This window comes from Oncorhynchus nerka, linkage group LG8 (genome assembly GCF_034236695.1).
Source record: "Oncorhynchus nerka isolate Pitt River linkage group LG8, Oner_Uvic_2.0, whole genome shotgun sequence".
NCBI classification, from domain to species: domain Eukaryota; kingdom Metazoa; phylum Chordata; class Actinopteri; order Salmoniformes; family Salmonidae; genus Oncorhynchus; species Oncorhynchus nerka.
In genome coordinates, this window is record NC_088403.1 from 64,210,378 (window position 1) to 64,282,466 (window position 72,089).

General features: G+C 42.7%; 3 protein-coding genes and 1 long non-coding RNA gene across 5 annotated transcripts; 2 read left to right on the top strand and 2 right to left on the bottom strand.

Moving 5' to 3' along the window:
- The first annotated feature begins 22,108 nt into the window (after positions 1-22,108).
- Positions 22,109-28,194, top strand: LOC135572788 (uncharacterized). Its single transcript, XR_010464484.1, has 4 exons — positions 22,109-22,483; positions 23,115-23,371; positions 23,720-23,966; positions 27,498-28,194. It is a non-coding gene; the product is annotated as an uncharacterized LOC135572788 (long non-coding RNA).
- Positions 28,195-33,678: 5,484 nt separating this feature from the next.
- Positions 33,679-44,466, bottom strand: LOC115117672 (protein c-ets-1-A-like). Of its 2 annotated transcripts, XM_029646159.2 has the most exons (9): positions 44,361-44,466; positions 40,506-40,532; positions 40,159-40,278; positions 39,771-39,974; positions 39,589-39,663; positions 39,293-39,493; positions 35,827-36,039; positions 35,360-35,478; positions 33,679-35,217 (listed from the first exon to the last, which is right to left on the bottom strand). In XM_029646159.2, the coding sequence occupies exons 2-9, from the start codon at positions 40,522-40,524 to the stop codon at positions 34,999-35,001; spliced, it is 1,170 nt and encodes a 389-aa protein (XP_029502019.1). In that variant the 5' UTR covers positions 40,525-40,532; positions 44,361-44,466; the 3' UTR covers positions 33,679-34,998. The 2 variants fall into 2 exon arrangements, with proteins under 2 accessions (XP_029502019.1, XP_029502018.1); XM_029646158.2 differs by lacking the exon at positions 44,361-44,466 and having other exon boundaries at positions 40,506-40,589.
- On the bottom strand, positions 40,652-44,354 carry LOC115117670 (zinc finger protein 37-like). The gene is made up of 3 exons (XM_029646157.2): positions 43,213-44,354; positions 42,752-43,075; positions 40,652-42,506 (listed from the first exon to the last, which is right to left on the bottom strand). Exons 1-3 carry the CDS (start codon positions 43,802-43,804, stop codon positions 41,914-41,916), a joined length of 1,509 nt encoding a protein of 502 aa, XP_029502017.1. The 5' UTR covers positions 43,805-44,354; the 3' UTR covers positions 40,652-41,913.
- Positions 44,467-44,781: 315 nt separating the features above from the next.
- On the top strand, positions 44,782-55,660 carry LOC115117673 (caspase activity and apoptosis inhibitor 1). The gene is made up of 6 exons (XM_029646160.2): positions 44,782-45,009; positions 49,200-49,391; positions 49,933-50,017; positions 50,285-50,342; positions 50,771-50,835; positions 55,013-55,660. Exons 1-6 carry the CDS (start codon positions 44,905-44,907, stop codon positions 55,510-55,512), a joined length of 1,005 nt encoding a protein of 334 aa, XP_029502020.2. The 5' UTR covers positions 44,782-44,904; the 3' UTR covers positions 55,513-55,660.
- Positions 55,661-72,089: the final 16,429 nt, after the last annotated feature.

Here is a 72,089-nt window from a genome sequence, read left to right on the forward strand (position 1 = left end):
CCCATATTACAGTATATACCCTGACCATTCCCCTCCCCATATTACAGTATATACCCTGACCATTCCCTCCCCCATATTACAGTATATACCCTGACCATTCCCCTCCCCATATTACAGTATATACCCTGACCATTCCCCCCCATATTACAGTATATACCCTGACCATTCCCTCCCCATATTACAGTATATACCCTGACCATTCCCTCCCCATATTACAGTATATACCCTGACCATTCCCCTCCCCATATTACAGTATATACCCTGACCATTCCCTCCCCATATTACAGTATATACCCTGACCATTCCCTCCCCATATTACAGTAATATACCCTGACCATTCCTCCCCATATTACAGTATATACCCTGACCATTCCCTCCCCATATTACAGTATATACCCTGACCATTCCCCCATATTACAGTATATACCCTGACCATTCCCCTCCCCATATTACAGTATATACCCTGACCATTCCCTCCCCATATTACAGTATATACCCTGACCATTCCCCTACCCAATATTACAGTATATACCCTGACCATTCCTCCCCATATTACAGTATATACCCTGACCATTCCCCTCCCCCATATTACAGTATATACCCTGACCATTCCCCTCCCCCATATTACAGTATATACCCTGACCATTCCCTCCCCATATTACAGTATATACCCTGACCATTCCCCTCCCCATATTACAGTATATACCCTGACCATTCCCCTCCCCATATTACAGTATATACCCTGACCATTCCCCTCCCCATATTACAGTATATACCCTGACCATTCCCTCCCCATATTACAGTATATACCCTGACCATTCCCCTACCCCATATTACAGTAAATACCCTGACCATTCCCCCTCCCCATATTACAGTATATACCCTGACCATTCCCTCCCCATATTACAGTAAATACCCTGACCATTCCCCTCCCCCATATTACAGTAAATACCCTGACCATTCCCTCCCCATATTACAGTATATACCCTGACCATTCCCTCCCCATATTACAGTATATACCCTGACCATTCCCCTCCCCCATATTACAGTATATACCCTGACCATTCCCCTCCCCATATTACAGTATATACCCTGACCATTCCCCTCCCCATATTACAGTATATACCCTGACCATTCCTCTCCCCCATATTACAGTATATACCTTGACCATTCCCCTACCACATATCTCAATATGTACAGTATATACCCTGACCATTCCCCTCCCCATATTACAGTAAATACCCTGACCATTCCCCTCCCCCATATTACAGTAAATACCCTGACCATTCCCCTACCACATATTACAGTATATACCCTGACCATTCCCCTACCACATATTACAGTATATACCCTGACCATTCCCCTACCACATATTACAGTATATACCCTGACCATTCCCCTACCACATATTACAGTATATACCCTGACCATTCCCCTACCACATATTACAGTATATACCCTGACCATTCCCCTCCCCATATTACAGTATATACCCTGACCATTCCCCTACCACATATTACAGTATATACCCTGGCCATTCCCCTCCCCCATATTACAGTATATACCCTGACCATTCCCTCCCCATATTACAGTATATACCCTGACCATTCCCCTACCACATATCTCAATATGTACAGTATATACCCTGACCATTCCCCTCCCCATATTACAGTATATACCCTGACCATTCCCTCCCCATATTACAGTATATACCCTGACCATTCCCCTCCTCCATATTACAGTAAATACCCTGACCATTCCCTCCCCATATTACAGTATATACCCTGACCATTCCCTCCCCATATTACAGTATATACCCTGACCATTCCCCTCCCCCATATTACAGTAAATACCCTGACCATTCCCCTATTACATATCTCAATATGTACAGTATATACCCTGACCATTCCCCACCCCATATTACAGTATATACCCTGACCATTCCCTCCCCCATATTACAGTATATACCCTGACCATTCCCCTACCACATATTACAGTATATACCCTGACCATTCCCCTACCACATATTACAGTATATACCCTGACCATTCCCCTACCACATATTACAGTATATACCCTGACCATTCCCTCCCCATATTACAGTATATACCCTGACCATTCCCCTCCCCATATTACAGTATATACCCTGACCATTCCCCTACCACATATTACAGTAAATACCCTGACCATTCCCCTCCCCATATTACAGTATATACCCTGACCATTCCCCTCTCCCATATTACAGTATATACCCTGACCATTCCCCTCCCACATATTACAGTATATACCCTGACCATTCCCCTCCCCATATTACAGTATATACCTTGACCATTCCCCTCCCCATATTACAGTATATACCCTGACCATTCCCTTCCCCATATTACAGTATATACCCTGACCATTCCCCTACCCCATATTACAGTATATTCCCTGACCATTCCCTCCCCATATTACAGTATATACCCTGACCATTCCCTCCCCATATTACAGTATATACCCTGACCATTCCCCTCCCCATATTACAGTATATACCCTGACCATTCCCTCCCCATATTACAGTATATACCCTGACCATTCCCCTCCCCCATATTACAGTATATACCCTGACCATTCCTCCCCATATTACAGTAAATACCCTTACCATTCCCCTGCCCATATTACAGTAAATACCCTGACCATTCCCCTTCCCCATATTACAGTATATACCCTGACCATTCCCTCCCCCATATTACAGTATATACCCTGACCATTCCCTCCCCATATTACAGTATATACCCTGACCATTCCCTCCCCCATATTACAGTATATACCCTGACCATTCCCCTCCCCATATTACAGTATATACCCTGACCATTCCCCTCCCCATATTACAGTATATACCCTGACCATTCCCTCCCCATATTACAGTATATACCTTGACCATTCCCCTACCACATATCTCAATATGTACAGTATATACCCTGACCATTCCCCTCCCCATATTACAGTAAATACCCTGACCATTCCCCTCCCCATATTACAGTAAATACCCTGACCATTCCCCTACCACATATCACAGTATATACCCTGACCATTCCCCTACCACATATTACAGTATATACCCTGACCATTCCCCTACCACATATTACAGTATATACCCTGACCATTCCCCTCCCCATATTACAGTATATACCCTGACCATTCCTCTCCCCCATATTACAGTATATACCTTGACCATTCCCCTACCACATATCTCAATATGTACAGTATATACCCTGACCATTCCCCTCCCCATATTACAGTAAATACCCTGACCATTCCCCTACTACATATCTCAATATGTACAGTATATACCCTGACCATTCCCTCCCCATATTACAGTATATACCCTGACCATTCCCCTCCCCCATATTACAGTATATACCCTGACCATTCCCTCCCCATATTACAGTATATACCCTGACCATTCCCCTACCACATATTACAGTATATACCCTGACCATTCCCCTACCACATATTACAGTAAATACCCTGACCATTCCCCTCCCCCATATTACAGTAAATACCCTGACCATTCCCTCCCCATATTACAGTGTATACCCTGACCATTCCCCTCCCCCATATTACAGTATATACCCTGACCATTCCCTCCCCATATTACAGTATATACCCTGACCATTCCCCTACCCCATATTACAGTAAATACCCTGACCATTCCCCAACTACATATCTCAATATGTACAGTATATACCCTGACCATTCCCCTCCCCATATTACAGTAAATACCCTGACCATTCCCCTACTACATATCTCAATATGTACAGTATATACCCTGACCATTCCCCTCCCCATATTACAGTATATACCCTGACCATTCCCTCCCCATATTACAGTATATACCCTGACCATTCCCCTCCCCATATTACAGTATATACCCTGACCATTCCCCTACCACATATTACAGTAAATACCCTGACCATTCCCCTCCCCACATTACAGTATATACCCTGACCATTCCCTCCCCCATATTACAGTATATACCCTGACCATTCCCTCCCCCATATTACAGTATATACCCTGACCATTCCCCTCCCCATATTACAGTATATACCCTGACCATTCCCCTCCCCATATTACAGTATATACCCTTACCATTCCTCTCCCCCATATTACAGTATATACCCTGACCATTCCCCTACCACATATCTCAATATGTACAGTGAAAGGGGGTATAGTTAGTTAGTTGATGTGTAAGGGGTAAAGTTAGTTAGTTGATGTGTGAGGGGTATAGTTAGTTAGTTGATGTGTGAGGGGTATAGTTAGTTAGTTGATGTGTGAGGGGTAAAGTTAGTTAGTTGATCTGTGAGGGGTATAGTTAGTTAGTTGATGTGTGAGGGGTATAGTTAGTTAGTTGATGTGTGAGGGGTATAGTTAGTTAGTTGATGTGTGAGGGGTATAGTTAGTTAGTTGATGTGTGAGGGGTATAGCTAGTTAGTTGATCTGTGAGGGTATAGTTAGTTAGTTGATGTGTGAGGGTATAGTTAGTTAGTTGATGTGTGAGGGGTATAGTTAGTTAGTTGATGTGTGAGGGGTATAGCTAGTTAGTTGATCTGTGAGGGGTATAGTTAGTTAGTTGATGTGTGAGGGTATAGTTAGTTAGTTGATATGTGAGGGTATAGTTAGTTAGTTGATATGTGAGGGGTAAAGTTAGTCATCAACTTACTAACTATACCCCTCACATCAACTAACTAACTATACCCCTCACACATCAACTAACAAACTGTACCCCTCACACATCAACTAACTAACTATACTCCTCACACATCAACTACCTAACTATACCCCTCACACATCAACTAACTAACTATACCCCTCACACATCAACTAACTAACTGTACCCCTCACACATCAACTAACTAACTATACTCCTCACACATCAACTACCTAACTATACCCCTCACACATCAACTAACTAACTATACCCCTCACACATCAACAACAGTCAACTCATCTAGACTCACCATACAGGGTGAAAACAGGCCAGTCAACTCATCTAGACTCACCATACAGGGTGAAAACAGGCCAGTCAACTCATCTAGACTCACCATACAGGGTGTAAACAGGCCAGTCAACTCATCTAGACTCACCATACAGGGTGAAAACAGGCCAGTCAACTCATATAGACTCACCATACAGGGTGAAAACAGGCCAGTCAACTCATCTAGACTCACCATACAGGGTGAAAACAGGCCAGTCAACTCATATAGACTCACCATACAGGGTGAAAACAGGCCAGTCAACTCATCTAGACTCACCATACAGGGTGAAAACAGGCCAGTCAACTCATCTAGACTCACCATACAGGGTGAAAACAGGCCAGTCGACTCATCTAGACTCACCATACAGGGTGAAAACAGGCCAGTCAACTCATCTAGACTCACCATACAGGGTGAAAACAGGCCAGTCGACTCATCTAGACTCACCATACAGGGTGAAAACAGGCCAGTCGACTCATCTAGACTCACCATACAGGGTGAAAACAGGCCAGTCGACTCATCTAGACTCACCATACAGGGTGAAAACAGGCCAGTCGACTCATCTAGACTCACCATACAGGGTGAAAACAGGCCAGTCGACTCACTGTATCTAGACTCACCATACAGGGTGAAAACAGGCCAGTCAACTCATCTAGACTCACCATACAGTGTGAAAACAGGCCAGTCGACTCATCTAGACTCACCATACAGGGTGAAAACAGGCCAGTCGACTCACTGTATCTAGACTCACCATACAGGGTGAAAACAGGCCAGTCAACTCATCTAGACTCACCATACAGGGTGAAAACAGGCCAGTCGACTCATCTAGACTCACCATACAGGGTGAAAACAGGCCAGTCAACTCATCTAGACTCACCATACAGGGTGAAAACAGGCCAGTCAACTCACTGTATCTAGACTCACCATACAGGACCAGTATTTGTGGGTCTTCAGACAAAACTGAAACCGGGACCTGGTCAAGCCTGTTTTTTAAACTCCAACCAAACGTATCTTTTCCAGCAAGGCTAATGTCTATTCTTTATGTTGTATTTCTATGTTGACACTGACCATTGTGGCAGCCAGGGAGCAGCTGTTGACCGCCTTGCAGCAGGAGACGACAGACAAGAGAGAGGAGAGACGAGAGACGAGAGTAACTCAGCAAAGAAGTGCACAGTCAAATCTTGTTGACAAAGATCATGACATTGTGTATTTTATTTATTTATTTAAAATCCCTATAAATGCCGTGGAACGTGTAATAGAACGTTCTCAGCCCTCTGTCAACATCACCAGTGTGGACATCCCCCTTCCTGGGAAATTTAGCTGAAAAGTGATGTGTATATTTGTTAGATACTACTGCACTGTCGGAGCTAGGAACACAAGCATTTCACTACACCCGCAATTACAAATATGTGTATGTGACCAATAAGATTTGATTTGTAATTCCTATTGGAATCCAGCCAGCGTTAGGACATCCAACAGTTGCCATGTTTATTCCCTTGTAACCTGCATTCATAACGACTGCCATGATTAGGAACAGTGTGAGTAAACTACCTAAGGTATTTTGGTTGGAGCAACCATTTCAGCAACAGGTGTGAAACATCTAACTAAATGATTGGATGAGTTTAGAGAAATGTATGTTATTTATCTTTGTGTAGCATAAGATTAATAAATTAACCACTCAATATACATGGAAAAACACAGATATTAAAGAACAATTCCAAAAATCAACCTGCAGTAGAGCATGCTGGGAAAAAAGATAATTTGTTGACGTGACTGCTCATTTAGTTTTGAGTCAGTACCACATAAACATTTTAAGTAATAATTACTTTTCATTTACTTTGAGTTTAACCTAATAGAATTATTTAAGTAAGAAATGCCTTGAGGTTTACAATGTATAGGCTACATTTATTTATCCATTATTTTACCAGGTAAGTTGACTGAGAACACATTCTCATTTGCAGCAACGACCTGGGGAATAGTTACCGGGGAGAGGAGCGGGATGAATGAGCCAATTGTAAACTGGGGATTATTAGGTGACCGTGGTGGTTTGAGGGCCAGATTGGGAATTTAGCCAGGACACCAGGGTTAACATCCCTACTCTTACAATAAATGCCATGGGATCTTTAATGACCTCAGAGAGTCAGGACCCCCGTCCCATCCGTCCCATTCGAAAGACAGCACCCTTCACAGGGCAGTGTCCCCAATCACTGCCCTGGGGCATTGGGATATTTTTTTAGGCCAGAGGAACGAGTGCCTCCTACTGGCCCTCCAAGACCACTTCCAGCAGAATCTGGTCTCCCATCCAGGAACTGACCAGGACCAACCCTGCTAAGCTTCAGAAGCAAGCCAGCAGTGGTATGCAGGGTGGTATGCTGCTGGTACATAATGTACATAATGTTAATGACCAAAATCCTGATTTATGTTATGCTTTGTAAGGATGAATAAATTATTGATTAGGCGTGTGTACCCCTAACGCCATCGGTTCAGACTCCAGAAACATATTTTTATGGTAAGCTTTCCTCTGAAATGTCACTGCGACAAGGGGACCTTCTGGCCCGGGTGTGGCGCTCGTGGATGGATCTGCCCTTGTCTCCAGGGCTGCCGACCTCCTCATCTGAAGGACGTTTAAACTTAAATGGGGGCAATCTTACAGTTGCTACATCCATTTTTTAAAACTTTTTAAATTAATTACATTTAGGCTACCCATTTGATTCTTGAAAATTATAACCTATAGCTTAGTTCAATTGTCTGTCATACCCCATCAGAATCCCCAAAATATAAACTTGTTTAAGTCCTTCATTCGTAAACAATATAGGCTAAACAAACTATACTGTATAGCCTCAAAACGTTTTGATATCATGGTGGGTCAGTTATTGTATTCATTATGCTGTCCATGAGTTTGAGAGTGATTAGGTTACAGTCCTCCAGCCCCACCCTTTAAGCTCTTTACCAAATCAGTGGTGGACTGACCTCTTTGTCATGGTTCGAACTGCGGATTGCACCCGTAGGATCGCTGAAATCTTCGGTGTAATCTTCACAAATGCCTACCTTTGACTTATTTTACGGACATTCATTGCGAAACCACTGGACGCCTTTAAGCGTTTTGTTCCCTGTTACTTTTCATTCCTGGCCCGTTCCCTTTTCGTCAGAGGATTGACATCTGGAACGTCTGTGCAATAGGCCAATGTAGTGTAACCATAACATAAAGTAACATATTATACGTGGGGCGGCAGGGTAGCCTAGTGGTTAGAGCGTTGTACTAGTAACCGAAAGGTTGCAAGTTTAAATCCCCGAGCTGACAAGGTACAAATCTGTCATTCTGCCCCTGAACAGGCAGTTAACCCAATGATCCTAGGCTGTCATTGAAAATAAGAATGTATTTTTAACTGACTTGCCTAGTTAAATAAAGGTAAAAAAAAATACCAAATGGAGTGTTATGGATTTATTGTAAAAAATATAATACGTTTTTTCGCTGAGACCAGGTTGCCCTATGGTATTGATCTGTGTGTTGTGTCATAGGCTACATGGTGGGATGGGCAAAAACAAATCTGAACTCATCACGAGGGGCCGCTGTTGATAACAAGTTTCGATAGCTGGCCGCTAAACTAACTTTGCAAATCTAAAAAATGTTAGCTGACATGGGCTAATTGACAATCAGTGATTAACATAACAAGAGAAAAACTGCTGATCCACAACCAAATTTCAAAATTGCGTCTATTGTATTCTACTATTCAAACTCAAAACAATAGGTTGAGACCCTTGCAGAGTTCGTAAAAAAAAAAAAAATTGTATGTACTTTGTACCAAGTAATTACATTGTGTTTGTTTTGTTTTTTGATTCAGTGACAATTTGTTGATTTTTAAACCTCTTTGAGAAATGACACGGTTCATAATTAACAACATGATTGATTAGGTAGATTAGATCTCTGTGACACTACACTTGTATCATCAGCAAACAATATCTGGTAGAGTTTGTTTCTGTATGTTTCATGGTTATATGGAATGGGTTTAAATGTTTTGAATAATTTGTTATTGAAAGAAAGGGATTTCATAATAATACCATTAATCAGTCTTTCTCTTCTTTAGGCTGTGCTTTACTAGTTTTAAATATTTTCAGGGAAGTCAAGGTTGTAGGATCTGGATATTTCACTAAAACACTGGGTGTACAGAGTACTGAGTAAATAGCTGTGCAGCGACGCTCCCCATCCAACCTGATCCCTGAGAGGATCTGCAGAGAAGAATGGGAGAAACTCCCTAAATACAGGTGTTCCAAGCTTGTAGCGTCATATCCAAGAAGACTCAAGGCTGTAATCTCTGCCAAAGGTACTTCAACAAAGTACTGAGTAAAAGGTCTGAATACGTATATAGATGTGAAATTTCTGTTCTTTCTTTTTAAATATAAATTAGCAAACGTTTATAAAAACCTGTTGTGTGTAGATTAATGAGGGGGGAAAAAACAATTAAATTAATTTTAGAATAAGGATGTAACGTAACAAAATGTGGAAAAAGTCTGAATAAGTCTGATGGCTCTGTAGGCTTGCTGAAGATAAACAAGTATCTAATGCTGGGATGGGCAACTTTGAAGGGGTGGGGGCCACAAAGAATCTGACCTCATCAAGAGGGGCCACAGTGGCTCGTGACCCCCCACCCCACAATGAGAGCAAACATTTTGTTTTGTTTTCATTTTATTTGAAAGCGGAGACACATTTTTAACTTTTAGAGTTAATTTCATGCAATTCCACACATTTTGCCATGGGGTTTAGTTAAAATGTTGCCATTTAAAGCAAGTTTGCTGCAATTCCACACATTTTGCCATGGGGTTTAGTTAAAATGTTGCCATTTAAAGCAAGTTTGCATCAATTCCATACATTTTGCCATGGGGCTTCAATTCCATACATTTTTAGTTAAAATGTTGCCATTTAAAGCAAGTTTGCTTCAATTCCATACATTTTGCCATGAGGTTTAGTTAAAATGTTGCCATTTAAAGCAAGTTTGCTTCAATTCCATACATTTTGCCATGGGGTTTAGTTAAAATATTGCCATTTAAAGCAAGTTTGCTTCAATTCCATACATTTTGCCATGGGGTTTAGTTAAAATGTTGCCATTTAAAGCAAGTTTGCTTCAATTCCATACATTTTGCCATGGGGTTTAGTTAAAATGTTGCCATTTAAAGCAAGTTTGCTTCAATTCCACACATTTTGCCATGGGGTTTAGTTAAAATGTTGCCATTTAAAGCAAGTTTGCTTCAATTCCATACATTTTGCCATGGGGTTTAGTTAAAATGTTGCCATTTAAAGCAAGTTTGCATCAATTCCATACATTTTGCCATGGGGTTTAGTTAAAATGTTGCCATTTAAAGCAAGTTTGCTTCAATTCCATACATTTTGCCATGGGGTTTAGTTAAAATGTTGCCATTTAAAGCAAGTTTGCTTCAATTCCATACATTTTGCCATGGGGTTTAGTTAAAATGTTGCCATTTAAAGCAAGTTTGCTTCAATTCCATACATTTTGCCATGGGGTTTAGTTAAAATGTTGCCATTTAAAGCAAGTTTGCTTCAATTCCATACATTTTGCCATGGGGTTTAGTTAAAATGTTGCCATTTAAAGCAAGTTTGCTGCAATTCCACACATTTTGCCATGGGGTTTAGTTAAATTGTTGCCATTTAAAGCAAGTTTGCTTCAATTCCATACATTTTGCCATGGGGTTTAGTTAAAATGTTGCCATTTAAAGCAAGTTTGCTTCAATTCCATACATTTTGCCATGGGGTTTAGTTAAAATGTTGCCATTTAAAGCAAGTTTGCTTCAATTCCATACATTTTGCCATGGGGTTTAGTTAAAATGTTGCCATTTAAAGCAATTTGCTTCAATTCCACACATTTTGCCATGGGGTTTAGTTAAAATGTTGCCATTTAAAGCAAGTTTGCTTCAATTCCACACATTTTGCCATGGGGTTTAGTTAAAATGTTGCCATTTAAAGCAAGTTTGCTTCAATTCCATACATTTTGCCATGGGGTTTAGTTAAAATGTTGCCATTTAAAGCAAGTTTGCTTCAATTCCACACATTTTGCCATGGGGCGGAGAGGTAAATGAGCTGTTTTATAGCTAATTTCCTGAAATTCTACACCTTTTTGCCATAGGGGAAGAGGAATGTTTGCAGTTTTAATATGATATCTGAGTGAGACTGACTAACAAAATCAACGGGGGCCACCCAGCCGGTAATTCGACCAGCTATCTAACAAGTTTAGATAGCTGGCCGCTAAACTAACTTAGCAATCTAAAAATGTTTTGATGACATGGGCTAATTGCGTGACAGTCAGTGACTGACATCACAAGAGAAAAACAGCTGATGCACAACCACATTTCGAAATTGCATCCTTTGTATTCTACTATTCTAACTAAGTAAGTTGAGACCACAACTTTGTAGGGGGGGGGGGGGGGGAATCCGAGGGCCTTCAAAAGGGGGGCAGGCCCCGATCTAAAGTACAGTGGTGGAATAAGCACCATGTTTCTGTTTTCATGTATGTGTGCATAGCCAGGGGTCACACTCCAACAGTCAGACATCATTTACAAACAATGCATTTGGGTATAGTGAGTCCTCCAGATCAAAGGCAGTAGGGATGACCAGAGATGTTCTCTTGATAAGCGTGTGAATTGGACCATTATCCTGTCCTGCTAAGCATTTAAAATGTAACGAGTACTTTCGGGTGTCAGGGAAAATGTACGGAGTAAAAAGTACACTATTTTCTTTAGGAATGTGGGGAAGTAAAAGTTGTCAAAAATAGTAAAGTACAGATACCAAAAAAACTACATAAGTAGTACTTGAAAGTATTTTTTACTCAAGTACTCTACACCACTGCTGAAGTATCATTGCAAATTCTAAAAGTGATTGATTGTATGCTGATTGACTATCCTATAACTGTGTTGACTGATGTCATTGTTATATTCTCCAGCAAGAAAACCAAAAATGTCGCTTTTAACAGAAGGGGGAAGTAAACAAAGAGTCACTAACAACAACCAAAACGAGACAGGAGGGGTTCTATGAGGGGTTCTAAAAGACACTCATGTTGCCTAGCAACAACAACTGGAACCTGAAAGACACCCATCATGAGCCGCCCACTAAATTTGCCCAAGAAGAGGCAAACTAAAGAAAATCCCACACCAAACGTAGACAGGAAGCAACCCAAAAGGTGGAACAAAACAAAAACAGGGAAGATCAGATAAAGGACAGCTTTTTTATTTGATTTGATTTTTCTAGCAAATAGGGAGGGCCAATTTAAGGTGTTATAACCCTCCACATCTCTCAAGCTAACTGGAGCACTGGGCCAGCCACACTTAAATATCACCTGAGCCAACACAGGTGAAACGCCTTTCGACTGACGAGATGACAAACCAGCCCAGGTGTTACACATTCTGACTAACGAGGTGACACCAATCAGTGCAGGCCAACGTGCTAGCGTGCTAACGTCCAACCTCAAAATATAAAGCAAAAAATCTGAACCTGTAACAGTCATTAAGTCTCCTCTCTGACATCAATGTCATTGGGCATATGGGAAGAAGAGCAGAAATATTGATGCAAAGGATACCAAAAAATAAGTCCTTATGGAAAATGTGTAAATATGTTATTTAAATCACAGTTGCTGAGTTTTCTGTCATTCTAGCTGGTTTGAAAATTACAGGATTAAAAACAATGTGAATACATGGTATCCAAAAACATATTAGTAATATTATGATGGGCAGAGTTTATGATATTAATATTGAAGTCTCCCATGATATAACAGTTCTTTCCCTACCTAGTTCCTATAGCAAGTGTGTCTGCCAAGCGGAGGTTGAATTGTTTTCTGTTATAGTTAGGTCTGTAAAATTCACCCAATGATTTTGGTTATCAATGGTTTCCACTGGATTATCCAGACAACAACAACAACAACAACAACAACAACAACAACAACAACAACAACGACAACAACAACAACAACAACATCAACAACAACAACAACATCAACAACAACATCAACAACGACAACAACAACAACATCAACAACGACAACAACAACAACAACAACAACATCAACAACAACAACAACAATCTTCTATATCATTCCTTTGAGAGTATTCCATGTCGTCGTCAAAGAGACCTCCGCCGGTTCGGCCTTCTCTACACCTGCAAACGTGATTACAGTTTTCAACATGGTAGAGCTTTCTACATTATCTTCACGCAACCATGAGTCTGTAACTCCAAGAATATATATATATATATATTTTAATTAATTCCAGATAATCCAAGGATAAGATGATTAAACAAGACAGATAAACCAGCATGTCTAAATGTATTTTAAATCTTTCTCAAGATAATACTTACGGGCTGGACAAAATATTTTGTTTTATACCAGAAAAAAAGCTATTTATGTCAGGATCACATTTTTTTCTCTTATCATAATCACTCTCGAATTTGGTAAATGCAATGTGTAGTATTAGGTATTGACTAGCAAAATTAAAAGTCCGGCTAGATGTTTCAGACAGTGCTGTGCCAAGCTCTTCGTCACTGAGATGATTCAATGGAAAAGGGCTCAATACACATACAGATTGTAAAAAATGAACGATCGATCATATCATTACTGGGAAGAGACAGGCAGCGATTTGTCAGACGAGATAAGTAGTTCATGCTGTGGACATCAGTCATGATGAAACGAAGTGACTGATACATTCACTGAGAATGTAAGATAGCCCGTCAGAAAACAGAGTCATGTTTTTAATGATCACTGTTGAGGTGGACTCATGATCTCTCCGAATCTCCGTGATTCCTCATCATTCCTGGGCCTCGCAGCAAGTCGATCGTAGCTGATGACAGCGTATTCACCCCGTGCCCTAACCTCCGTCATAAGCAGGGAGCAGCTCCAGTCTGTCAGAGATGTCCTTAATGTATAGAGCCCACAGTGGAGGTGTCATAATACCCATAAAACCTAGCTGTTAAACAGGGAAATGGTTCCAATCGTTTTTACACAATTCAATTTTCCCAAAGGGGATTTTAGAAACACTTAAAATAAGGGCTGTGTTTCGTGTAGGCTTTACCCTGGCTTGATGATTTGGGGCTGTGTTTCGTGTAGGCTTTACCCTGGCTTGATGATTTGGGGCTGTGTATCGTGTAGGCTTTACCCTGGCTTGATGATTTGGGGCTGTGTTTCGTGTAGGCTTTACCCTGGCTTGATGATTTGGGGCTGTGTTTCGTGCAGGCTTACTTTGGTGTGACGTTTTGATAACCATGTAAATCTCTCTAAGACAAGGTTTTTATCAATATATTTGGCTGTATTTACTCTCATATTCATATGGTTTGATTTACACAAGTACATGTCCCACAAATCAGCACTTTGGCAGTTTACAGTGAAGATCATTTATATAAAATAAGTTATATATTTTTCAAGAATATATGGGTATATATGATTTATTTAAAAGTCAAAAAATGGATGTAGCAACTGCAGATGTGTCCCTTTAACTTCAAATGCTATTTTCAGAGGAAGAAGGTAACCCTGGAGACAGGGGCAGATCCATCTAGCCGCACACAGGCCAGAAGGATCCCTTGTCGCAGTGACGTTTCAGAGGAACCCTCACCATAAACATATGTTCCTGGAGTCTGAACTCTTGGCGTTGGGTGTACGCACGCCTAATCAATAGTTCATTAATCAATACACAGCATAACTTAAATCAAGAATGTGTACATTATGTGGCCTAGGACTAGTACCAGTTGAGCATATGGAAGAAATCCTGAGAAAAGTGTCGGTCTATTTGATAAAATCATTCAATGTTATCTTACATAATGGATTATACTATATATATGTTCCCCTCCTCACCTGATAACTCAGATTGCTCTCAATGTTTTCCACATCAGCTCTCAATGTTTTCCACATCAGCTCTCAATGTTTTCCACATCAGCTCTCAATGTTTTCCACATCAGCTCTCAATGTTTTCCACATCAGCTCTCAATGTTTTCCACATCAGCTCTCTCAGTGAGAGCTGAGGTGGAATCGGAATCAGGATAGAGTGGGAGTTCCCACATATCCTCTCCTCTCCTCTCCTCTTCTCTCCTCTCCTCTCCTCTCCTCTCCTCTCCTCTCCTCTCCTCTCCTCTCCTCTCCTCTCCTCTCCTCTCCTAGATGAGTTGACTGGCCTGTTTTCACCCTGTATGGTGAGTCTAGATACAGTGAGTTGACTGGCCTGTTTTCACCCTGTATGGTGAGTCTAGATGAGTTGACTGGCCTGTTTTCACCCTGTATGGTGAGTCTAGATGAGTTGACTGGCCTGTTATCACCCTGTATGGTGAGTCTAGATGAGTTGACTGGCCTGTTTTCACCCTGTATGGTGAGTCTAGATACAGTGAGTTGACTGGCCTGTTATCACCCTGTATGGTGAGTCTAGATGAGTTGACTGGCCTGTTTTCACCCTGTATGGTGAGTCTAGATGAGTTGACTGGCCTGTTATCACCCTGTATGGTGAGTCTAGATGAGTTGACTGGCCTGTTTTCACCCTGTATGGTGAGTCTAGATGAGTTGACTGGCCTGTTATCACCCTGTATGGTGAGTCTAGATGAGTTGACTGGCCTGTTTTCACCCTGTATGGTGAGTCTAGATGAGTTGACTGGCCTGTTATCACCCTGTATGGTGAGTCTAGATGAGTTGACTGGCCTGTTTTCACCTTGTATGGTGAGTCTAGATACAGTGAGTTGACTGGCCTGTTATCACCCTGTATGGTGAGTCTAGATGAGTTGACTGGCCTGTTATCACCCTGTATGGTGAGTCTAGATGAGTTGACTGGCCTGTTTTCACCCTGAATGGTGAGTCTAGATGAGTTGACTGGCCTGTTATCACCCTGTATGGTGAGTCTAGATGAGTTGACTGGCCTGTTATCACCCTGTATGGTGAGTCTAGATGAGTTGACTGGCCTGTTATCACCCTGTATGGTGAGTCTAGATGAGTTGACTGGCCTGTTTTCACCCTGTATGGTGAGTCTAGATGAGTTGACTGGCCTGTTTTCACCCTGTATGGTGTGTTAGATTAGTTGACTGGCCTGTTTTCACTCCACTGTTCAAAAGTTTGGGGTCACTTAGAAGTTTCCTTGTTTTTTAAAGAAAAGCACATTTTTGGTCAATTAAAATAACATCAAATTGATCAGAAATACAGTGTAGACATTGTTAATGTTGTAAATGACTATTGCAGCTGGAAACGGCTGACTTTTAATGGAATATCTAAATAGGAGTACAGAGGCCCATTATCAGCAACCATCACTCCTGTGTTCCAATGGCACATTGTGTTAGCTAATCCTAGTTTATCATTTTAAAAGGCTAATTAATCACCTCAACCCACAAAAAACCTAACTAAATCTACATAAAGTCCCTACAGAATAAGCCACGGTTATATTAATAAATGACCGATTCAGTTAAGAAATTGTTCTAAATTAATTAACTGACTTGATTTAATCAAGTTTAAAACGAACCATTAAAATGTTCTGCATCTATCCTATAGGAATCCTGACCTTGTGGATATTTCCTCTCAACATATCACTCAGATCACTCTGGGAGTGTTTGTACTCAACTCTGTTTAAGTCAGTGTCGCCAACCGATTGGACAAGAGAAATGAAGAAATAACCAGCAGGGCCTGTCTGTGAGTTGGCTACCCTAATATACATATCCTTGACCTGGAAATAAAAACAACTACTAGTTTTATTACTATGGTAAATAAATTCATGAGGTTATTGAAACATTATTATTGATTATTATTATTGATTATTATTGAAAAAGCAAAGATTACTAAGATTTGTTCTAGTTTTGCCAACACAGAACGAGTGATTTTCAGCGGACACAGAGTTAACATTCCCAGCATGCACACTGCTTCCCGGTGGCCAGCCTCCAGTTCACTGTCATGTGGTGTGCAACATGCTCTGGGTGGCCAGCCTCCACTTCACTGGCATGTGGTGTGCAACATGCTCTGGGTGGCCAGCCTCCACTTCACTGTCATGTGGTGTGCAACATGCTGCGGGTGGCCAGCCTCCAGTTCACTGGCATGTGGTGTGCAACATGCTCTGGGTGGCGCCTCCAGTTCACTGTCATGTGGTGTGCAACATGCTCTGGGTGGCGCCTCCAGTTCACTGGCATGTGGTGTGCAACATGCTCTGGGTGGCGCCGTGTAGCCACCTCCCCCACACCGCCCGCTGGCTGAAGCAGGAGTACAATATGGATTGTTATACAAGGCCTTCAGCCACCATTGTACGTTCCTGTAGACTTTGGCAGCGTCTAGGGCCAAGAAACAGAATCAGAAGGAAGTGGAGGAGGAGGGGGACAGATAGATGCCTCTTAAATCTAATGTCGGTTTATAGTAAAGCTGTACAGTATTGCTACCAACCCTGGGCCTGAATAGCTACAGGGCAAAAAAAAAAAAGGAATTAAGATGCGGGGTTTCGTTCCAAACCTGCATGAAAACATCTCATTTACCTAATTGACTGTTCATCAGGACCTTGGTTAATCGAATCCTTGAGTAGATTAGAAGGAGTGCAAAGGGCGAATAGAGTTATCACATACATCACATAGTAGGCGTTCCCTAATGGGAAATATGCAAATACATGCTAGAACGCGCCAATAGGATCTTGCTTACTCGTACTTGGCTCTGCCCCCCTCCTGGCTAGTTCTGCCCACTAGGGTGCAACTTTCTCAGGTACGGGAGGGACATGTCCCCCTCCCACATTCGGGAAATTGCATTTTTTGTGTGTCCCACCCAGTTTTATCATTGGAATGTGATACAAAAACTGGGCACTTGGGGTGCTTTAGGACCCTGCAGACGTCTCTGTGCAGTCGGGTAGGCTGTTTGTAGCGTTTACCCAATTGGATAAAACAAATATGAATATTATGTCCCACCCACTTCTAAAACCGAAGTTGCTTCTATCTTTGATTAGTTAGAAAAATCTTTGCGACTAGCCTCATTAATAAGAGAGAGAGAGAGACCCAACTTGGCACTGCATCTCAGTGCAAGAGGTGTCACTGCAGTCCCTGGTTTGAATCCAGGCTGCATCACATCCGGACGTGATTGGGAGTCCCATAGGGCGGGGCACTATTGGTCCAGCGTCATATGGGTTTGGCCTGGGTAGGCCATCATTGTAAATAATAATTAGTTCTTAACTGACTTGTCTAGTTAAATAAAGGTTAGATTTAAAAAAAATGGCACCATTTCCTTTTTTAGTACTTTCTTTAGACAGCCAGGTGCAACTCCAACGCAATTTAGACAGCCAGGGGCAACTCCAACACAATTTAGACAGTCAGGGGCAACTCCAACACAATTTAGACAGCCAGGGGCAACTCCAACACAATTTAGACAGTCAGGGGCAACTCCAACACAATTTAGAAAAAGAAGCTTTCGTGTTTAGTGAGTCCTCCAGATCAGAGGCAGTGGTGATGACCAGGGATGTTCTCTTTTTAGTGAGTCCTCCAGATCAGAGGCAGTGGTGATGACCAGGGATGTTCTCTGTTTATAGTGGGTCCTCCAGATCAGAGGCAGTAGGAATGACCAGGGATGTTCTCTGTTTAGTGAGTCCACCAGATCAGAGGCAGTAGGGATGACCAGGGATGTTCTCTTGATAAGTGTGTGAATTGGACATTTTCCCTGTCCTGCTAAGCATTCATAATGTAACTAGTACTTTTGGGTGTCAGGGAAAATGTATGGAGTAAAAAGTACATAATTTTATTTAGGAAGTAGTCAAAAATATAAATAGTTAAGTACAGATACTCCAATAAACTAAAATAAAATACTACTTTACACCACTGCAAACATAGGCATAGGCACAGACACATGCATACACACACATGATAACATATGCACTATACATACACACATACAGATGGATTTTGTGTTGTAGATATGTGGTAATGGAATATGGGCCCGAGGGCACACACATAGTGTGTTGTGAATTCTGTAATGAATGTATTGTAATGTTTTTAAAACTAAATAACTGCCTTAATTCTGCCGGACTCTAGGAAGAGTAAATACAAATACAAATGACATGAATATCCATAGCCATCTCGTGACAACTCGATACAAAGTAGTTTTTCTCCGTTGCCGGGATGTGTCCTACTTATATACGTACACTCGTAACAACTTAAGCATTAAAATAAACTTCCATTCGATCAAATAAACCTCACGTAGCAAAACATGCCATTCATTTTTTTCTCGACCAAATTCGACACTCTCATTGACCCAAAAACTCCATGCTTGGTGGGCGAAACAACGCCACCTGCTGGAGAGATACAGAGTTTCCGCCAAGTTGGGTCTCTCGCTTTCTCTTCCTCTCTGTTAATCATAAATCACATTTTCTACATTATTTTTCTGACGTGAAATTGTTTGGTTCAAATCCAACCCTTGTACTGTACATGAAAATAAGGTTCTGGCAATTTGTAGGCTAATTAAACACGTTAAAATGTAAATAATGTGTCATGGGGAGCGTTGTAATTCTACATCGCGTATTTGACGAGAATGGTTTTAGAATACAGAGACAAAATCAGAAGGTCAATGGCATGGAGGAGGATTACAGAGATGTTGGTGTTGGTGGTGGCTAAAGACAGATTTGCACGACAATGTTTGCAAGTCAAAACCACAATTTAGTTTGCCCAAAGTACCCATCCATGTGTATGTAGATCTATGTATTTTACAGGAAGTGAGCTATTCATCAATGCCATGACACCAGTATAATGAAAGAGACATATACTATAATATGAGAATCATAACGTTGAAATACCATTATCCAATTGGTAGCATATTACATGCTTACTGTATCACTTAGAATATTATAATGCATGTTACTGGTGATTTCTATAATTTGGCGGGCAAATGTCACAATTAAAATTTACTCAACACATTCACAACTGGTGGCTTTGAGCAGTTTTGAGGTTTAGGTTGCTTGATGTTCATAGCATCAAATCAAATTGTATTCGTCACATACACATGGTTAGCAGATGTTATTGAGTGTAGCGAAATGCAAACATTGTAGTGCACATTTTTCTTCACCCACCAACAACACCAAAAATCTCTGCAATCCTCCTCCATGCCTTTGACCTTATGATTTTGTCTCTGTATTCTAGCAATGCAAAATCATATGGATTTGAAAACCAGACCGTGATAATTTGCTTTCCTCCATTTTTGGGGGCTGTGCTTATTTTTTATTTTTTATTAACAACAAATCAATACATAAAGCACATGAGGGAACACAAGCATACATAGATTACAAACAATGGACAATCGAGCTAGGGGCGGGGCTGGGGGCGGGGCTAGGGGCGGGGCTGGGGGCGGGGCTGGGGGCGGGGCTAGGGGGTACAATATCACATTACAATTACACAAGGACCTTAAGGGACATTCATATACTTACAATTCTAACAGCTTTTTTGTTAGTAGAGCATTTAACCGTCTTAAAATACAGTTCAATTTCTTTTTGTAGGGTACGAAAATGTGGCTTTCTGTTTGTAAATTTACATTTGTGTATATGAAATTTGGCCAAAAGAATAATGAAATTAATTACATAAAAATGTTTCAGCTTATTTCTATTGTATGTAAAGAATCCAAACAGTACATCTCTCCACAATAGTGTAAAATCTTCATAAATGTGTTCAATTATAAACCTACTGATGTCTTGCCACAGTTTTCTTACATGCATACAATGCCAAAAAAGATGCACAACTGTTTCTGGGTGGTCATTACAAAAGGAGCAATTTGAGTTGATGTTTTCCTTAAACTTCTTCATATAGTGGTTGGCAGGTTAATATTTATGAATAATTTTAAAGGAAACTTCCTTAATTTTGTTAACAAGTAGGTATGTGTGTGGCAACATCCAAACTTTTTTCCAATAAGGCATGACATAAGGTATAGATACAACATCCTGCTGAAACAAGGATCGTATCGCTCTGTTGTTGAATGGACCAATAGAGAAACAAATCGTTCCTACTGATGAGTCAACAGGGTCAACAGAAGGTAGGCTCTGAGGGTCAGGTCTTGACACGTTCCTGAATAACATAGCAACACCTGAGGGAATGGAATGGTATCTAAAACAATTGCAAAATCTTTAGGTGTTACAGGGACCTTGTAAAGTGATAAGAATTCTTTATAACTGAGTAAAAGACCCTCTGCATTTACCAGTTGGCTCACCAATAGGATATTATTTCTGAACCAATATTCTAAAAACAGAGAGGTATTTTTATACAATATATCCCCATTATTACATATATAATATCTGTGTGGAGAAAAATTGTGTTTATAAATTAAGGGCCATGACAAGAAAACCTGCCGATGAAAAGCAGAAAGTTTCACTGGAACTTTGTCAATATTATAATTGCAAAACAACATGAAGTTAAGGCCACCAAAAGTAGAGAAGACATGATGAGGAATAAAATTCCAGATAGAAGTGGGTCTTCTTAGGAATTGTTTTATCCAATTGATCTTGAAAGTATTATTTAAAGTAGTAAAGTCCAGAAAATTCAGTCCACCATTCTCACAAGTGTTCATTACAACAGTTTTCCTAATGTAATGGGTACGGTTTCTCCAAAGAAAGTTGAAAAGCATCTGGTCTATCTCCTTGCTTATTTTACTCTCAAGATATAAAGATAGAGCACCATATGTTAGTCTAGAGATACCTTCAGCCTTGGTTATTAGGACTCTACCTTTTAAAGATAAGTCCCTCTGTAGCCACTGATTTAGTTTCTTCAGTTTTTTTTAAATAAGAGGGTTAAAATTGAGTAAGCCTCTAGACTTCTGATCCTTTGTAATGGTTTTGCCTAAATATGTAAGTTCTTATTTTACTGGAATGCCATAATATGAAGGTGTCACACAATCTTTGACAGCTATGAGTTCACATTTATTAATGTTAAGATATAGACCAGACGCTTTGGAAAAGGATTGTAAATCACATTGATCGATATGGGAATTTGGTTAGCATGCAATTTGCATAATGTAGAGCGGAGCTAAAAATGTTTTCAACTACTCCCCTAGCAGATCACCTTCCCACAATCCCTTGCGCATTGTTCCGCGTCCTTCCGTTGAAAATGAATGGGGGCGGGCCTTCGTCTGAAGAGTTCGGAAGTGGTGGAACCACGTATCACAGTTGATGTTATAACTCCGAGATTGGCATATTCTAGTGGTCATTGGTGTGAAAATATGAATCTAGTATAATACAAAGTATAATATAATCTAGTATAACATAAAGCAAGTTTCTGGTTGGTTAGATGGTCTGATTCAATAGTTGTGATTGGATACATTTATATTTCCTGAGTATCTAATCCCGCCTCTCAATACATTCACCAGTAGTCGACCCGCTTGCGTTATCTGTGGAACAAAATAACCCACCGTAACGTTGTGGATCATAAAAGGGACAACAGTGGCACCCAAAGTATGGATGTAACAACAGATCACATTCGTCACAAACTAATCAAGGAGTTCGGAGCGACACATGTGGTATGTGTCATGTTTCCCCATTCTCCAATGAATGCGCACACGTATGCTGCAACCCATAACGTTAGTGGGCTACGTTATCTATATTGGCCATTTTGTATTTAACATTTACACTGCTCCTGGGGAGCTACTGTGTGTTCAAACTTTTGCACACTCTCAGGGGTGGGCAACACCAATCCTTGAGGGCCTTGATTGGTGTCACACTTTTTTATCCCATGCCTAGCAGTAGCCTGAATCTACTAATCAATTGCTCATGATCAGTGTTGTGTATTAGCGACACCTAGTGGTGTAACACCAGCGGGGCACTAGGGAGTCCAGTCAATACAATTACAAACAGAAAATTAGTTCAGGGTTTTAGTGTCACATACACAGGATACAGCAGGTGTAAAACAGTACAGTGAAATGCTTTAACTTGCGAGCACTTTCCCAACAATGCACAATACAGGTAATAATATAGAGAGGAAGAAAAACTGGAAATATGAGAGAAGAAGAAAACAAATAAGACAAGCACTAGAATTCAGTTGAATCGTGTGTTTAGTGCAGGACTGGAGCAAAAACATGCACCCCCCCAGTGGTTTTGGCCATTCCTGGGCTGATGTATGACCTCACCAATGACCTTTCTTTCTTTTGACAGGAGGTTGAAGACACATCCTCTAACCGATGTGCTGCCAGCTTCAAAGTTTTTAAATTTTATTTATACCTTTATTTAACTAGGCAAGTCAGTTAAGAACAAATTCTTATTTTCAAAGACGGCCTAGGAATAGTGGGTTAACTGCCTGTTCAGGGGCAGAACGACAGATTAAAACCTAATCTAATAATTTGTTTTAACTGACTTGCCTAGTTAAATAAAGGTGAAATAAATTCAAGATTTTCCTGGAAAAATACAAGAAGGTGAGCAGGTACAAAAATCAAATTGTAACAATGAATGATAAGACTCAAGGAAATTGCTTTTCAGACTGGAAAGCCCAAATGAAAATGCTTTCCAAGAAGTGTGAGATCAAGTGTAACTGAATAAAATGGACTGGCACAGCTTTGAATATCAATAATATGACTCCTCTATTGCACAAAGCACTAGAACAAAGAGTGTAGGTGCACTGGCTCCTCGTGTGTAGTGTGTGAGCAGCAATTGATTTTTCACACTGACTTTAACAAATTATTGTTCTGGTCTGCAACATTAGTCAGACTCGCCAAAAGAGAATATAATAAATATTATTTGTAAACATCTCCCCCCTGTTCTAGCGCCCAGCCTGCTCCCACGTTGTTAGGCGTCTGCTGGCCAACCCAGCCACTTCTCCACCAGATCTCACTACTTGTGCTGTTCCTGCCTTTTCCCCTGGTTAATCTCAGAGGCCAGTACCAGGTCGTGTGGGCTGGTAGCCACCCTGCTGACCTGTGGGTGACCGACCCTGTTCTGGGCTGCCAGGTCTTCATGCCTGTTCCTAGCCTGCTCCAAGTGCTACTGTCTCATCAAACACACAGCAGAAAGGTATCCTTTCATTACGCATCTTGTGTGTCCACCCTGCGATCATGAATTCTGCTACATTCTTAGAAACAAAGGCGCTGTCTAGAACACCAATCAGGCTCCCTGAGGACTGGAATTGCCCAGGCCTGTGACCTATTGGGACAGCCGAGGAACCCCCTTGGAACCCTTTTGTTCCCTAAGAGTGTATGTCTGTTTGAGGAAAGGTGAGGAATGCCCAATGGGTAAACATCTGTAGTATATACTGTATCTGGGGTCTGTAAAAGAGCAAGGATGTCTAACAGGCTGAGGTTTGCCCTGACGGTGAGATTAGTCACGCCCTGGGTATCTGTAGTATATACTGTATTAGTCACACCCTGGGTATCTTGTAGTATATACTGTATTAGTCACGCCCTGGGTATCTGTAGTATATACTGTATTAGTCACGCCCTGGGTATCTGTAGTATATACTGTATTAGTCACACCCTGGGTATCTGTAGTATATACTGTATTAGTCACGCCCTGGGTATCTTGTACTATATACTGTATTAGTCACGCCCTGGGTATCTGTAGTATATACTGTATTAGTCACGCCCTGGGTATCTTGTAGTATATACTGTATTAGTCACGCCCTGGGTATCTTGTAGTATATACTGTATTAGTCACGCCCTGGGTATCTGTAGTATATACTGTATTAGTCACGCCCTGGGTATCTGTAGTATATACTGTATTAGTCACGCCCTGGGTATCTGTAGTATATACTGTATTAGTCACGCCCTGGGTATCTGTAGTATATACTGTATTAGTCACGCCCTGGGTATCTGTAGTATATACTGTATTAGTCACGCCCTGGGTATCTTGTAGTATATACTGTATTAGTCACGCCATGGGTATCTGTAGTATATACTGTATTAGTCACGCCCTGGGTATCTGTAGTATATACTGTATTAGTCACGCCCTGGGTATCTTGTAGTATATACTGTATTAGTCACGCCCTGGGTATCTGTAGTATATACTGTATTAGTCACGCCCTGGGTATCTGTAGTATATACTGTATTAGTCACGCCCTGGGTATCTGTAGTATATACTGTATTAGTCACGCCCTGGGTATCTGTAGTATATACTGTATTAGTCACGCCCTGGGTATCTTGTAGTATATACTGTATTAGTCACGCCCTGGGTATCTGTAGTATATACTGTATTAGTCACGCCCTGGGTATCTGTAGTATATACTGTATTAGTCACGCCCTGGGTATCTGTAGTATATACTGTATTAGTCACGCCCTGGGTATCTGTAGTATATACTGTATTAGTCACGCCCTGGGTATCTGTAGTATATACTGTATTAGTCACGCCCTGGGTATCTGTAGTATATACTGTATTAGTCACACCCTGGGTATCTGTAGTATATACTGTATTAGTCACGCCCTGGGTATCTGTAGTATATACTGTATTAGTCACGCCCTGGGTATCTGTAGTATATACTGTATTAGTCACGCCCTGGGTATCTGTAGTATATACTGTATTAGTCACGCCCTGGGTATCTGTAGTATATACTGTATTAGTCACGCCCTGGGTATCTGTAGTATTTACTGTATTAGTCACGCCCTGGGTATCTTGTAGTATATACTGTATTAGTCACGCCCTGGGTATCTTGTAGTATATACTGTATTAGTCACGCCCTGGGTATCTTGTAGTATATACTGTATTAGTCACGCCCTGGGTATCTTGTAGTATATACTGTATTAGTCACGCCCTGGGTATCTGTAGTATATACTGTATTAGTCACGCCCTGGGTATCTGTAGTATATACTGTATTAGTCACGCCCTGAGTATCTGTAGTATATACTGTATTAGTCACGCCCTGGGTATCTGTAGTATATACTGTATTAGTCACGCCCTGGGTATCTGTAGTATATACTGTATTAGTCACGCCCTGGGTATCTGTAGTATATACTGTATTAGTCACGCCCTGGGTATCTGTAGTATATACTGTATTAGTCACACCCTGGGTATCTTGTAGTATATACTGTATTAGTCACGCCCTGGGTATCTGTAGTATATACTGTATTAGTCACGCCCTGAGTATCTGTAGTATATACTGTATTAGTCACGCCCTGGGTCTCTGTAGTATATACTGTATTAGTCACGCCCTGGGTATCTGTAGTATATACTGTATTAGTCACGCCCTGGGTATCTGTAGTATATACTGTATTAGTCACGCCCTGGGTATCTGTAGTATATACTGTATTAGTCACGCCCTGGGTATCTTGTAGTATATACTGTATTAGTCACGCCCTGGGTATCTGTAGTATATACTGTATTAGTCACGCCCTGGGTATCTGTAGTATATACTGTATTAGTCACGCCCTGGGTATCTTGTAGTATATACTGTATTAGTCACGCCCTGGGTATCTGTAGTATATACTGTATTAGTCACGCCCTGGGTATCTGTAGTATATACTGTATTAGTCACGCCCTGGGTATCTGTAGTATATACTGTATTAGTCACGCCCTGGGTATCTGTAGTATATACTGTGTTAGTCACGCCCTGGGTATCTGTAGTATATACTGTATTAGTCACGCCCTGGGTATCTGTAGTATATACTGTATTAGTCACACCCTGGGTATCTGTAGTATATACTGTATTAGTCACGCCCTGGGTATCTGTAGTATATACTGTATTAGTCACGCCCTGGGTATCTGTAGTATATACTGTATTAGTCACGCCCTGGGTATCTGTAGTATATACTGTATTAGTCACGCCCTGGGTATCTGTAGTATATACTGTATTAGTCACGCCCTGGGTATCTGTAGTATATACTGTATTAGTCACGCCCTGGGTATCTTGTAGTATATACTGTATTAGTCACGCCCTGGGTATCTTGTAGTATATACTGTATTAGTCACGCCCTGGGTATCTTGTAGTATATACTGTATTAGTCACGCCCTGGGTATCTTGTAGTATATACTGTATTAGTCACACCCTGGGTATCTGTAGTATATACTGTATTAGTCACGCCCTGGGTATCTGTAGTATATACTGTATTAGTCACGCCCTGGGTATCTGTAGTATATACTGTATTAGTCACGCCCTGGGTATCTGTAGTATATACTGTATTAGTCACGCCCTGGGTATCTTGTAGTATATACTGTATTAGTCACGCCCTGGGTATCTTGTAGTATATACTGTATTAGTCACGCCCTGGGTATCTTGTAGTATATACTGTATCTGGGGTCTGTAAAGGCCCTGGGTATCTTGTAGTATATACTGTATCTGGGGTCTGTAAAGGCCCTGGGTATCTTGGTTCAATCATAGTAATTATATGCCCCTTGGCTACATTTACACATGCAGACAAATTATAATATTTTGCCTAATTATTGCTCTTTTGACAAATCAGATATTTAGCTAATAATTGGAAAACAGATCAGAATTGGGCTCCATGTGTAAATGCAGCCCCTGTGTTTCCCAAATGTGCATTTAAAAAACAACAACTTGTGATTAAATGAACAGCTTTATTCTGCCGTCCTGCTTTGCATTGTGACTCACCTGCACAGTCACTGCCTGAGTGGGAGAAAGCAGAACCAGTCGGAGACAAAGACCACCACCCCGTCTCGGAGGATGTGAGGATTACTTCCACCACTTTTCTCCTCATGCCCAGGCTCCCATGCGGTAAATGGAAGGAACAGCATGGGAGAAGGAGAGATGGGAGGAGACAGGAGGGAAATGGTGCTCACGTTGTATCCATTTCACTGACTACCACTCTTCTTCTTCTCAGGGGGCTGAGATGTTTTAAGCCCCTACATTAGATGACCCAAAATGGAATATGATGTTCATGATCAGGGTTTGGGTAGGTTACTCCCCAAATGTAATCTGTTACTAGTTACCTGTCCAAAATTGTAATCAGTAATGTAACTTTTGGATTACTCATCTCTAATGCTTCACCTCCTTATTGATTGGCAACTTGAGCTGGAGTTCTTATTTGGATTACTCAAACTCAGTAACGTAATCTGATTCCATTCCATTACTTTTAGATTACTTTCCCCTTTAAGAGGCATTAGAAGAAGACAAAAATGTATGTTACCAATTGAACGACATCTATTGCAGAATAAAATCAATGTTAATGTTTACATAGCTGGTCATATATGGATGTTACATTTTACTTTATGGGTTGGTTATGTAGGCTTCCTCTAACCCAGGGGTGTCAAAGTCAAATGGACGGAGGGCCAAATAAAAAAATCAGCTACAAGACGAGGGCCGGACTGTTCGAATGTTCATTGAAAAATTTTTAAATGACGCATATAGTCTAGTGAACCTAATTGAACCTACTGAAAACCTAACAAATATATTACAATATGATCAGATAAATAAAGCAATATTTTCTTATGGCTCTGTCAGTAATCTTTAATTTTCAACAGACACAAAAGACAAATTTCCTTTATATAAATATCCCCATAACATGAACATTAAATGAAAGAAACCGGTATTCAAGGCACCATCAGTAGACTATATTTTCTATTTTAGCAAAAGTGGGCTAAATTTACTTCAAAGAAAAAACAATAATAGCAATTTTCTATCATCCACTCAACTGAAATATTTTTAAAATATAATTGGATTGAAATACAAAAAAATAAAGTGCAAAAATCTATTAATCAAAAACAACACTTTGTTTAAGGAGAAGTAACATGCAGTGAAAACAAATATTAAATTTTAACTTTTAAACTTGAACTGAGTAAAACTCTAAATATGTGATTGCACAGTAATGTTCACTTGTTTGAGGTTGAGGGTGATACTTGGTGGTGTCCCATCTTTTCCACAAGTTCATCAATGTTCGGGTAAGGCTCTGAGCTGAAGAAATCCTCAGAATTGAGTGGAGGTGTTCAGCAGTAAGTCGACTTCTGTGTGATGTTTTGTTCAGGTTCATCAAAGAAAACAGTTGTTCACACAGGTATGTGCTGCCAAACATAGACAACGTTTGAGCAGCCTGATGCGCAGCTGGGGCATTGTGCCGGGAGGAAACGGGCGAACTCCGCAGCACCCACTGCCGCATATTTTGCCCTCAGTGCATCATTGCATTGGAGGTCAATCAACTCCATTTGGAGGTTTGGTGGTGAGCTTTCCACGTCAACAGCAAATGGGTTACCGAGCAGTTCCAACCTGCTTTTTGTGCTTCAAAGTCAGCAAATCGGCGTCGAAAGTCAGCGGCAAGCATACCTATTTTATCAGCCAACTGTGTGCTCGGGAACGCACTGGTAGAGAGCTTCTCTTTCATGGTCTGGCAGCTGGGAAAGTGGCTCAAATTTTCTTTCCGCATCTGCGTCTCCCACAGAGTCAGTTTGGTTTTAAATGCCTTCACTGTACTGTACATATCAGAGATGACACGATCCCGACCCTGCAGCTGCAAGTTTATTGCATTCAGATGACTCGTAATGTCACACAGAAAAGCCATTTCACACAGAAACATTTCGTCTCGGAGTTGTGTTGTGTCTTTCCCTTTGCTGTCCAAGAACAGACAAATCTCCTCACGAAGCTCGAAACATCTTTGAAGCACCTTTCCCTGGCTTAGCCATCGCACCTCTGTGTGATAAGGCAAATCACCATGCTCCGTTTCTAACTCCGTCAGAAATGCCTTGAACTGGCGGTGATTCAAACCTTTGGCTCTGATAAAGTTAACTGTGCGTGATGATGCTCATTACATGCTCCATTTTCAAGGCTTTACCGCACAACGCTTCCTGGTGTATGATACAATGATAAGCTGTCAGCTCACCTGTCGCGTTTTCCTCTTGCATCTTTTTCCCGTATCTTCGCCACCAGTCCGCTCCTGTGTCCACACATCGCAGGTGCTCCGTCGGTTGTCAAACCCACGAGTTTTTCCCAAGGCAGCTCCATCTCATTTACACATCTTGACACCTCTTCATACAAATCATGCCCCGTAGTTGTGCCATGCATAGGACGTAAAGCCAAAAACTCCTCTGTCACGCTTAGGTTGGAGTCCACTCCGCGGATGAAAATTGACAACTGGGCAATGTCAGAAATGTCGGTGCTCTCATCCACAGCCAAGGAATATGCAATAAAATCTTTTCCTTTTCACAAGCTGCTCTTTTAGATTGATGGACAACTGGTCTACTCTCTCGGCAATGGTGTTTCTGCTCAGACTCACATTTAAAAAGAGTTGCCTTTTTCTGGGCAAACTTCGTCACAAACTTTAATCATGCAGTTTTTGATGAAATCCCCTCCGTAAATGGCCGGGCTGATTTAGCGATCTCTTCTGCCAAAATAAAACTGGCCTTGACAGCAGCCTGGCCTTGTGATTTGGCTTTTTTGAACAGAGCCTGTCGAGATTTGAGGCCTCGTTTTAATTCCTCTGCCTTTTGTAGCCTTTGTTCCATGTCCATATTCTTGTTTTTGTCCGCGTGTTTCGTTTCATAATGTCGTCTCAGATTATACTCTTTCAGTACCGCCACACTTTCTCCACACAGAAGACACACAGGTTTTCCAGCTACCTTCGTGAACATATACTCCGACTCCCACCTTGTTTGAAACCCCCGGTTCTCAGTATCCACCTTCCGTTTTGCCATTTTTGATGGGTATCTGAAAGTTAATTTTACTGTGATGCTGACGACTGCTGTGCCAATAAATATTGAAATGAAGCAGCCTACTGCTCGGTGCGTCACCTTTGCATTGTGGGAAATGTAGTATTGGTGCGTGTAAAAGATCTGCGGGCTGCCGGCTTGCTGCGGGCCGGTTCTAATAATAAATCAAGATCATCCCAGGGGCCGTAAAAAACCTTCTTGCGGGCCGGATGTGGCCCGCGGGCCTTGACTCTGACATATGTGCTCTAACCCATCGCTTTCTACTGCATATAATAATACATTAAATTATATATTTACATTAATATACAGTAAATCATTTGTAAGTCCAAAAATGTATGTAGCAACTACAGAATTACCCTTTATGTCTATAAAATGTGTGCAAGTTTGAGCATGTATCCATTAGGCCTTAGGCCTGTTTTTATATCAGCATGAATTAGATTGAGAAATAAAAGCCCCACTTTTATTCCATAGGCTGGGATCTGCACTATGCAGCTGTTGTTCCATAGGCTGGGATCTACACTATGCAGCTGTTGTTCCATAGGCTGGGATCTACACTATGCAGCTGTTGTTCCATAGGCTGGGATCTACACTATGCAGCTGTTGTTCCATAGGCTGGGATCTGCACTATGCAGCTGTTGTTCCATAGGCTGGGATCTGCACTATGCAGCTGTTGTTCCATAGGCTGGGATCTACACTATGCAGCTGTTGTTCCATAGGCTGGGATCTGCACTATGCAGCTGTTGTTCCATAGGCTGGGATCTGCACTATACAGCTGATGTTCCATAGGCTGGGATCTGCACTATGCAGCTGTTGTTCCATAGGCTGGGATCTGCACTATACAGCTGTTGTTCTATAGGCTGGGATCTACATTATGCAGCTGTTGTTCCATAGGCTGGGATCTGCACTATGCAGCTGTTGCAAGAGCACATTTTTCACAGGCTGTCCATTGGTTTCAAAAACAATGATTGATAGGCAGCTTAAACTTCTATGAATTCAACCATTATTGGGTTGAAATACACAGTTAGATTGTGAACAGCCATCTACAACAACCACAATCCTTAAGGTGCAAATAGCTAAATGAGAGAGTAGCAGTGTGATTCACATCAATGCGCTACGTAGATCTCAATAATAAGTGATATCCGTATCGCTGTAGACAACATCACTGATGTCACCTCCACCTCCAAGTGTTTATTCAAGATGGATAATCTTTAGATGCCGACAGCAGTCGCACCATTGGAAGACATAGCTTGGTACTGTAGCCTACAAAAGCCTATTCCTGCTCTTTTCCCACGATCCATCAAACACATTTGGTGTGTCATCATAGTGGTCTCTGATTGGTGGTCATCATTTGGTGTGTCATCATAGTGGTCTCTGATTGGTGGTCATCATTTGGTGTGTCATCATAGTGGTCTCTGATTGGTGGTCATCATAGTGGTATCTGATTGGTGGTCATCATTTGTTGTGTCAACATAGGGGTCTCTGATTTGTGGTCATCATTTGGTGTGTCATCATCGTGGTCTCTGATTGGTGGTCATCATTTGGTGTGTCATCATAGTGGTCTCTGATTTGTGGTCATCATTTGGTGTGTTATCATAGTGGTCTCTGATTGGTGGTCATCATTTGGTGTGTCATCATAGTGGTCTCAGATTGGTGGTCATCATTTGGTGTGTCATCATAGTGGTCTCTGATTGGTGGTCATCATTTGGTGTGTCATCATAGTGGTCTCTGATTGGTGGTCATCATTTGTTGTGTCAACATAGTGGTCTCTGATTGGTGGTCATCATTTGGTGTGTCATCATAGTGGTCTCTGATTGGTGGTCAGACTCCCTCAGGTGGAACAAATTTAAACGTGCGCCTTTTTTCCAATGCTGATTTGAATGTCATTGTGAAAACAGAGAAGGGTCAAAGATAATTTTTTCCCCAAACATCCTTTCTGAATTTAAACGTAATCCTCGAAGTAATAATCTAGCTTTTCAAAAGTATCTGGAATCTGACTACAATATTTTATCTGGTAATTTAACAGATTTACAGGTACCGTTAATCTTTTACAAAAGCCTCATGATATTCATTGTGGACAAGATGACTTGAAAAGCCTTGTTTCCCATTGGGTAATACGGTATGTAACACAAGTGGTTAGCTGCACTGTGATTGGTTTGTTTTGAGTAAGTCAGGCTTTCGAGGCGCATCATAACAATAAGTAGAGATAAACTTCAGTACATCTTTGCTTTCACCGTGTTTGATGTACACCAATAGGAGAAGAGTCCACTCACACTGTCACCCAGGTATAATATCTGCAATTCAGTGAGAAAATGAAGTAGGCTAAAATAAGCAGATACTATTTGGACAACAGAACTGGAAATAAGAACTCCAGCTGGAAGTCAGGCAGCCAATCAATAAGGAGGTGAAGCATTAGAGATGAAAATAGAACAGAGAGAAGGGTCAGTGTTATTAACACTGCTTGAGTCATATCTCCACAGGGTCCAGCTTCTACACACACGCACGCACACACACACACACTCTGCTGGAGTCATATCTCCACAGGGTCCAGCTTCTACACACACACACCTGCTACCCTTGACTTGATTTGGTGAGCAAGAAGACACGTCTCATTTAGGTTCCATTAGTGCAACTTGTGTCTGTGTCAACCCCCCTCAATCATATCTCAAAACACAGCATAGACTATTTTATAAACAGACAGACATGATTTTTAAACACTTTTTATTTGCTAAAACCTGTAAACCTGACAAACTGTTGACCAATAAGATCCGTGTTGCTGAAGATGGTCGATACAAGACATCTCAGAGATAGCACCTGTATGTCTTCAGAAAGGTTTTGCTCCAATTATTAATTACCAATTATGTTACAGCCTGAACTTAAAATGGATCCAATTATGATTTTTTTGTAACTGGTCTACACACAATAACACAATGTCAAAAGTGGAACTGTTTTTGTTGTAATTTTTTAGAAATGAATAAAAATAATAAAAATTAAAAGCTGAAATGCCCTTTGAGCATAGTGAAGCTATTAATTACACTTTGGATGGTGTATCAATACACCCAGTCACTACAAAGATACAGGCGTCCTTCCTAACTCAGTTGCTGGAGAGGAAGGAAACCGCTCAGGAATTTCACAATGAGGCCAATGGTGACTTTAAAACAGTTATATAGTTTAATGGCTGTGATAGGAGAACACTGAGGATGGATCAACAACATTGTAGTTACTTCACAATACTAAGCTAAATGACAGAGTGAAACAAAGGAAGCCTGTACAGAATAAACATATTCCAAAACATGCATCCTGTTTGCAACAAGGCACTTAAGTAAAATTGCACAAGATTTGGTAAATTAGTGAACTTTATGTACTGAATACAAAGCGTTATTTTGGAGCAAATCCACCACATATCGGAGTACCACTCTTCATATTTTCAAGCATGATGGTGGCTGCATCATGGTATGGGTATGCTTGTCATTGGCAAGGGACCTTTTTTTAGGATAAAAATAAATGGAATAGAGTTAAGCACAGGCAAAATCCTGGAGGGAAAACTGGTTCAGTCTGCTTTCCAACAGACACTGGGAGACCAATTCAACTTTCAGCAGAACAATAACCTAAAACACAAGGCTAAATATACACTGGGGTTTCTTACCAAGAGGACATTGAATGTTGTTGAGTGGCATAGTTAGTTGACTTAAATGGTCTTGAAAATCTATGGCAAGACTTGAAATCGGCTGTCTAGCGATGATCAACAGCCAACTTGACATAACTTGAAGAATTTTGTAAAGAATAATGTGCAAATATTGTACAATCCAAGTGTGTAAAGTTCTTAGAGACTTACCCAGAAAGATTCACAGCTGTAATCGCTGCCAAAGGTGATTTCTAACATGTATTGACTTAAGGGGTTGAATACTTAATAAGTAATCAAGATATGAGTTTTATTTTTCATTTTTTTGTTGTTGTACAAACGTTAGAACATTTCTTCTACTTTGACATCACAGAGTACTTAGTGTAGACCATTGACCAAAATGTTTTTAATCGACCTTTTAACCCAACAAAACGTGGGAAAAGTCAAGAGGGTGAATACTTTCTGAAGGCCCTGTATAAACAATTTAAACAAAACTGTTTCTCTGGTCATATCTTCAATAATTATATTGAATATATACATATCACATATAAAAACATACAAGCCCTACAGCTTACAGTTGACCATGATCAAAGAAATGATTGCCAAATGATAAGGAGGTTGAGTTTTTGTAAACACAGTCTCTTGTCTCTTGACCCGTCTGCACCAAGGTCTGGGTGAATCTCAAAGTCTTTCCTTGGTTCTTCAACCTCCTCCTCAAAACTCATTGGAGGAGAAGATCTGAGGTTCCTCCCCTTCCGCGCTACGGCTCCTCCCCTCGGACCTTCTCCTCCAATGCGTGTTTAGAAGCGGTCAAGGAATAAAAGGAAACGAAAAGATACCCCGCTTTCACTCATGGCCGCCTTTGGCCGTGATATCCAAAATGGCGTGCAGTTCCCAGGGTTCGTATCCCAGCAGGCCTTGCAGGTCACAGACGAAACGGTAGACGTAGCGCTTGCCAGCGTTCTTGTGGATTATGTTCTTGTCGTAGTAGTAGCGCAGGCCTCGACTCAACTTCTCGTAGTTCATCTTAGGCTTGTTCTTCCTCCGGCCCCATAGCTGGGCCACCTGGGATAACAAACCATTAAACTAGTATTATCATCAACATATTATACAGTATATAGGCCTATCTAAAGTTGGCTAATTGACCTTACTTCAAAATAAGAACACTGTAACAACATGTTTGCATATAACAGGCTACAACTCTTGCCTCGTCAGGATCTGTCAGTTTAAACTCCCATCCATCCCCTGTCCAAATTATGAATGATTGACAGCTGCGGTCAATGAGGAGCTCCAATAGAAACTGCCACAGCTGAATGGGACCACTGCCTGTTGAGACATATAGGGAGGGATTAAACTGTTAAGCAAGTCAGTTAAGAACACATGCTTATTTACAATGACGGCCAACCCCGAACAAACCCTAACGGCGCTGGGCCAATTGTGTGCATCGCCCTATGGGATTCCCAATCACGGCTGGTTGTGATACAGCCTGCAATTGAACCAGGGTCTGTAGTGACACCTCTAGCACTGAGATGCAGTGCCTTAGACCGCTGCACCACTCAGGAGCCCCAAGACTAAGGAGATCAAGATCCAGGCAAAGGAGTTGGCTAAAGCAGATTGTAGATCAACGGGTAATCAAAGAGAGTGGTCATTTTCTACACAAAGAACATCACTCACCAGTATAAGCAGACAGAATGCCTGCCGGAACCACAGCTCTACCCAGATCAGTCTTGTCCCCGATAAACTCTTTGAAGCTCCTGTGTGGGGGTGGCAAATTGAAGGGGTCCTCAGAGATGGACTCTTCCACACCCTGCGTTGGTCTAGTCAAGGACAGAGAAGCGGTGGTGTCCGTGTCCTCATAATGCAGGGTCCCAAACTCAGAATCACACTCTGAAGTCAAGAGATTGAGAAAATTGGTTGATGATAGGAAACTATTCCATGAATCTCTCTTAACAGAAGGAGAGACACCTCCAAAGCCCCTGGTCTAAAGCAATAATACATTTCCAAAGGCTTATCAATTAGAAATACATTCTGAATGTCAACCCTTTCCCTTCAATCAAATATTAATCCAACACAAAAGGAGAAAAGTTTCTTCACATAATTAAATAGAACACACATAGTGGTATGAAGAACACAAAGCATATCTATATGGTTTCCTACCAAGGTCTCTATGTTTTCCTACCAAGGTATCCGAGCTCACAGAACAGGGCTCCGGGCAGCCGAGCGGAAATGGAGGAAAACTCGCCTCCCTGCGGACCTGGCATCCTTTCACTCCCTCCTCTCTACATTTTCCTCTTCTGTCGCTGCTGCTAAAGCCACTTTCTACCACTCTAAATTCCAAGCATCTGCCTCTAACCCTAGGAAGCTCTTTGCCACCTTCTCCTCCCTCCTGAATCCCCCTCCCCCCTCCTCCCTCTCTGCAGATGACTTCGTCAACCATTTTGAAAAGAAGGTCGACGACATCCGATCCTCGTTTGCTAAGTCAAACGACACCGCCGGTTCTGCTCACACTGCCCTACCCTGTGCTCTGACCTCTTTCTCCCTCTCTCTCCAGATGAAATCTCGCGTCTTGTGACGGCCGGCCGCCCAACAACCTGCCCGCTTGACCCTATCCCCTCTCTTCTCCAGACCATTTCCGGAGACCTTCTCCCTTACCTCACCTCGCTCATCAACTCATCCCTGACCGCTGGCTACGTCCCTTCCGTCTTCAAGAGAGCGAGAGTTGCACCCTTCTGAAAAAACCTACACTCGATCCCTCCGATGTCAACAACTACAGACCAGTATCCCTTCTTTCTTTTCTCTCCAAAACCCTTGAACGTGCCGTCCTTGGCCAGCTCTCCCGCTATCTCTCTCAGAATGACCTTCTTGATCCAAATCAGTCAGGTTTCAAGACTAGTCATTCAACTGAGACTGCTCTTCTCTGTATCACGGAGGCGCTCCGCACTGCTAAAGCTAACTCTCTCTCCTCTGCTCTCATCCTTCTAGACCTATCGGCTGCCTTCGATACTGTGAACCATCAGATCCTCCTCTCCACCCTCTCCGAGTTGGGCATCTCCGGCGCGGCCCACGCTTGATTGCGTCCTACCTGACAGGTCGCTCCTACCAGGTGGCGTGGCGAGAATCCGTCTCCTCACCACGTGCTCACCACTGGTGTCCCCAGGGCTCTGTTCTAGGCCCTCTCCTATTCTCGCTATACACCAAGTCACTTGGCTCTGTCATAACCTCACATGGTCTCTCCTATCATTGCTATGCAGATGACACACAATTAATCTTCTCCTTTCCCCCTTCTGATGACCAGGTGGCGAATCGCATCTCTGCATGTCTGGCAGACATATCAGTGTGGATGACGGTTCACCACCTCAAGCTGAACCTCGGCAAGACGGAGCTGCTCTTCCTCCCGGGGAAGGACTGCCCGTTCCATGATCTCGCCATCACGGTTGACAACTCCACTGTGTCCTCCTCCCAGAGCGCTAAGAACCTTGGTGTGATCCTGGACAACATCCTGTCGTTCTCAACTAACATCAAGGCGGTGGCCCGTTCCTGTAGGTTCATGCTCTACAACATCCGCAGAGTACGACCCTGCCTCACACAGGAAGTGGCGCAGGTCCTAATCCAGGCACTTGTCATCTCCCGTCTGGATTACTGCAACTCGCTGTTGGCTGGGCTCCCTGCCTGTGCTATTAAACACCTACAACTCATCCAGAACGCCGCAGCCCGTCTGGTGTTCAACCTTCCCAAGTTCTCTCACGTCACCCCGCTCCTCCGCTCTCTCCACTGGCTTCCAGTTGAAGCTCGCATCCGCTACAAGACCATGGTGCTTGCCTATGGAGCTGTGAGGGGAACGGCACCTCAGTACCTCCAGGCTCTGATCAGGCCCTACACCCAAACAAGGGCACTGCGTTCATCCACCTCTGGCCTGCTCGCCTCCCTACCACTGAGGAAGTACAGTTCCCGCTCAGCCCAGTCAAAACTGTTCGCTGCTCTGGCCCCCCAATGGTGGAACAAACTCCCTCACGACGCCAGGACAGCGGAGTCAATCACCACCTTCTGGAGACACCTGAAACCCCACCTATTTAAGGAATACCTAGGATAGGATAAAGTAATCCTTCTCACCCCCTTAAAAGATTTAGATGCACTATTGTAAAGTGGCTGCTCCACTGGATGTCATAAGGTGAATGCACCATTTTGTAAGTCGCTCTGGATAAGAGCGTCTGCTAAATGACTTAAATGTAAATGTAAATCTATGGTGTCCTGCCAAGGTCTCTATGGTTTCCTACCAAGGTCTCTATGGTTTCCTACCTGTCCTACCAAGGTCTCTATGGTTTCCTACCTGTCCTACCAAGGTCTCTATGGTTTCCTATCAAGGTCTCTATGGTTTCCTACCTGTCCTACCAAGGTCTCTATGGTATCCTACCAAGGTCTCATTGGTTCCTACCTGTCCTACCAAGTCTCTATGGTTTCCTACCTGTCCTACCAAGGTCTCTATGGTTTCCTACCTGTCCTGCAAGGTCTCTATGGTTTACTGCCTGTCCTACCAAGGTGTGATTGGTTTCCTACCAAGGTCTCTATGGTTTCCTACCAAGGTATCATTGGTTCCTACCAAGGTCTCATTGGTTTCCTACCAAGGTCTCATTGGTTTCCTACCTGTCCTACCAAGGTCTCTATGGTTTCCTACCAAGGTCTCTATGGTTTCCTACCAAGGTCTCTATGGTTTCCTACCAAGGTCTCATTGGTTTCCTACCAAGGTCTCTATGGTTTCCTACCTGACCTACCAAGGTCTCATTGGTTTCCTACCAAGGTCTCATTGGTTTCCTACCTGTCCTACCAAGGTCTCTATGGTTTCCTACCTGTCCTACCAAGGTCTCTATGGTTTCCTTCCTGTCCTACCAAGGTCTCTATGGTTTCCTACCAAGATCTCATTGGTTTCCTACCTGTCCTACCAAGGTCTCTATGGCTTCCTACCAAGGTCTCTATGGCTTCCTACCAAGGTCTATATGGTTTCCTACCTGTCCTACCAAGGTCTCTATGGCTTCCTACCAAGGTCTCTATGGCTTCCTACCTGTTCTACCAAGGTCTCTTTGGTGTCCTACCAAGGTCTCATTGGTTTCCTACCTGTCCTACCAAGGTCTCCATGGTTTCCTACCTGTCCTGTCAAGGTCTCGGAGCAGAGGGACAGAGGACAGGTGGTTTCTGTAAGGTCCTTCCTGTTTGACCCGGTGGTAGTCCTGATATCTCACAGTCACAGGGTCAAGGGTCAGAAGCTGTGGGGGTTCTATTGGGAGATGGGAGAACTGACCATGGTGATTCTGCTTGTCCATGAGCTGCACATGGTCCACGTAACTGTCTGAGGAAGACAGAGCATAGCTGATATAGATTATATGTATACTGACATAAGAGACATGCAGACTACATACCTCTGAAAGGATGCGTTTTTAATACCTTGGTTCATTTGCGACTGGCAGAGAGAATTCAACGTGCAAAGGACTAGAGAGGAACCACGATCATATTCACAATCTGAAACACACATAGATACACACATGCAATATAAATCTCTACTACGATCACAGTTCAATGAATGAATAAATACACTGGTATGATACAGCATCACTCCCCCATTTTACCTCTGCGCATCGTTTCCAGATGTTCCCAGAGTATCTCTCCTGCTGTGTAGTCAGAGCTCAGGTCCAGGAAGGCCTCTCTGTCCAGGGTACAGAGCTCACTCCCAGGCAGCCCTCTCCAATCCGAGCCCAGGCTTTGGAGCCCGAACTCAGCCTGGCACCAGTCTAACCAGTGGTTCACCTCCCACTCTGACCACAGTTTAGGGTCTGGACACAAAAGAGGAAATACAATATTAGTCTAAACACAATTTGTATCGCTCTTTACATCTTGATTTCCTGACACACTGTGCAGGTTAGGCTGAAACAGAGAGACCAATTACAGGTAGGCTATACAACAAAACTACAAGTTATATAATACCAGATGTCATTGTATGTATACCCCACATGGTACCTTGTGGGAAGTGCATACGGCTACTCTCCTGGGTGAAGCCAGCGAAGGTGGCCCTTATCGCCTGACTCAGGACCTCCTTACTGGTGGGGGTGAGAGGAGGGACATCCAGTGGGTCTACCTCTACACCGGAGACACGGGGAGCCAGGTCACGGAGTCATCCCAGAGACAATAACGAATCAGGGAGGAAAAACAGACCAGAGTTGAGAGCTCAATAGCAGAGTTTGAGCACACACAAATTAACCGACTACTAAAGATGACACCATAAATGCCAGTATAAAGTTGTAAATAAAGTAGTGAAAAGAATAAAACACAGGATTATGGTGAATGACAAAATGGGAGGGAAATACCGTAAGCGCTCCAGTCCATCCTTAGGTCTTTGGAACGAGGAATCAGGTGGAAGAAAGTGATCCAGAGGAGAGGGAGAGGAGTTTTAATAAGACCAATGGGACGAGGAGGGAGGAGAAGGGTTTTAATGAGACCAATGGGACGAGGAGGGAGGAGAAGGGTTTTAATGAGACCAATGGGACGAGGAGGGAGGGGACAGGTGGTGACGGATATGTGTCGATTGGCAGTGATGGAGGGGTGGGTATTGGGGACACTACCAAATAGGAAACGAGAACTCCCAATTAGGCAACATGGAAAAGATACTGCAAAAAGACATACAGGGAGGTTATCTAGAGAGACGATGCCACAAGAGGAGCCATTACAACTGAGAAGGGTAGTTGTGATAGAGATAAGGAACTACTCTTTTTGTTTTTAAGTTGATAGCGTTTAACTAAGGCAATACACTAGTATATCATCAGGAACCACTGAGATCATGGCAATTCAATTGGAAATATTTACACCAGCAGCAGCGAATCAGGTCGTTCTATTTCAACATGGCATGTGGTGAAGTGACCACCCAATGAGGGGCTGTAAGTGCATATCTGTGCAGGGGGTTTCTTCAACCCCATTCATATAACAGAAACACTGGGATTATATCAGGTAGTGTATCGTAAGTAAGTTAACATCTATGTGTGTGTGTGTTCCCCATCCCAGCAGGGAGAGCCTATAGAGCCAGACACCCATTACCGGACCACTGTGGCTGCCTTACTGCGATGAGGTTCTTCCATGAAGTGGGTTTAGGGAGCCATGACAGTGAGCAATTTAGTCACAAAATGAGTCACACATTGTGTAAGACATTTGTAGAAAACAACAAGGGGGGGGGGGGGGGAGAAATGACAGACCTGGTTGGTGTTAAAGCAGCAATCAGCAGTTAAAACAATAACAAAGTGTACTCCCCGCCACTGTTTCCTTAAGAGCTGAGGGACGGGGCTGGAGAAATGAAACCACTCTCAAATTCATAGAGCTGTGGATGCAGGGGACCGATGGTCCATGATATCAAAACTAAAAGGTTTAACCATGTTTCAATGGTAGTCACTGTTTGTTTACATTAACTTTCTTTACAAACGTCGGAGTAAAACAAGATCATATTTTGAGGTGTACGAAAATGGTAACTATGTTCAAAAAGTTATATTCTTCAAGAATCAATGGGTACATATCCTTATTAACTGACAAATCGATACACATTTGTAGTGACTGCAGATTTCCCCTTTATGGCCTGGCCAAGTTTAATATGTTTTAATCTTGAAATCTGGGAGGGTTTGGTAAAGACTTTCAGTCTGTGCCAAGGGTTCTGGACCATTATGGCAAAGGAGGTAGTGACTGAGCTTGCCCTGCTGTATCCACAAAGCTGTCCCCCCTTAAATCGCTACACTAGCACTGTCCCTGTCTACTATGGGAGCGCTGGTGGAACCGGAGTCCCCCACAGTTCCGGAATGTCTTTCCGCACTGACCGCAGACGTACGGCTTCTCCCCAGTGTGTATGCGGAAATGCCTGGTGAGCGCCCCCGAGTGGCGAAAGCGCATGGAGCACACCGAGCAGGTATAGGGTCTCTCTCCAGTGTGGATTCTCAGGTGAGTCTTCAGGTTCTCCAGACGGTTGAAATCCCGGTCACACTCGCTGCAGTGGTAAGGGCTCTGGCCAGGGGGGAAGACCTGACGCTTGGGGTGGGCCTGGGTGTGGTGTCTACGGAGCTCGCTGGGCTGGTGGAAGCCCTGGCCACAGAGTTTGCAGATGTGGCTGGGGTGGGGGATGGTGGGATTAGGGTTGGGGTGGGGGATGCTGGGATTAGGGTTGGTTCTGATCTGGACTCCATAGATCTGAGGTGGGGCAGCAGGGATGATGGGAGCTGCTGCCTCTCTTGGTTGGAAGAGGTTGTTGGGGAACTGGGAGGAGAAGGCTGGAAGGGCACTGGCTGTTGGGGCAGTCAGTTGTGGAACATCTGTGTTGACCATATGAGGGTGAGCTGTGGAGAGAGAGAATACATTAAAAACATATATATTTAATGTTTTATTACACAGGCTCCATATGTATACATCCTACATGCAGGCAAAGGTATTACTCATTCTAATAAAAATCATTTTGAGAGATACTGACACATAATGTTTAGTGTTACTCAGTAAGTGGTCAATCTTATGAAGTCTGGTGGCATCTTGTGGGTGGTAAAGTCAGTGGCTATTTGGAAGCTCTCTGCTATTATCTGGTACTTACACAGACTATGGCTGGTTCCAGGAAGCAGAGCGTCAGAGATCTGTAAGTCCAAAGGGTCCGGTTTCCACTCCTCTAACATCTTGGTCTGAACCAGAGACAGACTATCAGGACCAAAGTCTTCTTTTACCACAGAGTCAAAACTAGAACCAGAACCAGACCCGTTCTCCTCCTTCACTCTAACTTGCTCCGTCTCAAGGCTCTGGACCACTACGTGAAGTGGTGATGGGTCATTATCTCCAAATGTTGTTTCTAGACCACTATGACCGATGCTTTCTGCACTTGCCTTGTGATCCATACACAAACTGGAGGCCTCTTCCCCAACTTCTGAAAAGAAAAAGACATTCAGAACAATTGTCAGGCTTAGAAGGTATTTCTTGTTCTTATCTAGCTAGTCAAGCACAAACTTAATTTCTCTAATATTGTATGTATGACATATCATTTGGATTGATAAATAGGCCTACCTTTAAGCAGGTCATGATGAGGGATAGACTGTCCTCTTGTAGCTGGGTGTAGGTCTTGGGAACACACCCGACCATCCTCGCTGATTTCACTGAAAGACCCATGGTCTTTCTGTCGTTCACTACTGATCTCTGCCTCCACAATTTCATATCCATATTCGTCCAATGAATATGAGGACTTTATATTTAATTCGTTGTCCTTTGACTGCTTTTGAGTCTTTGCTAAGTTGTTGTTGTGGAGAGGACTTGTCGAGAACTGTCCCTGCGGACTTACACCGCTCGTTGTTTCCACACATTGACGCGCAGCATTCAACTCCTGCTCGGTTGTTTGCAAGCGTTGTTTAAGAGACTTGTTTTCCCGTAGGGTTTCGTGCATCTGATCGCGGACATCCCCAAGCGCTTGACCTACCAGTTTAGTGACTTCTAATACGGCAATTTCCACAGCCACTTCGAACGCACCGTGGATCGTCGCCGCCAGTTCGTCCTGGAAAGAGAGCGATACCTCACCCTCTCCAGCGGTTTTCGAGGGGCGAGCTTGGGCTGACATTGAAGTCTCCCTTTTGATCCCTGTGTTAGTTTTTGACTGAGGCTTCATGTTACTACAATAACCTTACTGCTAGTCTGATTATAATATTACTGGCTACTATGTTGCAATGTGATTGGCTACAATATAGCAGGAAGAGAGTAACTCCGTCGGAATCTTCCTCGCTTACCCAGCATCTGGATATATCAGCTGGACATGATATATTATAGAAAACCTTCTAAATGTCTATTGGCGAATGTGTTACATTTGCGCTATGAAATGTGTATCGCGCTCTTCTTCCCCAGCGTCTTACAAACAATGAATGTAAGGCAAAGAGGATCAATTATATTGACAAGATGGTTGACTGACCGCTCTAACGATGGAAATTCATGTCCGCAAAGGCTAAAAAGCAGGCGGGAGGATGCGCGATCAGGTGGGAACATTCTAGCCAATGAGAGGGCAGGTACGCCTGTGAACAACAACTCCCATATAAAAATGTTTTTCACAAAGTTGCCGGAATGTTACGTGCATTACACTTAGGCTACATCAGTACACTCGTAGCAACCTAATCATTATGCAACTTATATTTGATTAAATGATACGCTTCTCATATCAAAATAGTACTTACCATATTCGCCGCGCTCTCATTGCCGCCCGTACAAAAACTCCGCCCTCTGCTTAACGCTTTTCGCCAAGACAGATTTTAGGCGGAGTCGACCATCTCACTTCACCGCTTCCTCTCGGCTGTATATACAAACAACATTAACGAGTCACGTCCGGGTCACGGATTTTTTGAAGATTTCTAAAGTAAAAGTCCTCCATGTAATAGAAGAAACGTTTTAATAACCTGTATTTATTCATGATATATGATGCTAATGTGTGTTATGTATTTGACCTTGGAAGTTGCAAATGCCACTTAAATATAAACAGATATAAATCACTGTGAATGTTTTGACAATGATTGTGTAATATCATGATTAAATACAGGTTATTCACACTTTTCTACTATTATGGCGAGGCTTTTATTTAGAAAAATGTATACAATTCCGTGACCCGGAAAAGCTTTTATGTTGGTTGCCGTCGAGACAGTGAGCATCAGTAGCAGTAGCTAGTTGTGGAAGAACACTTAGCTATATTGTTTGCTCGTAATTGTAACCAGTAAAACAAAAAAAATGCTAAGGAAAAAATCCACTAGCAGAGAAAAGAAAAGGAAAAGTTCACATACGGAAGAGCAGCATGTCGACAGAAGACGAAGGTGTACAGAGTCTAGTGTGGAGGTGAGAGAACATTGCTAGCTACGTTGGCTGCTTTGCTCATTTATACAAAAAAACGAATATTCCAAGTGTCTGTATCGCAATCACTTAATTAGTTTGTTTTATTCATGTTGTCTTTTTGGTCTCCTCACCTTCGCACCTTCCCATTACACACACACACACCAAGCCCCCCGTCCCCCACAACAACAAAGTTGAGATCACTTCTTCCTCTCTGTCCAGCAGAATCGGACCAAGGTAAAGTTGGTTTTATATTCACACATTGACGTTCAACAGACATTCTCCAACAGCCATTTAAAAAACGTAAAAACCAATAACTAATTGACTAATTCACTGTTTTGTCACAGAATCATCAAACTAGATATGATGTATTCTATAAATGTCTAGTATACTTTGACAATCTTTGGTTTGAGGAGAAATTCCAGTTCGGATTTGATAGAAATAAAAATGGCATAGACTACATGCCCCGATTTATACAGTTTTAAATGGCATAGACTACATGCCCCGATTTATACAGTTTTAAATGGCATAGACTACATGCCCCGATTTATACAGTTTTAAATGGCATAGACTACATGCCCCGATTTATACAGTTTTAAATGGCATAGACTACATGCCCCGATTTATACAGTTTTAAATGGCATAGACTACATGCCCCGATTTATACAGTTTTAAATGGCATAGACTACATGCCCCGATTTATACAGTTTTAAATGGCATAGACTACATGCCCCGATTTATACAGTTTTAAATGGCATTTGATAGATGTTATTGATGAATTTCTAGCAAGTCAACTGGATTCCCCCCCCCCCCCCCCCCCCCAAAAGGTTGTAAAAGTATTCTAGACATTTATAGAATAAATAATTTCTAGTTTGATCTTTCTGTGACAGACGGGGAATTAGTTAAATATTTTTTTGTTACAATTTTAAATGGATTTTGGTAAATGTCTGAATGTGAATATAAAACCAACTTTACCTTGATCAGAATTTATTTTCCTTTTTTAAAATTAGGCAAGTCAGTTAAGAACAAATTCTTATTTTCAATGACAGCCAAGTGGGTTATTTTTTTTATTTCACCTTTATTTAACCAGTTAGGCTAGTTGAGACCTGGCCAGGATAAAGCAGAGCAGTTACACATGGAATAAACAAATATGCAGTCAATAATACAGTAGAAAAAGTCTATATACAGTGTGTGCAAATGAGGTAAGATAAGGGAGGTAAGGCAATAAATAGGCCATGGTGGCGAAGTAATTACAATATAGCAATTAAACACTACAATGGTAGATGTGCAGAAGATGAATGTGCAAGTAGAGATACTGTGGAGCAAGATCAATAAATACAGTATGGGGATTAGGTAGTTGGATGGGCTATTTACAGGTGGGCTATGTACAGGTGTGGTGATCTGTGAGCTGCTCTGACAGCTGAGTGCTTGGTTACTTTTCCTTTACTCTGCGGTCCAACTCATCCCAAACTATCTCAATTTGGTTGAGGTCAGGTGATTGTGGAGGCCAGGTCATCTGATGCAGCACTCCATCACTCTCCTTTTTGGTCAAATAGCCCTTACACAGCCTGGAGGTGTGTTGTAAGTCGCTCTGGATAAGAGCGTCTGCTAAATGACTTAAATGTAAATGTTGTGTCATTGTCCTGTTGAAAAACAAATGATAGTCCCACAAATCACAAACCGTATGGGATCGTGTATCACTGCAGAATGCTTTGGTAGCCATACTTGTTAAGTATGCTTTCAATTCTAAATTAATCATTGCTCGTGTTTCTTGGCCCAAGCAAGTCTCTTCTTCTTGGAGTCCTTTAGTAGTGGTTTCTTTGCAGGAATTCGACCACAAAGGCCTGATTCACGCAGTCTCCTCTGAACAGTTGATGTTGAGATGTCTGTTACTCGAACTCTGAAGTATTTATTTGGGCTGCAATTTCTGAGGTTTAATGAACTGATCCTCTGCAGCAGAGAGAACTCAGTCTTCCTTTCCTGTGGCGGTCCTCATGAGAGCCAGTTTCATCATAGCACTTAATGGTTTTTGCGACTGCACATGAGGAATCATTCAAAGTTCTTGACATTTTCCATATTGACTGACCTTCATGTTTTTAAGTAATGATGGACTGTCATTTCTCATAGCCCTATCTGGTAAAGATCAAAAGACCCAAAAAAACATTATACCACCCCGACCTTGTCACAACACAACGGATTGGCTCAAACTCATTAAGAAGGAAAGAAATTCCACATTTCAATGAACACCTGTTAATTGAAATGCGTTCCAAGTGACTACCCCATGAAGCTGGTTGAACTTTTCTTTTGTTGGTTACTATATGATTAGGTTGTGTTATTGGTTGTGTTATATTTTTTTTGGTTACTACAGGTTGTGTTATGTGTTATTTCATAGTGTTGATGTCTTCACTTCTAGAATGTAAAAAAAAAAAAAAAAACTTGAATGAGTAGGTACAGTCGAAGTCGTAAGTTTACATGCACCTTAGCCAAATACATTAAACTCAGCCATCTATTTTGTGAAGTGCACCAGTCCCTCCTGCGGCAAATCACCCCCACAACATGATGCAGCCACCCCCGTGCTTCACGGTTGGGATGGTGTTCTTCGGCTTGCAAGCCTCCCCCTTTTTCCTCCAAACATAAAGATGGTCATTATGGCCAAACAGTTCTATTTTTGTTTCATCAGACCAGAGGACATTTCTCCAAATAGTACGATCTTTGTCCCCATGTGCAGTTGCAAACCGTAGCCTGGCTTTTTTTTATGGCGGTATTGGAGCAGGGGCTTCTTCCTTGCCGAGTGTCCTTTCAGGTAATGTTGATATAGGACTCGTTTTACTGTGGATATAAATACTTTTGTACTTGTTTTCCTCCAGCATCTTCACAAGGTCCTTTGCTGTTGTTCTGGGATTGATTTGCACTTTTGCACCAAAGTACGTTCGTCTCTAGGAGACAGACCGCTTCTCCTTCCTGAGCGGTATGACGGCTGCGTGGTCTCATGGTGTTTATACTTGCAAACTATTGTTTGTACAGATGAACGTGGTACCTTCAGGCGTTTGGAAATTGCTCCCGAGGATGAACCAGACTTGTGCAGGTCTACAATTATTTTTCTGAGGTCTTGGCTGATTTCTTTTGATTTTCCCATGATGTCAAGCAAAGAGGCACTGAGTTTGAAGGTAGGCCTTGAAATACATCCACAGGTACACCTCCAATTGACTCAAATGATGTCAATTAGCTTATCAGAAGCTTCTAAAACCATGATATCATTTTCTGAACATTTTCAAGCTGTTTAAAGGCAAAGTCAACTTTAATGTATGTAAACTTCTGTTGCACTGGAATTGTGATACAGTGAAATAATCTGTAAACAATTGTTGGGAAAATGACTTGTGTAATGCACAAAGTAGATGTCCTAACCGACTTGCCAACACTATAGGATCTTAACAATAAATGCGTGGAGTGGTTGAAAAACAAGTTTTAATGACACCAACCTAAGTGTATGTAAACTTCCAACTTCAACTGTATGTCCAACTATTGACTGGTACTGTATGTGTGTGTGTGTATGTATGTATATGTGTGTGTATATATATATATATACATATACACACACACACACACATCTCTTGAATTTCCAATAAGTTTGAAAAAAATATAGATAGGATTTGTAGGCTATATTGCTCAGCCCTTACACACAAGTTAAATATCAAAACCAACTGAATCGATTGTATTAGTTTGGGGGAAGGCCAACACACATATGAAACATTCATGTATATTTAATGTTAGATGGCTAGTTTGTCTCGGGAGATGAACTAGAGATGGGTTATTTTACCTGAAATTCATATGGTCCTTTTTGTTTTGCTGGTTCTTCGTAGAATTTTCATGCAAAATCTGACTTTTTTTAATCCACTGGAAACAAAGTTGGTTTCTAACGTGATCGGTCTGTTCGGGGTGTAAGAGTTTTTTTTAGGAACACTGCATTTTTCACTTCAGTGGTTACTTGCATTCTACCTTTTGACACAATGTTGGCCCTCATTGACTCGGTTACTCCTGGTGAAAAAAACGTACTGCTATATGACTCCTTGAAACAGGACTCCTTGAAACAGGACTCCTTGAAACAGGACTCCTTGAAACATGACTCCTTGAAACATGACTCCTTGAAACATGACTCCTTGAAACATGACTCCTTGAAACATGACTCCTTGAAACAGGACTCCAAGGAGGAGCAGGCGGATCTGGAGCTGATTGAGCCTGGCAGTGACGTCGAGGAGGGAGGACTGGACCTGAGTGTGCCATTTAAACCCATCAGTGCCTATGTCGCAGACAGACATGAGATGCTCGATCAGTGCTTTCACGTGCTGGGAGAGAATAAGCTGCAGAAGATGCTGCCTGATGAACTCAAGGTGATTGTGTAGTGAAATTCAGGGGGTAGCATGAAAAGGACTGGAACCAGGGGTCCCTGCGTCAGGGGTGTTGGCTGTGCAGTGGCTAGGCCTAACCTAATTTCTAACTCCTAGCCCATGTGTGAGTTTGGTCAGCACATCTGTTCTATGCTACTTAATGTAAAGATTGGATGTGTGTTTGGTCAGCACATCTGTTCTATGCTACTTAATGTAAAGATTGGCTGTGTGTTTGATGCATTGTGGACAATCAGTTAAGAGTATAGTCAGACAGTACCATTAGCCACATTTGAGTAATTTCCCTGTTTTAAATTTGATTTGGTGCTGTGGGCATTTGCCATTTTTTTTTTTTTTGTATAAATTTGTACTACATTGATAGGTTAAAAGTAGACTGTTATGGTATCTTGTCTCCCTCCTCCCATCTCTTGTTTCCAGATTTGTTCTCTCTTGTTTTGTTTTTACAGAGCTGTAGTCTGGATTACATCTTGTTTTTTGATTTTACAGAGCTGTAGTCTGGATTACATCTTGTTTTTTGATTTTACAGAGCTGTAATCTGGATGAAATCAAGACATTGTGCAGGGAGCAGCTGGAGCAGCTGTCTCAAAGCCACCTCCTTCAGATACTGGAGGGTAAGCCCATGGGTCCATTCAGCATCACGAGGTGGTGGTCTACTGTTAACCCTGCTGTCTTGTCGGTTCTCTTGGTCTGTTATATACTGCGTGGTGTTCAGTAGACACAAAATGGGGAAGTAGGCTATTACCTGAACTTTTCCCAACAAGAACTCTACAATTAAAAATATATCTATCTTTTAATGTTTTGCTACGTTGTGTCATTCTGAACACGACCCATTTTCACCTCATTAATCCGATGGTGTGTTTGGTTGATGTTCTCAAAAGGTGAAGAGCTGACTGGTTCATCTGAAGGGGATATGGAAAATGGCGCCACCGATAGCCAGTGAGTAGAACTGCATTTAATTGGAGCATAATGCTGCTTCTTCTCTTATCATAATCCGTTGCAAGGACCTGAAAAGGTCATGTTATCGCTGATGTTTTTGCTGTTGTGTTCGACCTGTGTAGCGAGAACCAATTGTAAGACATGGTTTTGTGTACACACAATAGGCCAAACTGCTTATTTGCTGTAAAAAGCTAATTTTTTTTCGTTCTACAAAGAATGTTTTACTCTTATAGATTTATATTGCTTTGCTATTACTGGTCTGTAGGCTAGTTGACATTTTGGTGCTAGTTGCAGGTAGAAATGCAAACATTTGTCATAATCGTATCCTGATTTTAAAAAACAACATTTTTATTCATTGTATCTGTTTGGTCAATGTTAGTCTGGAAGTGATTCAACAAAGTGTTTTTATTTTCATTCTTTCTGTAAAGGCAGGATAATAATGTGGATTCTACGTCGTCCCTCAAAGAGAGTGTTGAAGTGGAGATCAAACAAGGTACTGGTAGCTGATATTGGTCTAGACAAGTTGTTCCCAAACTTTCTATAGTCCCGTACCCCTTCAAACATTCAACCTCCAGCTGTGTACCCCCTCTAGCACCAGGGTCAGCTCACTCTCAAATGTTGTTTATTTGCCATCATTGTAAGCCTGCCACACACACACACAAACTATACGATACATTTATTAAACATAATAATGAGTGAGTTTTTGTCACAATCCGGCTCGTGGGAAGTGACCAAGCTCTTATAGGACCAGGGCACAAATTTTGCTCTTTATTTAACCATCTTGCATATAAAACCTTGTTTGTTCATCAAATTGTGAATAACTTACCGCAGGTTAATGAGAAGGGTGTGCTTGAAAGGATGTACATAACTCTGCAATGTTGGGTTGTATTGGAGTCTCAGTATTAAATCATTAAATCATGCTAATGAGGGCCGAGAATCCACTCTCCCATAGGTACGTGTTTGCAAAGGGCATCAGTGTCTTAACAGCACAATTTTCCAAGGCAGGATACTCTTGAGCGCAGCCCAATCCAGAAATCTGGCAGTGGCTTCTGATTAAATTCAATTTTTACAGTACCACTTGTTGCAATTTCAATGAGGCTCTCTTGTTCAGATATCAGTAAGTGGGCTGGAGGCAGGGCATGAAAGGGATAACGAATCCAGTTGTTTGCGTCTTCCATTTTTGGGAATGTAATTGCGCACCCAGCTCACTCAGGTGCCACGCTATATATCACATTTGACATTGTCCGTAAGCGTGTTAATTTGCACATTAAAAAAAATCATACAATGATGGAAAGACCTGTTGTCCTTGTTAATAATGCAGACAGAAAAGAGCTCCAACTTCTTAATCGTAGCCTCAATTTTGTCCCCGTACATTGAATATAGTTGCGGACAGTCCCTGTAATCCCAGATTCAGATCATTCAGGCGAGGAAGAAACCATCCAGATAGGCCAGTCATCATACAAGCAGTCAGACAAGTGAAAATTATGGTCAGTTAAGAGAACTTTAAACTCGTCTCTCAATGAAAAAAAAAAGTGTCAATACTTTCCCCCTTGATAACCAGCGCACTTCTGTATGTTGTAAAAGCGTTACATGGTCGCTGCCCGTATCGGTGCAGAAAATACATGAGTTCAGGGGCCTTGCTTTAACAAAGCCTCTTGGTGGATGCTGCATAGAATTCAATGGCTTGTATGCAAAGCAATAATTGTTTCAAAACATCTCCTGCTATGTCACTGATGCGTCGTGAAACAGGGTTGTTTGATGAAGGCTTTGTCTGTAGGTTTTTTGGGCCTTTTCCCCCAGCATTGTCCCAGCTATATCTGTAGCAGCAGGAAGAATGAAGTCCTCCACAATAGTATGGGGCTTGTCTGTCCTAGTCACTCGGTAGCTCACCATATAAGACGCTTCTAGCACCTTCTTATGAATGGTATCTGTTGCTTTTATACATGTCTTACTACTCAAAAGTCGTCTTAAATCTCGCTCAATCATCTCCTGTGGCTTATTTGTCAAATGGGCATGTTTTAATTTCTACATGTCTACGCAAGAGTGAAGGTTTTAATGGACTGTTTGAAAATGTGAATCACATTTTGGGAAATAGCCGGTCTAGATTTTTTACGGCATATTGGCCACACTCTGCTCTCGTGTCAGATGAAAGGAAAATGCGTGCACTTACGATGGATGCATCAAGAATTATTTTTGTTTTTGTTGCTCATCGTATAAAGTGCTTCTTGTTGACCGCTGATATGCTTCATTTTGGGGGGGTAACATGACCCATTTACACACATGGGAATTGGCCTGTATGAAAAATGTTTCTTACAGAAGAAATATGGAAAGCAAACGCGTAACCATGGTAACAATTAAAAGGAAACGGTTTGGCGATTTATTTCAAAATGATTCAACTAAAAGGTGAGGGACACCACAGTTCACCTGACAAGACTGAATCCTGACGGCACGCTGTTGATTGTATGGGCATTTTACAATTACTGTTCTCGCTGCATTTGTTGATAAGGAAATCTAAAAAATACTCTGGATTCATTCAGTAACATAAGACTGTTCCTGGTACATGGTGTAACGTAAGACAAAACAACAACAAATGACAAGTGTTTGTGTGAGAGGTCTAACTGGTGTTTCCAAGTGGCCACACATCTCTCCAAAGTGTGCACAGTTCTTAAGCAATTTCAATGCACTTTTTTATTTTATTTTACCTTTATTTAACTAGGCAAGTCAGTTAAGAACAAATTCTTATTTTCAATGACGGCCTGTTCAGGGGCAGAACGACAGATTTGTACCTTGTCAGCTCGGGATTTGAACTTGCAACCTTCCGCTTACTAGCACAACGCTCTAACCACTAGGCTACCCTGCCGCCCCGGGTAGCCTAGTGTTGTTCTCCTGTCTGTGTCTGAGGAACTAATGCAAACACACTTGTAGTTTAATTTAAAACAAAGCCCTGGATCCCCGACGTCTCACAATTACATTTACATTTACATTTAAGTCATTTAGCAGACGCTCTTATCCAGAGCGACTTACAAATTGGTGCGTTCACCTTAAGACATCCAGTGGAACAGCCACTTTACAATAGTGCATCTAAATCTTTTAAGGGGGGGGGGGGGGTGAGAAGGATTACTTTATCCTATCCTAGGTATTCCTGAAAGAGGTGGGGTTTCAGGTGTCTCCGGAAGGTGGTGATTGACTCCGCTGTCCTGGCGTCGTGAGGGAGTTTGTTCCACCATTGGGGGGACAGAGCAGCGAACAGTTTTGACTGGGCTGAGCGGGAACTGTACTTCCTCAGTGGTAGGGAGGCGAGCAGGCCAGAGGTGGATGAACGCAGTGCCCTTGTTTGGGTGTAGGGCCTGATCAGAGCCTGGAGGTACTGAGGTGCCGTTCCCCTCACAGCTCCGTAGGCAAGCACCATGGTCCACACCACAATTACTGTTTGCGCAATCCCAAAATGGTCCATTTTTATAAAGCACAATCTAGATTTAGGTGGTCATGATTTGAAATCTTGTTCTATTGCCAACGTGACTACCAAAGTTATAAAATACAATCTTAATAGTGTTAGGCTTTCACAAGGCAATTCGGGGAAACGGATTGTAATTTTGGTGAGCATAGAAAGAGGTCATGAGTACATTCAGGTGCACGTGCCACAGTGAATTTTCTTCACAATAAACCAAACCGGCTCATTCCGTTTAGAACAACCCAGGGTATAACGCCGTGTCATCTTGTAACTACATCAAACATTGTTTTATAATTCGTAAATGTGAAGTGCATGTTTGGACTCACGGGTGTTTTGGCTCGTTTGTATGACAATCATAGCAGTATTTTACTATAATCAAGGACACATTGAGTCCTCTTTAATTTACAGCATTTCTCTCTGACAAAACATTTCCGAAAGTTGCCCAATTAGCAGGAGGGTAGGAGGGAGGACGACGACTTCCTGTCACGTGGTGCTCAAGTTCAGAACAGCTGTCAATCAAAACCCCCCCCATACAGAGCTGTGAAGCAGAGACCCTGAGGTCTGACGACTTGTTGAGCATCTTACTGTACAGCCACTGTGTTCCAATGTAGGCGCTTATCAGCGTCCAAATCTGCCATTTCCAACCTGTATAGGAGTGTAAAACAGTGGATTTTATAAAGCACAAAATATTTAAGTTACTTTTGTGGTGTAGTATTACTTTAAGTCAATCGTCATAAAAACATTACTGAGTTTTGTGGGCCCTGATGTCTGCAGTAGTGCTGCACGGGGGTCAGCTGTTTGTTCATCCTATTGTATGAAAATTTGAGGCCCGACCCTAAACCCGGAAATATATAAAATGTGCTGTAGGCTACAGTCAGATGGTGGAACGATTTATTTTTATGGGGGTGAAGGATATATATATATATATATATATATTTTTTTTTTTTGTTGCCTAATTTAGATATGGTTCTGCTTAGAATTTCCAGGATTTTGGTAAGCTATTTGTAAGTCAACTTGTCTATAATTAGATACATGCAGCTTCTCTTTTGTGGTATGTTGCCCTACAAGACTAAATAATCCTTTGCCTACCTGAATGTCATAAATGATAGAATGAATGCTTCAATCTAGTTGACATCGGTAATGTCTGCTGGGATGGTTGATGAGTGTGACGAACAGACTCCTTTTGACCCCAAACTGATTCCTGTCACTTTATCTGCAGAAGGTGGTGGCTCGGAGGAGAGCGACGTCCTTAGCATCAACGCCGACACCTACGACAGTGACATCGAGGGACACAAAGACGAGCCGTCTGAAAAAACTGAGGAAGCCGCCAGGACACCGGAAGTAGTTGCTGGAGAAACATCTAACCCCGGCCCCTCCGCGACCTTTGCCCCTGCCGACGGGAAACCCTCTGCGGACAAACCCCCCGAACCGAAGAAAGAACTCCAGAAGGACATAGACAAAAGCGTTAGCGAGATCCTAGCTTTAGCATCGACGCCTGACCAGGAAGACGCAAAGAAAATGATGGTGCCGCCACTAGCCGCTGCTCCAGAGGCCCCCTTGTTGGTTACGAGGCTACCCGCTCAGAGTGCACCCGTCCCTGGCCTGGCTCCAGCGCCAAGCCAGCCCTCAGCCCAGCAGCTGGAGCTCCTGGAGTTAGAGATGAGAGCTAGGGCCATTAAGGCCCTAATGAAAGCCAACGATGTGAAGAAACAGACATAAACAAGGCAGGCTAAGGCTCTCAAAGACTTGTCGTTTTTAGATATTTCTAAAATAATTTCATTCTCAGAAAAGGAGTCATATGAGTCACTTGTTCTTTTTGAATTTTAAGGCTTGTAATCGAGTAAAGTTTTTTCCCCCTTCTACTTAACATGCTTTGTACATATTTATTTGAGAGAATGTGTTCAGTGGATTCTCTATCACGGGAACCGACGGCCCGAGCCGTGAGCATATGGAGCAGCTGCACACACACTTTCAAAATAGGAGTGCAAATGTACACTGACTGTACAAAACATTAAGGACACGTTCCTAAAATTGAGTTGCACCCCCTTTTGCCCTCAGAACAGCCTCAATTCATCAGGGCATGAATTCTACAATATGTTGAAGTGTTCCACAGGGATGCTGGCTCATGTTTACTCCAATGCTTCCCACAGTTGTCAAGTTGGCTGGATGTCCTTTGGGAGGTGGACCATTCTTGATACACACGGGAAACTGTTGATTGTGGAAAAACCCAGCAGCGTTGCAGTTCTTGACAAAAAACTGGTGCGCCTTGGCACCTACTACCACACCCCGTTCAAGACACTTAAATATTTTGTCTGGCCCGGTCACCCTCTGAATGGCACACATACACAATCCATGTCTCAATCGTCTCAAGCCTTAACAATCCTAATCTAACCTGTCTCCTCCCCTTCATCTAAACTGATTTAACAACTGACATCAATAAGGGATTATAGCTTTCACCTGGGGTGTCATTCGTGTCACACTAAATATCTGCCTGGGCCATTTTCTGAAAAGACTGCACACTTACAAAAAATATTGAGTTATCATCTTGGCTCATGCCATACATACCCATGTTTCTGTTTATAAATCAGGTCCTGAAACACGCGTGAGCGAGCATTAAAACTCCGCCTGAAAAGAAAAAAAGATGAAGTCTATTTAGTGTGAGAATATCGCCCGTATGTGTTATATACTTTGGAAGTATTTTGCATTAGGCCGAGGCAGTTTTTCTAAAGTGAAGAGCAGTAAGCAAACACGGACAACGTTTTTATGAAAGACGACTGCAAATTACTGTGCACCTGTAAACCGACCGTTAGATTTTAATAGGGGATTATGTTTTGCATGGACTTCCTTTAACCTATGCTGCTGCACTGCTTACATTCTGAAACATTGTTCGCCTTTCACTGTAAGTAGACAGACTTCAATGCTAAACATCCAACTGTCTGTTCACCTGTTACATTCTACTGTAAGCTACAGAACGTTTTCCTTTCTGACGTATAGAGCAAAATACCTGCGCTAATAGCGTATCTAATACACCCAATTAAATGAGAAATGCACATGGTAATTTTAGGGCTATGACTATTTCGGGAACACGAACCCATCATGGCCAAAAAAAGTGAAGTGGGTTCAATGTTTATAAAAAAATATGGATTGTGTATAAATGCAATATTGTTTACTCAAAATTCGTTTTCAGACGTAACCTACAACAGTCTGTTCCACCGTTAAAAAATAATAATAATTTTAAAAAACTGCGCTCATGATTGGATTGCATAGAGCAAAATACTAAATGTTTTATCTGTCCAGAGTTCAGTATGTGGGGTCGGTCTGTCATAAACCTAGTTTTGGAGCATTCCGTATTATTCTGTACGTAAATCTGTAAATGCATTTAGTATGTGTTACGTTTCTTTTGTTATGTATTCATTTGTGGATGTCCATCACCCATTTTGTATGATATGTTACGAATTAGAGAAATGTATAAAATTGTTACGAATTGTAGCTACATGGCTAATGTTAGCTAGCTGTCTTACATTTGGGGTTAGGGTTACATGTAGGAGTTAGGTTAGGGTTAGCTAAAATGCTAAGTAGTTACAAAGTAGCGTAAAAAGTAGTGAGTAGTTGAAAAATAGCTCATCAGCTAAAATACTAAAGTTGTCAGTGATGAGTTTTGAACTAACAACCTTTTGAGTTGTTGGACGTTCACGTTATTCACCCACCGAAACCAACAACCCTTTTATTTTTGCCTTAAAGCAACCATCTGTTTTATGTAACCATGCCAACCGTTACATATACTAATTTCAGTGTCCTGGATTTCTATGTATTATGTTACGTCTGGAGTAGGAGACCTTGCTTTAGTGTCAATGGGGGGTGGGGGCAGTCCATTGTGCTAATACCGTGGAGATGGGCTAAAAACACTCAAATTAACTTTTTTGTGATGTTTTTAATTTCTTTAATTTCAGCTCATGAAGCATGGGACCAGGTTGCATTTAAAAATATATATTTTTGTTCAATGTATATAGTTCAAGTTCAAAGGCCGAGACCATTCTGGCACATTTTGTGAACAAATTTGTTAACTTCCCTGTTCGTGAGCATTTCTCCTTTGCCAAGATAATCCATCCACCTGACAGGTTTGGCATATCAAGAAACTGATTAAACAGCATGGTCATTACAGAGGTGCACCTTGTGCTGGGGACAATAAAAGGCTTCTCTAAAATGTGCATTTTTTGTCACGTGTAACCACGCCAGCCCAGGACCTCCACATCGAGCTGTTTTACCCGTGGAATCGTCTGAGACTAGCCACCTGGACAGCTGATGAAACTTTGGAGTATTTCTGTCTGTAATGAAGCCATTTTGTGGGGGGAAACTCATTCTGATTGGCTGGGTCTGGCTCCCCAATGGGTGAGCATATGCCCCATCCATGGCTGCCCAGTCATGTGAAATACATAGATTAGGGTCTATGGAATTCATTTCAATTGACTGATTTCCTTATATAAACGGTAACTCTGTAAAATTGTTGATAGTCACGTTGCGTTTGAATGTTTTTTTGTTCAGTATAATTCCACTGCAAGATTCCCCTCCTCCCAAATTGTGCCCCCCCCACCAATTTCAACTGCCCCCTTAGTCACTTTATCCTGGAGTGTAGGCCGTCATTGTAAATAAGAACTTGTTCCTAACTGACATGCCTAGTTAAATAAAAAATCCTGGCTCCTGATTAGTCTGCTTGGCAAGTCATTTTAAATGTTTTCATGCCGACTGCTTCAAACAATGGCGCCAAAAGAAGTCAAGACCCCAAGCTTCTGCAACCTCATTTTCAGACGGTCAGGTGACCATGCCCGTGCGCTCATTAGATCTGCCCCACAGGAGGCCCACCTCCTACAGAATATTTGATTTATTTATTTAACTAGGCAAGTCAATTAAGAACAAATTGCCTTAGACCGCTGTGCCACTCGGGAGACAGAAATGCAGTGCCTAGTGAAACACACCCCTTGCACAGTTGTCACATTTTGCTGCCTTTTAGTGTGAAAAATCTCCCTCAAGATCTACATAAATACAGAACTACATACAGTTGAAGTCGAAAGTTTACATACACCTTAACCAAATACATGTAAACTCAGTTTTTCACAATTCCTGACATTTAGTCCTAGTAAAAATTCCCTGGTTTAGGTCTGTTAGGATCACCACTTTATTTTAAGAATGTGAAATGTCAGAATAATAGTAGAGAGTGATTTATTTCAGCTTTTATTTCTTTCATCACATTCCCAGTGGGTCAGAAGTTTACATACACTCAATTAGTATTCGGTAGCATTGCCTTTAAATTGTTTATTTTGGGTCTAATGTTTTGGGTAGCCTTCCACAAGCTTCCCACAATAAGTTGGGTGAATTGTGGCCCATTCCTCCTGACAGAGCTGGTGTAACTGAGTCAGGTTCGTAGGCCTCCTTGCTCGCACACGATTTTTCAGTTCGGCCCACAAATCTTCTATAGGATTGAGGTCAGGGTTTGTGACGGCCACTCCAATACCTTGACTTTATTCTCATTAAGCCATTTTGCAACAACTTTGGAAGTATGCTTGGGGTCATTGTCCATTTGGAAGACCCATTTGCGACCAAGCTTTAACTTCCTGACTGATGTCTTGAGATGTTGCTTCAATATATCCACATATTTTCCTCACTCATGATGCCATCTATTTTGTGAACTGCACCAGTCCCTCCTGCAGTAAAGCACCCCCACAACATGATGCTGCCACCCCCATGCTTCACGGTTGGGATGGTGTTCGGCTTGCAAGCCTCCCCCTTTTTCCTCCAAACATAAAGATGGTCATTCTGGCCAAACAGTTCTATTTTTGTTTCATTTACATTTACATTTAAGTCATTTAGCAGACGCTCTTATCCAGAGCAACTTACAAGACCAGAGGATATTTCTCCTTTACTGTGGATATAGATATAGATACTTTTGTACCTGTTTCCTCCAGCATCTTCACAGGGTCCTTTGCTGTTGTTCTGGGATTGATTTGCACTTTTCGCACCAAACTTGAAGATAAATCTAACATATTTTTATTATATATTCTGTACTCAGATATGACACTGCCGTAGAGACTGGGGTAGAAGATTTACATTTACATTTAAGTCATTTAGCAGACGCTCTTATCCAGAGCGACTTACAAATTGGTGTTGTTTATTATGTTTATTTTGAGAGGGTACAGAAGGTTTCCAAAGAGAGAATTAAGACATTTACATTTGTGATGGGTACAGCTGCACAAAGGAGAGGTTTACTATGAAAGTTAAATATTTTAGTTGTGTTTTTGGGACCCTTTGAAACCAGAAAGGCAGTGTTGTTGACAATTCTCCATGTGTTTCCCTTTTATAACACTAGATGGTATACTTACTCTATCATACGTGGTCATTTCCTTAGAGCCACCATGCAGCCTATCTCAGTTGCTGTTATCTGTCCTCCCACTCTTTATCTGCACTGATTGGACAATACTTGATATGTTAAAAGGCTCATTGTCAGGCTGGCTTTCTCCTGGTCAGTTCTCATTGTATCTTCAGCCCCATATACTACCCACCATTGCGACCTGTACGCTCTCGTTGGCTGGCCCTCGCTTCATACTCGTCGCCAAACCCACTGGCTCCATGTCATCTACAAGACCCTGCTAGGTAAAGTCCCCCCTTATCTCAGCTCGCTGGTCACCATAGCATCTCCCACCTGTAGCACACGCTCCAGCAGGTATATCTCTATAGTCACCCCCAAAACCAATTTTTTCTTTGGCCGCCTCTCCTTCCAGTTCTCTGCTGCCAATGACTGGAACGAACTACAAAAATCTCTTAAATTGGAAACACTTATCTCCCTCACTAGCTTTAAGCACCAACTGTCAGAGCATCTTACAGATTACTGCACCTGTACATAGCCCACCTATAATTTAGCCCAAACAACTACCTCTTTCCCAACTGTAATTTATTTATTTATTTTGCTCCTTTGCACCCCATTATTTTTATTTCTACTTTGCACATTCTTCCATTGCAAAACTACCATTCCAGTGTTTTACTTGCTATATTGTATTTACTTTGCCACCATGGCCTTTTTTGCCTTTACCTCCCTTCTCACCTAATTTGCTCACATTGTATATAGACTTGTTTTTTTTACTGTATTATTGACTGTATGTTTGTTTTACTCCATGTGTAACTCTGTGTCGTTGTATGTGTCGAACTGCTTTGCTTTATCTTGGCCAGGTCGCAATTGTAAATGAGAACTTGTTCTCAACTTGCTTACCTGGTTAAATAAAGGTGAAATAAAAAATAAAATAAAATTGTCAGGCTGGCTTTCCCCTGGTCAGTTCTCATTGTCAGGCTGGCTTTCTCCTGGTCAGTTCTCATTGTCAGGCTGGCTTTCCCCTGGTCAGTTCTCATTGTCAGGCTGGCTTTCCCATGGTCAGTTCTCATTGTCAGGCTGGCTTTCCCCTGGTCAGTTCTCATTGTCAGGCTGGCTTTCTCCTGGTCAGTTCTATCGTCTCAGTGCAGTGAAGGACAGGATGCGATGGTGTGTGTGTGTGTGTGTGTGTGTATATTTTTTGACAACAATGAGAAATAGCCACTCCTGTTCAAATGTGTAAAAGTTCCTTACTTCCTACCCTTCTTGAGCCTTGAGAATGTTATTGGGTTGGTGAAAGCCAGGTTTCAAACCTATTTCTGTCACGTACATAACCTTGTCAACAAATGTATTATTCAGAGGGAGGTCAAGGTGTCATCACAGGTTTCAGTATTAGAAGGTCTCAACACGGGCACATTGTCCAGGCAGATTATAGAGCCAAGCCAGCAGCATTTACTTGAAAATACCATTTATTTATCATGAATACAAACTTGTATATGTTCAGCGATCACGTTTTAAGTTGCCAACTATGTCAATATAAGTGAATTGAGCACATCAAAGGTAAATGATGAAGAGGGAAACAAGGCTGTTTCAATACAATAGGGATCGTATTAGGGTTCACGAGTGGCACAGCGGTCTAAGGCACTGCATATCAGTGCTTGAGGCGTCACTATAGACCCTGGTTCGGTTCCAGGCTGTATCACAACCGGCCGTGATTGGGAGTCCCATTGGGTGGTGCAAATGACCCAGCATCTTCTGGGTTTGGCCGGTGTAGGCCGTCATTGTAGATACGAATTTGTTCTTAACTGACTTGCCTGGTTAAGTTAAATGAAATGGTTCAAAACATAACGTTCCCAGTTCAATAAGCAATTCATGACCAGAGCTGTAGGTGGCACAATTACACTAGTTCACAGAGAACTATTAGTATGCAATGTGTGAACAGAAATGTTGATTTTGATTAGCAGTCTCTCCTTAATTCCTTGTGTCCTCTCCACTTGATTCCTTTAAAACTTTTTGGAGGAGAAAGCGAGGTACCACCAGATCTTCTCCTCCAATGAATTATGAGAAGGAAGCGAGAAGAAATGAATCGAGGAAAGACTAGTGGAGAAAGAAAGTTAATGCTGCGTCAGTCTGTTAAATTACCCTATTCCCTGACCACTGATTTCTGTCAACTATCCATTAAAGTAGCATGGCCGAGACTGATACACTATCTGATCTATATAGTATCCACCACACTACTTTTACCTATCCAGTCTGATTCGGGTACGGTAAGAAAGGGAAAAGAGACTATTTGAATATTGTGCCACTGAAACAACCGCCTGTGGAGAAGCAATTGTGCATAGGCCAAGTGACTCATGGTGAAATTGATGCCATTAAGTCCCTTTTTTAAGCTGCGTTTGATACCTTAACCCTCTGTTGTTTTCAGATCTGCAAGGTGAAAGCTCAACCCCTACGCTGCTTATACCTATCCAGACCCTTCAAATTGGCAAACATGGAAGGATTAGGACTAAGGGGAAGGGGTAGGGGGGCAAATTGTAACCAGCAGATACTACAGGGAAAACAGGACTTATAGGACAACATATTAATGATTGGCCATTCTTCTTATGACGCCAACTCTCAACATTAGTGTAGTGGACTAGAAGATGGATACTTTTGTATATATAGTGTAATAATAATAATAATGGGAATTGATGGGAAATGATGTAAATATATCACTAGCCACTTTAAACAATGCTACCTTATATAATGTTACTTACCCTACATTATTCATCTCATATGCATACGTATATACTGTACTCTATATCATCGACTGCATCCTTATGTAATACATGTATCACTAGCCACTTTAACTATGCCACTTTGTTTACTTTGTCTACATACTCATCTCATATGTATATACTGTACTCGATACCATCTACTGTATGCTGCTCTGTACCATCACTCATTCATATATCCTTATGTACATATTCTTTATCCCCTTACACTGTGTATAAGACAGTAGTTTAGGAATTGTTAGTTAGATTACTTGTTGGTTATTCCTGCATTGTCGGAACTAGAAGCACAAGCATTTCGCTACACTTGCATTAACATCTGCTAACCATGTGTATGTGACAAATAAGATTTGATTTGATTTGATTTGTATGTGGACACCCCTTCAAATGAGTGGATTCAGCTATTTCTGCCACATCAGTTGCTGACAGGTGTATAAAAATTGAGCACACAGCCATGCATTCTCCATAGATGAACATTGGCAGTAGAATGGCCTTACTGAAGAGCTCAGGGACTTTCAACTTGGCAACGTCAAGTCAGTTCGTCAAAATTCTTGCCCTGCTTGAGCTGCCCCGGTCAATTGTAAGTGCTGTTATTGTGAAGTGGAAACGTCTAGGAGCAACAACGTCTCAGCCGCGAAGTGGTAGGCCACAAAAGTTCACAGAACAGGACCGCCGAGTGCTGATGTAACAGTATAACTTTAGACCGTCCCCTCGCCCATACCCGGGCGCAAACCAGGGACCCTCTGCACACATCAACAACAGTCACCCACGAAGCATCGTTACCCATTGCTCCACAAAAGCCGCGGCCCTTGCAGAGCAAGGGGAACCACTACTTCAAGGTCTCAGAACAAGTGACGTCACCGATTGAAGCGCTATTTAGCGCGCACCACCGCTAACTAAGCTAGCCGTTTCACATCCGTTACACTGAAGCGTGTAAAAATGGTCTTTCCTCGGTTGCAACACTCCCTACCGAGTTCCAAACTGCCTCTGGAAGCAACGTCCGCACAATAACTGTTCGTCGGCAGCTTCATGAAGTGGGATTCCGTGGCCGAGCAGCAGCACACAAGCCTAAGATCACCATGCGCAATGCCAAGTGTCAGCTGGAGTGGTGTAAAGCTCGCCGCCATTGGACTTTGGAGCAGTGGAAATGCTCTGGAGTAAGGAATCACGCTTCACCATCTGGCAGTCCGATTGACGAATCTGGTTTTAGTGGAGGAATGGAATGTACTTCCGGGTTGGAGCGAGCGGTCGCATCCGCACTTCAGTCCGCAGGTAGTATAACTTTTCATTACATTTCATTATAGTACAACGGTTTGATTTGTCTAATCTTAGCAATTTCTTCTTAGCTAGCTACATAGCCGTCATTGTATCAAAGATAATTGCGTAATTATCGTATTTCGTCGTCCTAACGTAGTCTACACTGCTATCTGCCCAGCAGCTAGCCAGCTAGCAAACGTCCACCGTCTACCGAATAGCAGCACTGTAGTAACTATTACACTCAACTGAACGACTTGATTAGTGTAGTGTTAGCTAGCTATATAGTTGTCTTTGCTGTCTTCGTATCCAAGATAATTGTGTAGTTTAGAGTGTGTAGTTTTAGAGTGATTATCTTAATTTACCGAGGTTAGCTAGCCAGCTATTTGTCGTCCTTAACGTAGGAGACACTGCTAGCTAGCCAACAGCTAGCCAACGTCTACCGAATAGAACTTCCGCACTCAACAACCCGGTCGCATTCCGCTTCGCTCCACAGGTAGTATCACATTTTCATTTCATTTCATTACAGTACAACGGTTTGATTTGTTTGATCGTAGCTAGCTACATAGCCGTCTTTGTATCAAAGATAATTGTGTAGTCTAGAGCGATTTTCTAGGTTAGCTAGCCAGCTATTGTCGTTCTTTTAACGCAACGTAACGTAATCAACACTGCTAGCTAGCCAGCTAGCCCCGAATAGCAGCACTGTAGAAACTATTACACTCAACGGAACGACTTGATTAGTGTAGTGTCAACAACGCAGCCACTGCCAGCTAGCCTACAAAGTCAACAACGCAGCCACTGCCAGCTAGCCTACTTCAGCAGTACTGTATCATTTTAATCATTTTAGTCAATAAGATTCTTGCTACGTAAGCTTAACTTTCTGAACATTTGAGACGTGTAGTCCACTTGTCATTCCAATCTCCTTTGCATTAGCGTAGCCTCTTCTGTAGCCTGTCAACTATGTGTCTGTCTATCCCTGTTCTCTCCTCTCTGCACAGACCATACAAACGCTCCACACCGCGTGGCCGCGGCCACCCTAATCTGGTGGTCCCAGCGCGCACGACCCACGTGGAGTTCCAGGTCTCCGGTAGCCTCTGGAACTGCCGATCTGCGACCAACAAGTCAGAGTTCATCTCAGCCTATGCCTCCCTCCAGTCCCTCGACTTCTTGGCACTGACGGAAACATGGATCACCACAGATAACACTGCTACTCCTACTGCTCTCTTCGTCCGCCCACGTGTTCTCGCACACCCCGAGAGCTTCTGGTCAGCGGGGTGGTGGCACCGGGATCCTCATCTCTCCCAAGTGGTCATTCTCTCTTTCTCCCCTTACCCATCTGTCTATCGCCTCCTTTGAATTCCATGCTGTCACAGTTACCAGCCCTTTCAAGCTTAACATCCTTATCATTTATCGCCCTCCAGGTTCCCTCGGAGAGTTCATCAATGAGCTTGATGCCTTGATAAGCTCCTTTCCTGAGGACGGCTCACCTCTCACAGTTCTGGGCGACTTTAACCTCCCCACGTCTACCTTTGACTCATTCCTCTCTGCCTCCTTCTTTCCACTCCTCTCCTCTTTGACCTCACCCTCTCACCTTCCCCCTACTCACAAGGCAGGCAATACGCTCGACCTCATCTTTACTAGATGCTGTTCTTCCACTAACCTCATTGCAACTCCCCTCCAAGTCTCCGACTACTACCTTGTATCCTTTTCCCTCTCGCTCTCATCCAACACTTCCCACACTGCCCCTACTCGGATGGTATCGCGCCGTCCCAACCGCTCTCTCTCCCCCGCTACTCTCTCCTCTTCCATCCTATCATCTCTTCCCTCTGCTCAAACCTTCTCCAACCTATCTCCTGATTATGCCTCCTCAACCCTCCTCTCCTCCCTTTCTGCATCCTTTGACTCTCTATGTCCCCTATCCTCCAGGCCGGCTCGGTCCTCCCCTCCCGCTCCGTGGCTCGACGACTCATTGCGAGCTCACAGAACAGGGCTCCGGGCAGCCGAGCGGAAATGGAGGAAAACTCGCCTCCCTGCGGACCTGGCATCCTTTCACTCCCTCCTCTCTACATTTTCCTCTTCTGTCTCTGCTGCTAAAGCCACTTTCTACCACTCTAAATTCCAAGCATCTGCCTCTAACCCTAGGAAGCTCTTTGCCACCTTCTCCTCCCTCCTGAATCCTCCTCCCCTCCCCCTCCTCCCTCTCTGCAGATGACTTCGTCAACCATTTTGAAAAGAAGGTCGACGACATCCGATCCTCGTTTGCTAAGTCAAACGACACCGCTGGTTCTGCTCACACTGCCCTACCCTGTGCTCTGACCTCTTTCTCCCCTCTCTCTCCAGATGAAATCTCGCGTCTTGTGACGGCCGGCCGCCCAACAACCTGCCCGCTTGACCCTATCCCCTCCTCTCTTCTCCAGACCATCTCCGGAGACCTTCTCCCTTACCTCACCTCGCTCATCAACTCATCCCTGACCGCTGGCTACGTCCTTCCGTCCTCAAGAGAGCGAGAGTTGCACCCCTTCTGAAAAACCTACACTCGATCCCTCCGATGTCAACAACTACAGACCAGTATCCCTTCTTTCTTTTCTCTCCAAAACTCTTCAACGTGCCGTCCTTGGCCAGCTCTCCCGCTATCTCTCTCAGAATGACCTTCTTGATCCAAATCAGTCAGGTTTCAAGACTAGTCATTCAACTGAGACTGCTCTTCCCTGTATCACGGAGGCGCTCCGCACTGCTAAAGCTAACTCTCTCTCCTCTGCTCTCATCCTTCTAGACCTATCGGCTGCCTTCGATACTGTGAACCATCAGATCCTCCTCTCCACCCTCTCCGAGTTGGGCATCTCCGGCGCGGCCCACGCTTGGATTGCGTCCTACCTGACAGGTCGCTCCTACCAGGTGGCGTGGCGAGAATCTGTCTCCTCACCACGTGCTCTCACCACTGGTGTCCCCAGGGCTCTGTTCTAGGCCCTCTCCTATTCTCGCTATACACCAAGTCTCTTGGCTCTGTCATAACCTCACATGGTCTCTCCTATCATTGCTATGCAGACGACACACAATTAATCTTCTCCTTTCCCCCTTCTGACGACCAGGTGGCGAATCGCATCTCTGCATGTCTGGCAGACATATCAGTGTGGATGACGGATCACCACCTCAAGCTGAACCTCGGCAAGACGGAGCTGCTCTTCCTCCCGGGAAGGACTGCCCGTTCCATGATCTCGCCATCACGGTTGACAACTCCATTGTGTCCTCCTCCCAGAGCGCTAAGAACCTTGGCGTGATCCTGGACAACACCCTGTCGTTCTCAAATAACATCAAGGCGGTGGCCCGTTCCTGTAGGTTCATGCTCTACAACATCCGCAGAGTACGACCCTGCCTCACACAGGAAGCGGCGCAGGTCCTAATCCAGGCACTTGTCATCTCCCGTCTGGATTACTGCAACTCGCTGTTGGCTGGGCTCCCTGCCTGTGCCATTAAACCCCTACAACTCATCCAGAACGCCGCAACCCGTCTGGTGTTCAACCTTCCCAAGTTCTCTCACGTCACCCCGCTCCTCCGCTCTCTCCACTGGCTTCCAGTTGAAGCTCGCATCCGCTACAAGACCATGGTGCTTGCCTACGGAGCTGTGAGGGGAACGACACCTCAGTACCTCCAGGCTCTGATCAGGCCCTACACCCAAAAAAGGGCACTGCGTTCATCCACCTCTGGCCTGCTCGCCTCCCTACCACTGAGGAAGTACAGTTCCCGCTCAGCCCAGTCAAAACTGTTCGCTGCTCTGGCCCCCCAATGGTGGAACAAACTCCCTCACGACGCCAGGACAGCGGAGTCAATCACCACCTTCCGGAGACACCTGAAACCCCACCTCTTTAAGGAATACCTAGGATAGGATAAAGTAATCCTTCTCACCCCCCTTAAAAGATTTAGATGCACTATTGTAAAGTGGCTGTTCCACTGGATGTCATAAGGTGAATGCACCAATTTGTAAATCGCTCTGGATAAGAGCGTCTGCTAAATGACTTAAATGTAATGTAAATGTAAATGTAATGGATCCCAGGAGAAGGCTACCTACCCCAGTGCATAATGGCAACTGTAAAGTTAGGTGGAGGAAGAATAATGTTACATGGTTCGGGGCTACGCCCCTTAGTTCCAGTGAACGGAAATCTTAATTCTACAGCATCCAATGACATTCAAGACGATTCTGTGCTTCCAAATTTGCGGCAAAAGTTTGGGGAAGGACCTTTCATGTTTCAGCATGACAATACCCGCAGCAATGCTCCAACATCTAGTGGAAACCCTTCCCAGAAGAGCGGAGGCTGTTATAGCAACAAAGGGGGGACAAACTTCATACTAATACCCATGATTTTGAAATGAGATGTTGGGATGATACCATTGGTCATGTCGTGTATTGGACTTGTCGGTAGATGCTGCTGTCCAGTGTCCAGCTCTATAAAGCACGATACACTGGACTATCTATCTTCAGGTCCTATCTCCATGTACAGGAGGAGTACGTCAAAACCTTTTAATAATGGCAATCCGTGTGAAGACAGGAGTTTATCTGTTGATTTTTATATTCACAGTAACCCTAGGAGCACCTATAAGTCACCCTGCATATGCGTTAACCATGAGTAAAGATCTGCACTGTTGTTGAACTTGGCCTGCACACCCACATGCAAAGATGAAGAAAAAAAAACACCCACAATGGACTTTAAATCAGATAATTAGCCATGGTTTTATTAATGATATAAATCAAGTAAAGTAGGCACCCATTTGATCAATTAAAACAGCTTTTGAATTAATTTCTACTGCTTTTTCCCTCATCAACAGGGAATTAGAGTACATAGCATGCTCTCACCTTACATGTTTTTGCGCTTTGCCGTGATTTAGTCTGAAGCCGCTTTGTTCTGGTAAACTGTAAGGTTAGGGGGCGCAATTACATGCAGATTCAGAACCAAACAGCCCCCCCCCCTCCTCCCCACAGGAACAAATTAAATGCAGAATAAACGTTGAAGTGCCTCTTGGGTATTTGCATTTAAAATATTTTTTTAATTTTCTAAATGCAGATCGCTATTCTCCACACCAACGTTTATCAACGGGTATCCCTCGTAATTCATTTCTGATTTCAAGGGGGAAATGTCCGCTTTAAAAAATATAAAGACTGAAGTGTTCATAGTGTCTATGATTGATTACTGTTTTATTATAAAACGACTGAAGTGTTCATAGTGTCTATGATTGATTACTGTTTTATTATAAAACCGGTGTCATTTTTCTAAAACTGCGTTAGGATGTGAATTATTATCTGGGATGAGCTGATAAACTGCTCTGACTATCACCGTGTAGACCTAGAAATAGTGGATAGCTGTGATCGTTATGCTATTGACTCCAGCCAAGGTGGAGTGTACATAGCAGCGGCGCCTGAAATGGCACCCTAGTATTGTCTAATATAGTGCACTACTTTTGAAAATACGGTGCCATTTGGGATGCATTGAAGGGTAGCAGGGGCTTTCTTACTACAGTCATACATGTCATGAGGGTAGGGGGGCTTTCTTACTACAGTCATACATGTCATGAGGGTAGGGGGCTTTCATACTACAGTATACATGTCATGAGGGTAGGGGGCTTTCTTACTACAGTATACATGTCATGAGGGTAGGGGGCTTTCTTACTACAGTCATACATGTCATGAGGGTAGGGGGGCTTTCTTACTACAGTCATACATGTCATGAGGGTAGCAGGGGCTTTCTTACTACAGTCATACATGTCATGAGGGTAGGGGGGCTTTCTTACTACAGTCATACATGTCATGAGGGTAGGGGGCTTTCTTACTACAGTCATACATGTCATGAGGGTAGGGGGGCTTTCTTACTACAGTCATACATGTCATGAGGGTAGGGGGCTTTCTTACTACAGTCATACATGTCATGAGGGTAGCAGGGGCTTTCTTACTACAGTCATACATGTCATGAGGGTAGGGGGCTTTCTTACTACAGTCATACATGTCATGAGGGTAGGGGGCTTTCTTACTACAGTCATACATGTCATGAGGGTAGCAGGGGCTTTCTTACTACAGTCATACATGTCATGAGGGTAGGGGGCTTTCTTACTACAGTCATACATGTCATGAGGGTAGGGGGCTTTCTTCCTACAGTCATACATGTCATGAGGGTAGGGGGCTTTCTTACTACAGTCATACATGTCATGAGGGTAGGGGGGCTTTCTTACTACAGTCATACATGTCATGAGGGTAGCAGGGGCTTTCTTACTACAGTCATACATGTCATGAGGGTAGGGGGCTTTCTTACTACAGTCATACATGTCATGAGGGTAGGGGGCTTTCTTACTACAGTCATACATGTCATGAGGGTAGGGGGCTTTCTTACTAATGTCATACATGTCATGAGGGTAGGGGGCTTTCTTACTACTGTCATACATGTCATGAGGGTAGGGGGGCTTTCTTACTACAGTATACATGTCATGAGGGTAGGGGGCTTTCTTACTACTGTCATACATGTCATGAGGGTAGGGGGGCTTTCTTACTACAGTCATACATGTCATGAGGGTAGGGGGGCTTTCTTACTACTGTCATACATGTCATGAGGGTAGGGGGCTTTCTTACTACTGTCATACATGTCATGAGGGTAGGGGGCTTTCTTACTACAGTCATACATGTCATGAGGGTGGGGGGCTTTCTTACTACAGTCATACATGTCATGAGGGTAGGGGGGCTTTCATACTACAGTCATACATGTCATGAGGGTAGGGAGGGGTGCTTTCTTACTACAGTCATACATGTCATGAGGGTAGGGGGCTTTCTTACTACTGTCATACATGTCATGAGGGTAAGGGGGCTTTCTTACTACTGTCATACATGTCATGAGGGTAGGGGGGCTTTCTTACTACTGTCATACATGTCATGAGGGTAGGGGGGCTTTCTTACTACAGTCATACATGTCATGAGGGTAGCAGGGGCTTTCTTACTACAGTCATACATGTCATGAGGGTAGGGGGCTTTCTTACTACAGTCATACATGTCATGAGGGTAGGGGGCTTTCTTACTAATGTCATACATGTCATGAGGGTAGGGGGCTTTCTTACTACTGTCATACATGTCATGAGGGTAGGGGGGCTTTCTTACTACAGTATACATGTCATGAGGGTGGGGGCTTTCTTACTACTGTCATACATGTCATGAGGGTAGGGGGGCTTTCTTACTACTGTCATACATGTCATGAGGGTAGGGGGCTTTCTTACTACTGTCATACATGTCATGAGGGTAGGGGGGCTTTCTTACTACTGTCATACATGTCATGAGGGTAGGGGGCTTTCTTACTACTGTCATACATGTCATGAGGGTAGGGGGCTTTCTTACTACAGTCATACATGTCATGAGGGTGGGGGGCTTTCTTACTACAGTCATACATGTCATGAGGGTAGGGGGGCTTTCTTACTACAGTCATACATGTCATGAGGGTAGGGAGGGGTGCTTTCTTACTACAGTCATACATGTCATGAGGGTAGGGGGCTTTCTTACTACTGTCATACATGTCATGAGGGTAAGGGGGGCTTTCTTACTACTGTCATACATGTCATGAGGGTAGGGGGGCTTTCTTACTACTGTCATACATGTCATGAGGGTAGGGGGGCTTTCTTACTACAGTCATACATGTCATGAGGGTAGCAGGGGCTTTCTTACTACAGTCATACATGTCATGAGGGTAGGGGGCTTTCTTACTACAGTCATACATGTCATGAGGGTAGGGGGCTTTCTTACTAATGTCATACATGTCATGAGGGTAGGGGGCTTTCTTACTACTGTCATACATGTCATGAGGGTAGGGGGGCTTTCTTACTACAGTATACATGTCATGAGGGTGGGGGGCTTTCTTACTACTGTCATACATGTCATGAGGGTAGGGGGCTTT

What these genes read in the sequence shown, in the direction of transcription:
- LOC115117673 (XM_029646160.2), top strand. Translation starts at nt 44,905, where the DNA reads ATGCTAAGGAAAAAATCCACTAGCAGAGAAAAGAAAAGGAAAAGTTCA. An exon ending in CCTCCTTCAGATACTGGAGG is followed by an intron (nt 50,018 to 50,284) that starts GTAAGCCCATGG and finishes TGTTCTCAAAAG; the next exon opens with GTGAAGAGCTGACTGGTTCA. An exon ending in TGAAGTGGAGATCAAACAAG is followed by an intron (nt 50,836 to 55,012) that starts GTACTGGTAGCT and finishes CTTTATCTGCAG; the next exon opens with AAGGTGGTGGCTCGGAGGAG.
- LOC115117672 (XM_029646159.2), bottom strand. An exon ending in CCGAGACCTTGACAGGACAG is followed by an intron (nt 36,040 to 39,292) that starts GTAGGAAACCAT and finishes TCTTGACTTCAG; the next exon opens with AGTGTGATTCTGAGTTTGGG. An exon ending in AACTGACAGATCCTGACGAG is followed by an intron (nt 35,218 to 35,359) that starts GCAAGAGTTGTA and finishes TTGTTATCCCAG; the next exon opens with GTGGCCCAGCTATGGGGCCG.
- LOC115117670 (XM_029646157.2), bottom strand. Translation starts at nt 43,804, where the DNA reads ATGAAGCCTCAGTCAAAAACTAACACAGGGATCAAAAGGGAGACTTCA. An exon ending in TCATCATGACCTGCTTAAAG is followed by an intron (nt 43,076 to 43,212) that starts GTAGGCCTATTT and finishes TTTTCTTTTCAG; the next exon opens with AAGTTGGGGAAGAGGCCTCC. An exon ending in TGGAACCAGCCATAGTCTGT is followed by an intron (nt 42,507 to 42,751) that starts GTAAGTACCAGA and finishes CTCTCTCCACAG; the next exon opens with CTCACCCTCATATGGTCAAC.